The sequence below is a fragment of the Rhinolophus sinicus genome, unplaced genomic scaffold, assembly GCF_057876585.1.
Source record: "Rhinolophus sinicus isolate RSI-liver-muscle unplaced genomic scaffold, RSI-T2T HiC_scaffold_23, whole genome shotgun sequence".
In the NCBI taxonomy this organism is placed as follows: Eukaryota; Metazoa; Chordata; class Mammalia; order Chiroptera; family Rhinolophidae; genus Rhinolophus; species Rhinolophus sinicus.
In genome coordinates, this window is record NW_028290713.1 from 1,928,829 (window position 1) to 2,000,917 (window position 72,089).

The 72,089-nt window shown below is 40.2% G+C and overlaps 1 protein-coding gene across 2 annotated transcripts; it reads right to left on the reverse strand.

Annotated features, from left to right (window-relative positions):
• Positions 1 to 12,959: 12,959 nt before the first annotated feature.
• Positions 12,960 to 44,989, reverse strand: LOC148754342 (RNA-binding motif protein, X chromosome-like). 2 transcript variants are annotated; one of them, XM_088795332.1, is made up of 6 exons: positions 44,844 to 44,989; positions 37,646 to 37,759; positions 37,087 to 37,193; positions 33,587 to 33,761; positions 14,123 to 14,435; positions 12,960 to 13,587 (listed from the first exon to the last, which is right to left on the reverse strand). In XM_088795332.1, exons 1-5 carry the CDS (start codon positions 44,869 to 44,871, stop codon positions 14,383 to 14,385), a joined length of 477 nt encoding a protein of 158 aa, XP_088651458.1. In that variant the 5' UTR covers positions 44,872 to 44,989; the 3' UTR covers positions 12,960 to 13,587; positions 14,123 to 14,382. The 2 variants fall into 2 exon arrangements, with proteins under 2 accessions (XP_088651458.1, XP_088651457.1); XM_088795331.1 differs by lacking the exons at positions 12,960 to 13,587; positions 14,123 to 14,435 and having other exon boundaries at positions 31,845 to 33,761.
• Between the last annotated feature and the right edge of the window lie 27,100 nt (positions 44,990 to 72,089).

Below are 72,089 nucleotides of genomic sequence, written 5' to 3' on the forward strand. Positions count from 1 at the left end.
AGGTGTAACATGAGGTTATTTATTTCGATTTTTCTTGTTTCTTGAGATAGGCCTGTGATGAGATAAATTTCCCTCTTAAAACTGCTTTCGATGCATCCCAAAAATTTTGGTAGGATGTATTTTCATTGTCATTTGTTTCTATGTATCTTTTGATCTTTCCTCTAACTTCTTCTTTGACCCATCATTGTTTAAAAGTATGTTGTTAGTCTCCATGTATTTGTGTTTTTTCCTATTTTCTTTTTGCAGTTGATCTCCTATTTCAAAGCCTTGTGATCATAGAGTATGCTTGGTATGATTTCAATCTTCTTAAATTTGCTGAGGCTGATTTTATGTCCCAATATATGGTCTATCCTTTAGAATGTTCCATGTACACTAGAAAAGAACATATAGTCTGATGTTTTAGGATGAAGTACTCTATATATATCAATTATGTCCATTTAATCTAATGTGTCATGAAGGCTGCTATTTCATTATTTATTTTTTGTTTGGATGATCTATCCATAGCTGTTAATGATGTACTTAAGTTCCCTAGTATAATTGTGTTTTGGTTAATTTCGCCCATAGATCTATTAGTAGTTGATTGGTATATTTTTGTGCTCCCTGATCGGGGGCATAAATATTGATGACTGTTATGTCTTCTTGTTGTATAGTCCCCTTTACCATTATGAAATGTCCATATTTGTCTCTTGTTATTTTTTTTCTCTTTAAAGTCTGTTTCATCTGATATTATTATGGCTATAACTGACTTTTTCTGGATTCCATTTGCTTGGACTGTCAATTTCCAACCTTTCATTTCAGTCTATGCTTGTCCTTGTGGCTGAGATGTGTCTTTGGAGGCAGCATATGGTCGGGTTTAGTTTTTTGATCTAATCTGCTGTTCTGTGCCTTTTTGTTTGTGAGTTCAGTCGATTTACATTTAGGGTGATTATTGATATGTGAAGATTTCCTGTCATTCTATCTTTAGTTTTTCTTTCAGGGCTGTGGCTCCATTTTTTCTTTGCCTTTTTGTTGTTGTCTATTATTTCTGTATGGTGGTATTCTATTATGCTTCCCTCAGTTTCCTCTTTAATTACAGTATATATGTCAGTTCTGGATTTTTTTTTTTTTTTTTTTTTTTTTGAGTGGTTACCCTTAAGTTTACTTAAAAGAAAATTTGATATTTAGATTATTCCATTTTCTTCAGCACGCTTACTTACTCCATTCCCATATTCCGGTTCAGGCCTCTACTCTCCCCCTTTTTATGTTTTGGTTGCCACAGATTGTCCCTGTTGATGGTGGTCAAATAGCCTCCTTTAGTATTTCTTGTAGTGCACGTCGTGTTTTAGAAAATTTCCTCAGCTTCTATATGTCTGGAAATGTCTTCATTCCTTCTTCATATCTAAAGGATATCTTTGTTGAATATAAGATTCTTGGTTCATAATTTCTCTATCTCAATAGTTTGAATATTTGGTTCCCCTCCCTCATGGCTTGCAGAGTTTCTGCTGAAAAATCTGATGATAATCTAATGAGCTTTCCTTTGCAGGTTACCATCTTCTTTTCCCTGGCTGCCTTGAGGATTATTTCTTTGTTGTTGATTTTAGACAGCTTCAATACAATGTGTCTTGGAGAAGGCCTTTTGGGATTGAGGTAATTAGGTGTTCAATTTGCTTCTTGGATTTCAGGATCCAGTTCTGTCCACAAGATGGGAAGTTCTCATCAACAATTTGTTTGAATATATTCTCTGTTCCCTTCTCTCTTTTTTCTCCTTCTGGTATGCTTATTATTCTTATATAGTTCTTTCTGATGGAGTCAGAATGCTCTTGTAGAGTTCTTTCATTTCTTTAAATCTCAATTCTCTTTCTTCCATCCATGTCATTTCCAGGTTTCTATCTTCGATGTCACTGATTCTTCCCTCCATCTCGTCAACTCTACTTCCTAAGCTGGTTATTTCATTCTTAATTTCTTCTATTGAGTTCTTAATCTCCAGAAATTCTATTGGTTTGTTTTTTAAAATTTTTAATTTTTTTTTGTAAAATGCTCACAGTGTTCTTTGATTTTGTTTCTGAGTTTATTAAATTGCCTTTCTGTGTTTTCTTGCAACTCGTTGAGTTTTTTCAGAACTGCAATCTTGAAATCTCATTCATTTAAGTCATATATTTTGTTATTTTTAAGTTCCTTTTCTGGAGACTTTTCACTTTCTTGCTGAACTGTCTTGTTACCTTGGTTATTCATGGCAATTACTGATTTATTATGGCTCTTCCTAGCCATATACAGGAGTAGCTTCAGCAACTGGTTGATAGGAAGAGGTCTTACTTTAGTTTTCCAGTACTTGTTGGTAGAATGTTTTGTTTTGTGTCCGACTATAGCCCTTTATTTCTTACTCACACAGTCATGCTAAGTTTTCTCTGCGCTATTCCAGCTTCTCACACAATGGTGTGATTACCTGGGAGACAGTTTTCTCCTCTGTTATAAGTTCACCTGGGTCACAGGGTGCAGTTTCCCAGTGGTAAGGTGAGAGCTTTTGAAGTTCCAAAGGTCTTCCTGCACCTGATTCAGAGCTGTATGTTTCAGCAGTTCTGTTTACACCTGCAGGTATCCGCCCATATAGGTGGGTCCAGGGGTGTAGTGAGTTGAGAGAGGTGGCCCAGAACAATAGCAGCTACTACCACCACAGCTGGTCCTGCTTCCACAGCTCCCTGCCCTTTGCTGGAACTAGTTGGGCTGTGAATCTGTGTATGCGATCCATAGTTCTCAAAAGAGCAAATATTCTGTTCTTTGGATCTGACACTGTTACTGTTCTGCTTCTAGTACCAGGGAGGTGAGAGTGGGGCAAGCCTGGGAAGGTAGGGAGAGGGCGGCAAGTCTCAGTGCCTAAGGCTTCTGTTCTCTGCTCATCACTGAGGGCTTAAACCACCGTATTCAGCCTTCTTCCCTCAGTCTTTGCTCCGAGATCTCTGCCGTAAGTGTTGGGTTCAGCCGTGTTACATGCTGCCCCATGAGCCCTGTGTGCCATAATCTGGACCCTAGCAGTCAGAGTTTTTCCCTCTCCCGCATCTGTGGTAGTTCTAGGATGCAGCTAGCTTGGAGCACTGAGCTAGGTCTGTGTCCTGCACCCGCACATCTCTGTCTCCGCACTTCTCCCTTTCCCCCTCCCACCTTACATGATTTGCCCACCTTTAGGGAAATTCAGTAGTGGGCCTCTTCATCTTGCCTGTCTTCTGTGCAGGTAGTCCTTTGTGGAGTTATTGTGGTTTGATTAGTTGTAAATTCCAGGGGAGTTTTACGGAGGCTCACCTCACGCCACAATTTTGATGACATCCCTTTTTTGTTGTTGTTCTTTTGGGTGATCGCTGTTAACTTGTTTTATACATCACTGATTCGATGCTCTGCTTCATCTAACTGGCTGGTAATTCCTACAAGGGTGTTCTTTATTTCAGGTATTGTATTCTTTTTTTATACCTCGTTTTTCATTATGATCACTCTATCCTTCTTTATGTAGTCACTAAGTTCCTTAAATATTCTTATCATCAGTGTTCTTAACTCTGTCTCTGGTACCTCTATTTCATTTGACTCCAATTCTGGTTGTTTTTTTCTGTTCCTTTATTTGGGACATGTTTCTTTGTTTCCCCATGCTGGCTGACTCTGTGTGTTTGCTTTGATGTATTAGGTAGATCCCCGAGGGTTCTTGGTTTTTGCTGGAATACCTTATGTAGTATGTGTCCTTTATATTTCACTCGCACCACTTCCTTCTTCTCCTGTGAGTGTGCTCCTTAGGTGAGAATAGTGTTGTATGTATTGTCCTGTTAAAGTTGATCTTTAATTGCTTTTGGCTTGTCACTAGTTGTGAGACTTATCTGCCCACAGTGGATGTTCTGCTGTGTGAGGGTTGACTGCTCAAATGAAGCTTGGTCACTATGGGCACTTGTGTCTATAGAGAATTCTCCTGGGTCTGTCATTTGTAGGTCAAACCCAGTAATACCTGGTTTGGTCAGGATTTGGCCTCTAGGTGTATTGAATATCATGCCTCTTGAGATGGGCCTTGCTTTAGGGCAATTTCAGAGGAAAGCAAATCACCAAGTGCAACAACAACAACAACAAAAAAAGAAAAAAACAAATACTCTCACATGTAACCCACACTTAACGCACACTTTGGAAAGAATTTCAAAAATACAAATACAAAACAGAGCAGAAAGCCCAGCATCAGTCTTAGCTTAAGCCCACCAAGTAATCTTTAGGTTGTCCTCTGCCGTACCCAAGAGTTCTCCGAGACTTGTGCAGGCAGAGCCAGTCACCTGGTGCCCAGAGTGATCCTGGGACTGTAGTTTTAGATGAGCGGGGCTCTGAGGTGTGGATGGTAGTTTTTAGAAAGTCAGTGCAGTTTCTGCTCTTGCCTGCACATATGCACACAGAGAGTACCACAGCAGGCCCTGTGCCCAGGACTCCTGATTCTTAGGGCACTTCTTCTGTGAGTGTGTGTGTGTGTGTGTGTGTGTGTGTGTGTGTGTGTGTGTGTGTGTATGGTGGGAGATTTCACCTGCTGAAAGCCCAGAGCTGCATCTGCTACCTACTGCTGACCCCTGGGAATGTCTCTGCATGTTAATTGCCCTGCCCCAGGTAGGCCAGAAAAGGTGGGGGCTATAGATAGAGGAGTCTTTTCTCTCCCATCCCAGTAATGTCACACTCTTCCAAGCCTCTTCCCTGGGTGAGAGATGCAAGTCAGGGCTTCCCAGATCTTGAGTGCTAAGGTTCCTCTGTAATCTGACACTACTCCACAGTTCAGGGGCCAGCTTGAGTCTTGAAGGGTGGGGGTAGGATTAGGAGAGTGAGGGGGAGGGGCCCAGGTATGGAGTTCATGTCCTTTTCCTACCTGGAGGTCCTCAGCTGAGGTTACTGCCTCAAATGCTGGATATGCTGCTCTCAGCAGGAGAGATCAGCTTTGGCAAGCAGGGAAAGAGCCCACCTCCTGGCTCTTGTGGTCTCTGATCTGTCCTGGGACCCCCTTCATCTCTGCAGCAATGGATGCGGGCCGTGTCTTCACTCTGTTCCCTTCCCTGTACCCTGCTCACCCAATTTTCCTACCTGATTCAAGTAATCCTTGTGCGTGTCACTTAGCTGTTCTGTGTGATGAGCAGAGAGTCCTTTGAAGGGTTATAGATGTTCAACTTGTGGCAAGTTCCAGTGGAGAACTCAAGAAGACCACCTCCCAGTCACCATTCCTATGACATTACTCCTGTTCCTGCCCTAAAAGAATCCAAGTCTCTGTGTGGTTACACTTTTCTAAAATCCTCCTATCATGGGTCATTCCAGGAAGCCTGCCTTCCTTTCACATACAGATTCTAAGAACACTGACAAATGTCCCTCCAATTTGGCCATTACACTGCACAAATCTTAGAGACTCAGGAGAGCAGATGATGGACACCATCTCCTCCTTGTCTTGGTGAACTCAGTGACCATTGCATGGCAGAGAAAAAGGCATGAGCTGTCTGCTCCCTGGTCAGCAGCTCAGACAGATGCATACCTTCCCTGTGGCAGTGCCAGGGTATGGAAATGTCCCACAACACAATTTCTAGGGCAAATGGTTATTGCTGTTGGGCAGTGTGCAAAGCAGAATGCTTCCCAGCTGACACGCCCTACCACCCTGTTGACCATGACATAGAGCAAAGCCAAGGTTGGTGTTTCCATAAGACTGACCTGCCATAATTGTGACTGAAGAAAGGATTGTTGTCCCTGGAGTACAAGTCAGCTACCCATACATTACTCAAGGCCTTTTTCTGCTATGTTTGTCACCTCAGGGGAAAGATTTCTTTCACGTGACAAGAATATGAGAAATGTGGTTTATTTGGGGTTTCTATCTTTACTGCATATGCTGATTGGGACCATTCAGTGTACTGTGTTTATGGCATCAGTAACTCGACACAGGGGTTTCTTTCACTCTATGTGTCTGCCCTCCTATGGCACTAGATGAGTGACACTCTTGGTCAGATCTCTGTCGTCCCAGAGTTCACAATTACCCAAAGTTCAGATGCTTTTTTTATGAGTGGTACCACAGTTCAGTGTACACATAAACATACATAGATTAAAGCACCCACCACAGATGTCTATATATATATATATATATATATATATATATATATATATATATATATATATATATATATACACACACACATACACACATATATACTATTCACATGCTCAGATGCATGGTTACATATGGACATTGTAGGTCTTATTTTTAAATAGTGGGTAATATATGGGCAACGATGTTTTGTGACTCTCTACCTAGCTGCTCATGCCACCTTGGATGCTCACAAATTTCATTTCTCCTCCCATTAGATTTTCAAGAAATGATGGAAAAACTGGGGTTCCCCTCGCAAGGGTTGAACTTTGAATGGGACACATGATGGAGATGTAGGGCCTTGCAAGAGGTAACGTTGAGAACCCAAGTCCTGTGTGCCAGTGTTCTCAACCCTCCCTGTGCCCCTCAGACTTTCACAGAGTGATTTGTCCACATTGGTCTTCTCCAAGACACCATCCAGAAACATCAAATAGATTTTTGCAGTGCTCTCTTTGTGCCTACCTCTTTCTTCATTCAGTCTCACATTCCTTCCACTACCACCACTGATCTTAGTCAGGACTTCACAACCTATTTTCCTATGTACACACTCTGATTCTCATCTGGGAGCTTATACCTTGTCACACACTTCTAAATTGCCCAGCAGGACTTGGCCTCAGTAAGGAGTTATTGTCCTGTAGAGTCAGTAAGCCAAACACAAACTGCCCTGTAAATGTTTCTTAAGGCATTCAGCACGAAGAGCAAATCCTGCTTATCTTGCCCTATCCTTTTCTGTATGGATAAAGCAAGTACACAAGATATTTCACACTCATGCAGGAGGCCTTTACAATGGCAACAGATATCTGCATTTCTGTATTTAAAACCCTGGGTGTAAATGTAATGTGATTTCAAGGGCAAGGTGTCTGCCCACTGAGTCAATCGGTGAGTCCGCCATGTGGTCGCACATCGACTTCCATTGATTTACTCATGTGGGTGTGTGCCTGCTTGTCATGTGTATGTGTTGGGGGCACTATAGATCCTGAGAGGCAGAGGGCCGATCATGAAATTTGGCCTAGTAGAACATGAGCTAGAAGTGTCTGCCTATGAAAGAGATGGCATAATTGGTCCACTTGGTTCTTTTGCACACCACAGACATGAGGAATGGATCTGCTGTGGAAGTTTCAGAGGTTTGCATGAGCTATCTGGAGTGATACTGAAAGAGAAATAAGGAAGCTGAGCAGTGTCGCCTTCTGAGTGTTGTGTGTATGATGGATTATGTGGGCTTAATGAGCAGACAACCTCCAGGGGTGGGATAGGATCTGCAGCCTGTGGAATGAGCTGTGTAGGGGACAGAGGCAGGCTTCTGGAAGTGGAGACGAGAGTACAGCAGGAAGTGCAATTCCTGACAGGCAGTGGTTCTTTCTAATAGGCTACAGTCTGTGGGGTTGGGGTTAAGAGGAAGGCAGGCTGCTTTAACAATGAAACCTTATCGTGTGTGAAGGTGCCAGACACAGGGCACAGCCAAATGAGCAGGGCCTAAAGTAAAACGTTACCCACTGCTGTCCCCAGTCCCTGTGGTTTAGGCAGCTTCATGTATACCCTTTCTCTTGGATGGTGGCCACACAATGATACAACACAAGACACATGACTTTCTGAGTTAGGGGTCACTAGCCCTAGGAGTGGTAATGGGAATGTTGACAGTTTGCAGGCACTCATGACCTCTGCATGAGGGAGCGGCATTTAAGGCAGTGTGTTGGAAGTGTAGCTGTGCAGTGTGATGTTACCCTTGTAACACGCTGCCTGGGCCTTTCTCCTATCATCCTGGAGGAAGGGACTGTGGGTCAGTGAATGAGAGTCTCCTGCATTGGGCCAGTTGTGACACTGCTGGTCTTGTCGCTCTGATAACTGGGCAAAAAGAGACAAGCCAGGGACAGGTCACTTCCCTGCAGAAGGAATGGCCTCATATGAAATCCTTTTGGTGCCCATGTTCTCACCTCTGCTGGCAAAATGCAAATAGGTAATGTCAAGGAGTGTGGAGTCAGGCTGAAATGCTTTTGCCAAGCTGTGCCCCATGAGTGTTTCTTCCCCAGTGGCCTATATGTAGGAGATGGCATTACTCACACTATATCACGGATAGGGTAAGCACTTCTCCCTTTGTCCAGGAACTTCTGGAGGGTACCAGCAATTAATGTGAGTGGTGCCACAGAGGAGGTCATCTCTCCTCAGGAGACATTGCAGTGACGCTAAAGGGTAGCCATACCGATGTACTTTCACCTCCACAGGACGCATTGTCAGTGGTTTCCTTGCATTTTAGGGTGCCTCAGGCCACAGGAGGGCCGAAGCCCTGGAGTAGATTCACCAGGGGTGGAGTAGATTGAGGCAAGGGGTGCAGGCAGGAGGGATTTGCTGGCAGGCACCTAGTCTGCTCCTTCCAAAGTGGACAGTGGTGGTGAAGAAACCATTGTAATTCAGGTGGGCGGATAGGGACTTACTGCTTCAGTTGGGCTACAAGGTTTATCAGTGTGCCTGCGAAGTCTCTCACTGTTGAGGATAAATTGGATCCTGCATGAAGCTATCTGTCCCCGCCATACTGTCTGATGTCCCTCGTGCTGTCTGATCACTCTGAGCACACTTAGGATGCACTGACATATATATATATATATATATATATATATTCATATATATGTTATGTATGTTATTCACATGCTCAGATGCAGGATTACATAAGGACATTTTAGGTATGATTTAACTGTGTGTGTGTATATATATATATATATATATATATATATATATATATATATATATATACACACACACACACATATATGTGTATGTGTGTGTGTGTGTGTGTGTATATATATATATATATATATATATATATATATATATATATATATATATATATATATATATATATATATAATGTATACATCTATGGTGTGTGCATTCACCTATGTATGTGTATGCATACACTGAAATGTTATACCTCTAATAATAAAGTATCTGAACTTAGGGCAATTGAGAACTCTGGGACAACAGAAATATAACTAAGAGTGTCCCTGATGCAGTGCCATTTGAAGTCAAACACACTGAAGGAGTGTCTTTGCACCCCTTGGGATGGAAAAAAAGAGAAAAAAACACCTGTGTCGACAGACCGATGCCATAGACACAGTAGACCAAATGGTCCAAAACAGCATATGCAGGAGAAAGAAACCCCAAATCAACCACATTTCTTTATGCTCTTGTCAAGCAAATGAGAAATATTTCTCGAGGTAACCAATATATGAGAAAAACACCTTGAGGTAATGTTAGGGTGACTGACTTGTGCTCCAGGAGAGTACAACAGTACTTTCTTCCATCAAAACTTTGGCAGCTCAGCCTTATGAGAATGGCATCCTTGGCGTTGCTCTGTGTCACGGCAAATTGGCTGGAAGGATGCGGTCCAATGGGAAGCATTCTGTCATCTACACTGCCCAACAGCCAGGAACCACTTGCCCTAGAAATCGTGTCGTGGGACAAGTCGATCTCCTGTCACCACCACAGAGAAGGTTTACAACTGCCTGACCTGCTGACCAAGGAGAAGGAGAGCTCATCCCTGGTGCTCTACCAAGCAATGGTCTCTGTGTTCACCAAGACAAGGAGGAGAACCTGTCTGTCTCCCGCCCTCCTGAGTCTCTAAGTCTTGTGCAGTGACAAGGCCAATTTGGAGGGACATCTGTCACTGTTCCTAGAATCTGTCAGTGAAAGGCTGGCAGGTATTCTAACATGACCCACAATGGAAGGAATTACAAAGGTGTAACCACACAGAGACTCCGATTCTTTTGGGACAATTGAGTGGTGGTTGCCCAAGACACACTATTATGTACTTTTTTTGCAAAACCTCTACCTTGCTGGACCTCACAGAAAACCCAAGACTGAGAACATGGGGGAGCGAGAGACATAAAGACAGCAAATCAAAAGAGAAGGACATAAGGATAGAAAGAGGTTAAAAGGAGAGACAGTGGAAGAGAGAAGGAGGTAGGCAGTTAGGGTGGGAGGGAGGGAGGGATGGTGGGTGGGGGAGAGAGTGAGAGAGAAACAGTCGGACATAATGAGCTGTTCAATGAAAGGCTTATATCTCGTGAGTACAGGTCAACTCTGCAAATAAGAAGGTCATAGCTCCCGACGTGTAGTGTCCGCGGCAGTGTCTGCAGTTGGGTTTACAGATAAGCATATTCCAGCGATATACTGCGCTTACCAGGTCCTATACCCTGGGCTATTTTCTGAGAGCTCCCTGTGATCAGCTGTTACAAGTGTAACAAGACTGTGATTTGGTAGTAGTAAGCCCTGCCTAGCGCCCAGAGTCCAAGAAGGTGGCACCCATGTCCAGGAAAATACCAAGATGCCAGCTTCAGTGGAGTTTCTGTAGACTGGTCATTTTGGTGGGTGGGACTGTGCATTAGAAAGGGTGGTTGGAGGGGGGGTGAGGAAGAAGCCTGGCCAAGAAGCTGGTGGGATGGGGCAAGGTGGCTATGTGGCACTTAGACAGGAAGGGCCAGGCCCTCTTTCGGATTGGTGGAGACGGTGTCAGCAGACTGAGCTGGGCTCTGGCATCCCAGCAGATTCAGTGCAAGGTGGGCGACCACCTTCTGCATGTGCCCTTCCTATCAGAGACCGGCAGTCTAACCTAGAAGCCCAGTTCTAGGGTCCTAGGACTGCTGGTGACAAATGTCCCTTCAACGTGACACACGTGCTACTGCCTTCTGCATCTTCTCTGCTGCTGTTCTCACTCCCCATGGCGAGTGAGGCAGGGACCAGGCAGTTCCACTGATCTGGCATCCTCAGGTGATTTAACTCTGGGATTTTGCCTTGAAGGGACAGGGGCTCGAGCAGAGGGTCTCCCGGCCAGTGGGACTCCTGGAGATCCTGCCTGCCTCAGCAGGTTCGAAGGTGGCAGTGGCCACACATCGTCAGTGTGAAGGCGGAGCAGGAAGGAGAAGCCCTTTTAGAGGACATGGTTCAGGTTTTGTTGATGAACAGGAGGTGGTGATCAGCGGGTCATAGTGGATGTGGTGGGCTGATGCTTCCACACAGCCTGCTTCCCCACAAACCTATACAGACTTTTCAAGCTGTGAGTCTGGCAGAGCTCCAAACACAACCAGGAAGCCCCTTTTTCACACAGGTTTCTTGAGGAGCTGTGTGTGGATACAGCTCTTAGGAACCAACACACTCCTCATACAACGTGGACACAGGAGAGATCATCCACAGACCTAAGCAGTGCCTTTCCTGCACTGGCACACACAAGTAAAGTGCAGACTAGGGATTGTCAGGAAGCAAGCAGCGACAGATGATCCAGTAACCAGGGACGCTCGGCAGTCCTGCGCATGTGTGATGCATGGCAGGAGCTTTAACTAACATTTATCTATTGGCCTTTGCTGTGCTTCCACTTGGGTATTGCAAATAGTGTTGTGATGCACACATATGTTTTTAATTAGTCATTTTGACTTCTTCAGATTTATACCTAGAAGTGGTATTGCTGAGTTATTAGGTAATTCTCTTTTCCATTTTCTAAGAAAACTTCAAACTTTGTTCCATATTGGCTGCATCAGTTTGCAATTCCACCGACAGTGCATGTTCGTGTGTTCCCTTACAATATCAAGGTGTGGTAGCAACCCATATGCCCGTCCACGGATGAGTGGATAAAGAACTTTATGATATCCATTTGATGCTTCAGTCTCATATGGAAGATTTTAACTTTTTTTTTATTGCAACGTTTTTACCTGCTTAATATACCACAATGTAAACTTCACTTGCACTGTTCCTTTAAAGAATACTTTTAAGAATCCTCAAAGATATGTGATAATTTGCAAACCCAATTTGACGGACTTAATAAAACTTTATAAACTCAAACTTCCACGAATACATGAGTTTTTCTAAGTATTCTTATTAATGATCTTTGCCTACATTTACTGATAAACATCCTAAGACTGGCAGATCCTTCTATACTTGTTAGAGCATACAGTATTAAACCTTTGGGTTTACACTGATTTTCAATATTCCAAGGTAAAGTTAATGAGTGCTTCCTTAAATACAATGCTTTCTTTCCACAATTTACATATATTTGTAAATATGTGTAGGTATGTGTTTACATACGCCTATATATTTACATAGGCATGCGCGCGCGTGCACACACACACACACACACAAATACATAGAGTGCCAAAAATTGTATACGTTATCAGAAAGGAAAACCTGTATTATATTTGTAATACTCAATATATACCAACAATAAAAAATGAACACAAGTCATGTGTATACATTTTCTTGATCCCCTAGTACATACATACATATATACGTATACATACCTACACACACACACACACACACACACACACACACTTAAGCACACTTACTTATATTTCATTAAGACACAAAGCTCAGGAAAGTTAACTGGCTCAGTTTTACTTTTCCACCAGAGTTGATATTCACTATTAATTTCTTACGTAAAGGGTGGTCATCAGACTAACTGGATCAGTTTTCTTTCAGTGGAGAAAATTGATTACCTTACCATTATTCACACTTGGGCCATCTGTTGCTGTAGAATAGATGCAAGTGGATGCATTATTTTATATTCCTTAAAACCTTTGTATCATGCCGTATGTGTGATTTTTCTCTTCATGTATACCATTCCATTAAGGGATATAAACACACAAAAATTTTCACTTATGAGGCAAAAATTGTTTCGCAAACTTTTTGGAGAATGTTCAAATCTTTTCTTTTATACATTTAGTTTTTCAAAGAGGAATATATGATGTGTTTAGCTCTTCAAGCTGGCAAACAGACACAGTTTCTTGGTGCGAATGTAACAAACAGACAGCTTAATTTTGTACGCCTTTTTATGTTCAAAGATATAAAGAGAAATTTTAGAGAAACAGAGCAAGTCACCTCTGCATGGTTTTTATGGTTGTTTTAGTCAGGAGTAAAATCAGACATAAAATAGTATTTTGTGGAAATTTAACTGAAAATTGTAACAAAAGAGACATGAAATTTAAAATGTTAAAGTTTCATATCTCAATTAAAATGAACTATTATTAAATTATTTTGAGAAATTCCACTTTTTCATCTTGTCCAAAAATTCATGGATGGAACATTAATACACACATCTACCCAAAACAACACTTTTTTATTTTTATTTTGTAGTACTCAACTAACAGAAACATGGCATTTAAATTTTATCTTCTCACAGAAAATTGAGTACATAACAGTATTTTTTAGTATCTGTTTCAGCCTGAATTTTCAGATCGGCTTCCCCCACAAACTCCTCTTAAAACCCTGTAACTTGAGCTACTATATGATTCATGAGGAATGGAGTACACCCTATCCATAGATGGTGAAAACCATCGTTCCTGTCTGCCACCACTATCATGACCACTTAAGAGATGTATGAGTTCGGCTGCTTGAGTATTTTTCATGCCATCCACCATATCCTTCTCATGTGTTATACTCATCATAATGACCACTTCCATCATAAGTCAGACAGGGCCCTCGTGCTAGTGGTATTCCCCGAGAGTTTCCTGTATAGTCAATGATCAAAGAACAAAACGTAAACTGCATTACAAAATATTCTGGTACCATGACACTATAAAGTGCTAACTAAATATCTGGAAAATGTGGTTCATTTTCTGAGCTCCAAAGGTAACAATGATGCTGCAGTAGTCAAAGAATCTCAAGTTCATTTAAAATAATGTGTAAGAGTAATATCTGTAGCCTAAGTCATTACTTTAAAATAAATGACCAATTCACAGTTTCTGCAAATAGGCTGAGATTCTGACTTTAATATTGTTCCTTTGCTTCATACTGTGAAACACTCGTTACTTTAAAATGTTAAAATAAGTTGTATTTCACGAGGAAAAAAAAGATGAGACTACCAATTTACCCTTAAAAGCATTCTATTAGTTTAAAAGAGGTATTAAGATAATGATTCCAAAACCTTCAAAATCATCAAAAGTCCATAGTAGTGTTTTCCCTTTGTGGAATTAGAAGTAAAATAAACAACACTGGCCTGTTAAGGCCAACTATATGATTTACAAGTCAAAACTGAACTCTTACCATAACTCCCACATGAATCTCTGTAAGAGCCTCTCCGTGTATGTTCAGAATAATCTGTATAACGAACCCCACCACAGCCATCACGTTCACTAAATTAAGAAGAAAAAAAAAGAACAAAACAACAGAGTATGAACCAATGTCCAAATTGAAAATGGAATTTGATAAGAAGGAGAAAAATTCAGAGAACCTATGTCTGCTAGAGGAAAGTTCATCCTGAGGATGTGAATGGCTATAATCACGGTAGCCTCTAGGTTGTGTCTTTAGAGCATAATCCTTGTAGTCGCTGAGACTGGGATTATCTCTACTTGGATAACTGAAACAAAGCAGCAAATATTTTTAAATGCACCTTCTGATATGCAGCAGAAAATATTAAAAGCTCTGACAATGAAAAGACGAAGCATTTTAAAAGAACAAAGGACCTGAATACACTTGTCTACATCAGGCAAACGGCACATGAAAACATGCTCAATATAATCAGTCATTAGAGAAATGCAAATCAAAACCGACATAGGACACCATTTTACTCATAAGTTGGCTATATAGTGTTTTTAAATGGAAATTCTTTTCACTCTGGGTAGTGAAACCCAGTGTGGTATATAAATGATATATTGCAGAATTGTTTACTTGAAATCTATGAAATTTTACTAATCATTGTCACCCCAATAAAGTTTAATTAAATAAATAAAGAAAACAAAAAAAGTAAAGTATCTAGTGTTAATGAAGATGTACAAAAATTGGCATCCTGCATACACTGATCATGGAGATGTCAAATGGTGCAGGTGCTGTTGGAAAGATGGGTGGTTCCTTAAAAAAGTAAACAGAATTACGATATGACCCAGGAATGCCACTCCCTAAGTATATACCCAAAATAGTAGAATACTTGGGTATTCTACACCCAAATACTTGTACATGAGTATTTACAACAGTAGTCTGGTGGAAATAACTCAAACACAAATGGATGAACAAACTTGGTTAATTAATGACACCTTCAATGGACTATTTATTTAATCAGTCTTCAGGATGTGATGCACTGATTCATGCTACAACACTGATGAACCTCAAAAACATTCATGCAAGTGAAAAAAGCCACACAAAAAAGGTCACATATTGTTTGATTCCAATAGTATGATTCACCCAGAATAGGAATATTGATATAGACTGAACACATATAAATGTTTGCTAGTGTCTGGGACGGGAATAAAATGGGAGTGATTGCTTAAATGTCAGATCATTTTACTTGGGGGTAATGAAACCAGATAGAGGTGGTAATTGCAAAACTGTTACTGAATAATTCACTCTTAAAATGTTGAATTTTATGGTATGAATTTCATCTGAACAAAACATATCAACTATGATATAATGGCTCACATATTTCATTTCCTTTACCTATCTTTAATAGAATAACCACCATCCCTTGGTATCATACAGTATTTTCTCCAGGAAGAGCTTGGCTCTCGGCGTGGAGGACGTCTATATTTTTTTCTCCCACACGATACTGGTCCTGCAATTTAAAAATGACTATCTCAGAACTGAGTGTAATGTTTCAAAGAAGAAATACTAAAAACATCGTGTTCTTTCCTCTTTCCAAAATGATGTTCAACAATTAGTCTAAGATTCCATTTATGCTCATTTTGTCTGTCTTTAAAATGTTATACTTGAATAATGGTTTTATCCTGACGTCGCCCCTCCCCTGTATACATTTACATAATATTTACATTACCGTCAATAAGTAAAACCTTAAATATCTGAGACAAATATTTTGACAACTACTTTCACATATTCAATGCTTACATATGTCTTCTAAAATCTATTATCTGTAAGCTTTTCTCCTTCTCTATTTGTCATTGTCTTACTTCATCCATCTCTTGTCTCAATAATTTAAAAGTCTCTGTCTTGCCTTCACTCTTACTACTTAATGTACTACTTCTTATAATGGTTCCATTACAACTAATTGGTCTTTTCGATACCCAAATCTGGTACGATTACCACTGTACCATTTTCTCCTGAGAGACCACAATATTAACCCAAGTAAAGGGAAAACAGCCTTGGTCAGGCTCTCTCCCTGACCAGCGGCTGGCTCTCCCCCAGCAATGTGCTGGTCTGAGACATGGCATGCAATGATCCCTGACCCAGGGACCTGCTGGTCCAACACGAAGGAACAAAGAGCAGGTACCGTACATCTGAAAGATATACTCTTATGTGAGCATCTTTGCTGTACGCCATCTTTGTGTCTGTATGGTACAAATTTGTCTGATTCATGACTTTGGTGGCTGAGGCATGAAGAGGGTGCTGGCTATACCCAGTGAAGGGGCTGAGTATTCCCCCTAAACCTAAATAAAATAAGTCTACTTTGCCTTCGTCTCCACTTATCTTCTTCCCGCTTCCCGAGGGGCACACACATTACTCCTGAGACTCAACCCACCAGGACACCTAACGAGGAGAGCAGGATCTAGATTAGGTAAGAGATCTCTACACCCCTGGACAGAACATTTGTCTCCACACAGTTTGTTGTACCCGGTGGCCGCTACCGTGAGGAGCTGATGTTCAACAGTTAGTCTAAGGTCTCCTTGGAGGGGTGGGAAGATGTGGATGGTTCTCAGGCCAGCACAGAAAAAGCCTTGCAGGTCTTAACTGAGCAGTTGCTTGAAAAAGCCAGCAGTGCTGCCAGCCGTGTGGGATGGATGTACCTCAATGTGCTGTGCAGAAATGCATTGAAGAGGAAATGGTTGCTGAAGTGGCCAGACAGTGGGAACTATAGTCTCAGAAGAAGCTGCTGGCAGCGTGAGTCCATCAGCTTGAGGAGGAATTCTGCAGTGGGGGGGTTCTGAAGTAGACACCATCCTGGAGTTCCCGACAAAGGATGCTGGGGAGGCTAGCGATGTCCCACACCCCTGCATTCGGCCGTCTGTACAACAAGAGGTAAAACAGGAACAACATTTGGGGCCCGGTGGCATTGATGCTGGCAACACAGCCCTGACTGAGTTCACAAATTACCCTCCTAATACACCTACAGAGTTGTGAGAGCTGGTGAAGCAGCGGTTGTAATGCCCCGGTGAGCCACTCGAGGCTTGCCGCCTGTGCTTGTGGGATGAGGAGGCAGACAGCATTCTCTGTTCCCCAGGTGAAATGGAAAAGATAGCCTCCGTGATGTTGAACCCATCTCTAAGGCAACGGCTGCAAATTCAGGCTAGTTCAAGGACAGAGCAACCACTCCTTAATGGACTGTTTCACTGCTGTGGTGCACACAGTCGGGGGAAATGTAGGCTAGCTGCCTCAGACTGTAAACAAATGGCAATCATCGGTTCCGGAAAAATGGCAGCGTGAGGTGAGCCTCTGTAAAGACCCCCTGGAATTTACAAAGAATCGAACAACAAAAACTCCACAAAGGACTTTCTGCACAGCAGACAGGAAAGACGAAGAGGCCCACTACCGACTGAAATCACCTACAGGTGGGAGATTCACGCGAGTGGAGGGAGGAGGAAAGGGAGAAGTGCGCGGACGCGGAGGCGCAATGGCGCAGAACGCAGACCCAGCTCAGTGCTCCGAGCTCGCTGCTGCCCGGAACTAACGCAGCTGCGGGAGAGGGAAGAACTCGGACTGCTAGGGCTCTGCCAGGGCTCCACAGGACTGAGGGGACAGCATATAACACGGCTGAACCCAATGCTCACGGCAGAGACCTCGGAGAAAAGACTGAGGAAAAAAGGCTGAAAACGGTGATTTAAGCCCGTACTGCGGAGCAGAAACGGATGCGTCAGGTACTGAGACTAGCTGCCCCCTCCCTACCCTCCCAGAGCTCGACCTGCCCCTTCCTGCCCGGTGATAGAAGCGAAACAGTAGGAGTCTCAGATCAAAACAACAGAAAATTTGCTGTTTTGAGAACTGTGGACCGCAGACACAAATTCATAGCCCAACTAGTTCCGGGAAAGGGGAGGGATCTGTGGAAGCAGGACCGGCTGTTGTGGTGGTCACCACCATTGTTCTGGACCACCTCTCACAACTCACCACGCCCCTGACCCCATCTATCTGGATGGATCCCTGCAGGAGTAAACAGAAATGCTGAAACATACGGGCTCTGAATCAGGAGCTGGAAGAGCTTTGGAACATGAAAACCTCTCCGCATACCCACCAGGACACTACGCCCTGTGACCTAGACGAACTATTAACAGAGGAGAAGCCCGACTCCGAAGTAATCCCCCCATTGTGTGAGAAGTTGGAACAGTGCAGAGAAAACATAGCACTACCGTGTGGGAGAAGAAAAATAAATTGCAGTTCGAGAAATAATAAAGCATTCTACAAACAAGTACTGGAAAACAAAAGAAAGACCACTTCCTATCAACCTGTTGCAGAAGTCACTCATGCAGATGTCTAGGAAGATAAACAGTAAACCAGGAATTGCCATGAATAACCAAGGCAAAAAGATAGCTCAGAAAGAAAGGGAAAAATCTCCAGAAAACGCACTTAAAGATACAGAAATATGTGACTTAAATGACAGAGAATTCAAGATTGCAGTTCTGTAAAAACTCAATGAGATACAAGAAAACACAGATAGGCAGTTAAATGGACTCAGAAATTCAATCAAAGAACAGCATGAGCATTTTACGAAAGAGATTGAAATCTTAAAAAAGAACCAAATAGAATTTCTGGAGATTAAGAACTCAATAGAAGAAATTAAGAATGAAATAACCAGCTTACGTAGTAGACTTGAACAGATGGAGGAAAGAATCAGTGACATCGAACATTGAAACCTGGAAATGACACAGATAGAAGAAGAAAGTGACTTGAGACTTAAAAGAAATGAAAGAACTCTACAAGAACTTTCTGACTCCATCAGAAAGAGCAATATAAGAATAATGGGCATACCAGAAGGAGAAGAAAGAGAAAAGGGAGCAGAGAATATATTCAAACAAATTGTCGATGAGAACTTCCCAAATTTGTGGACAGAACTGGACCCTCGAATCCAAGAAGCAAATAGAACACCTAGTTACCTCAATCCCAACAGGCCTTCTCCAAGGCACATTGTATTGAAGATGTCTAAAATAAACGACAAAGAAAGAATCCTCAAGGCAGCCAGGGAAAAGAAGACGGTAACTTACAAAGGAAAGCCCATTAGATTATCATCAGATTTTTCAGCAGAAACTCTACAAGCCAGGAGGGAGTGGAACCAAATATTCAAAATATTGAAAGAGAGAAATCATGAGCCTAGAATAATATATCCAGCAAAGATATCCTTCAGATATGAAGGAGGAATAAAGACCTTTCCAGACATACAGAAGCTGAGGGAATTGTCTAATACACGACCTGCACTACAAGAAATACTAAAGGAGGCTATTCGACCACCATCAACAGGGACAATTTGTGGCAACCAAAACTCAAAAAGGGGGAGAGTAAAGGCCTGAACCGGAATACGGAAATGGAGAAGTAAGCGTGCTGAAGAAAATGGAATACTCTAAATATCAAACTTTCTTTTACATAAACTTAAGGGTAACCACTCAGAAGAAATCCAGAACTGAAATATATACTGAAATAAAAGAAGAATCAGAGGGAAACATCATAGAATACCACCACACAGAAATAATAGAAAACAACAAAAAGGCAAAGAAACAATGGAGACACAGCCTTACCAGAAAACTAAAGATAGAATGACAGGAAATCCTCACATATCAATAATCACCCTAAATGTAAATGGACTGAACTCACCAATAAAAAGGCACAGAGTAGAAGATTGGACCAAAACACTAAACCCAACCATATGCTGTCTCCAAGAGACATATCTCAGGTACAAGGACAAGCATAGACTCAAAGTGAAAGGGTGGAAATTGACACTCCAAGCAAATGGTACCCAGAGAAAATCAGGTGTAGCCATAATGATATCAGATGAAACAGACTTCAAGGTGAAAAAGATAACAAGAGACAAAGATGGACATTTCATAATGGTGGAGGGGACTGTACAACAAGAAGACATAACAGTCATCAATAATTATGCCCCCAATCAGGGAGCACTGAAATACACCAAGCAACTACTAACAGAACTAAAGGGAGAAATTGACCAAAATACAATTACACTAGGGGCCTTAAATACATCATTGACAGCTATGGATAGATCATCCAAACAGAAAATAAGTAACGAAATAGTAGACCTAAATGACACATTAGATGAAATGGACATAATTGACATTTATAGAGCACTTCATCCTAAAACATCAGTCTATACATTCATTTCTAGTGTACATGGAACATTCTCAAGGATAGACCATATATTGGGACATAAATTCAGTCTCAACAAATTTAAGAAGATTGAAATCATACCATGCATAGTCTCTATCATAAGGCTTTGAAATTGGATATCAACTGTAAAAGGAAAGCGGGGAAAAAACACAAATACATGGAGATTAAACAACATGCTTTTAAAGAAGGACTGGGTCAAAGCAGAAATTAGAAGAGAGATCAAAAGATACATAGAAACAAATGACAATGAAAATACATCCTACCAAAATTTTTGGGATGCAGCGAAAACAGTTTTAAGAGGGAAATTTATCTCATTACAGGACTATCTCAAGAAACAAGAAAACTCTCAAATAAATAACCTCATGTTACACCTTAAAGAACTAGAAAAAGAAGAACAAGTAAAACCCAAGGTCAGCAGAAGAAAGGAAATAATAAAAATTAGAGCAGAACTAAATGAAATAGAGAACAAAAAGACAATAGAAAAAATTAATGTGACAAAGAGCTGGTTCTTTGAAAAGAGTAACAAAATTGACAAACCCTTCGCTAGACTTACTAAGATAAAAAGAGAGAAGACACTGATTAACAAAATCAGAAACGTAAAAGGGGAAGTTATCACGGACACCACAGAAATACAAAGGATGATCCAAGAATACTATGAAGGACTATATGCCACCAAATTCAACAACCTAGAAGAAATGCATAAGTTCTTAGAAACATATGGCCTTCCAAGGCTGAACCATGAAGAACTGGAAAATGTAAACAGACCGATCACCAGTAACGAAATTGAATCAGTCATCCAAAACCTTTCCAAAAGCAAAAGTCGGGGACCAGATGGCTTCACTAGTGAATTCTACCAAACCTCCAAAGAGGATCTAATACCAATCCTGCACAAACTCGTCCAAAAAATTGAAGAAGAGACAGTACTCCCTAACTCATTTTATGAGGCCAACATTACCCTGATACCAAAACGTGGTAAGGACAGCACAAAAAAAAAAGAAAAAAAAAAAAAAAAGAAAAAGAGAAAACTAAAGACGAATACCTCTGATGAATACTGGTCAAAAATCCTAAATAAAATTCTAGCAAATTGAATACAACAATGCATTAAAAACATTATTCATCACGACCAAGTGGGCTTCATCCCCGGGGTACAAGGATGGCTCAACATACGCAAAGCCATCAATGTGATGCATCACATAAACAAAATACAGGACAAAAATAATATGACTATATCAATTGATGCAGAAAAAGCATTTGACAAGATACAACATCCATTTATGATTAAAACACTTAATAAAATGCGTATAGAAGGAAAATCACTTGACATAATAAAGGCCATATATGACAAGCCCTCTGCTAATCTCATAATTAATGGAGAAAAACTGAAGCCCTTTGCTCTACTTTCAGGAACACGACAGGGATGTGCCCTATCACCTCTGCTTTTCAACATAGTGTTGGAAGTCCTTGCGAGAGCAATCAGGCTAGAGAAAGAAATAAAAGGCATCCAAATTGGGAATGAAGAAGTTAAATTATCACTCTTTGCAGATGACATGATGCTATATATAGAAAACCCTAAAAACTCCACCAAAAAGCTATTAGAAACAATCAACGAATACAGTACAGTTGCTGGCTACAAAATCCATGCACAAAATTCCATTGTCTTCCTATATACTAACAATGAAATCTCAGAAAAAGAAATACAAAAAACAATTCCTTTTGCAATTGCAACAAAAAGAATAAAATACCTAGGAATAAACTTAACCAAGGATGTGAAAGACCTATATGCTGAAAACTATAAGACTTTTTTGAAAGAAATTGAAGAAGACACAAAGAAATGGAAAGACATTCCGTGCTCATGGATTGGAAGAATCAACATAGTTAAAATGGCCATATTACCCAAAGCAATATACAGATTCAATGCAATCCCCATCAAAATTCCAATGGCATATTTTAAAGAAATAGAACAAAAAATCATCAGGTTTGTTTGGAACCACAAAAGACCCCGAATAGCCAAAGCAATCTTAAGGAAAAAGAACAATAATGGAGGTATCACACTTCCTGACTTTGGCGTGTACTACAGGGCTACAATAATCAAAACAGCATGGTATTGGCAGAAAAACAGACACATAGACCAATGGAATAGAATTGAGAACCCAGAAATAAAACCACATAAATATGGACAGATAATTTTTGACAAAGAAGCTAAAAACATACAATGGAGCAAAGACAGCCTCTTCAATAAATGGTGCTGGGAGAATTGGATAGCCACGTGCAAAAGAATGAAACTGAACTGCTATTTGTCACCATGTACCAAAGTTAATTCAAAATGGATCAAAGACTTAAGCATAAGACCTGACACAATAAACTGCATAGAAGAAAACGTAGGTAGTAAACTTATGGACCTTTGGTTCAAAGAGCATTTTATGAACTTGACTCCAAAGGCAATGGAAGTAAAAGCTAAAATAAATGAATGGGACTATATGAAACTTAAAACCTTCTGCACAGCAAAAGAAACCATTGACAAAATAAAGAGGCCATCAAATGAATCGGATAAGATTTTTGCAAACACTGCTGCCGATAAGGGGCTAATATCTAAAATATACAAGGATCATGAAACTCAAGTCAATGAAAAATGGGTAGAAGACCTGAAGAGACATTTCTCCAAAGAGTACATTCAAATGGCAAATAGATATATGAAAATAATGCTCAACATCACTAATCATCAGAGAAATGCAAATAAAAACCACAATGATCTATCTCCTCACCCCAGTCAGAATGGCTATCATCAACAAGACAAATAGTAACAAGTGTTGGAGAGACTGTGGAGAAAAAGGAACTCTCATATAATGTTGGTGGTAATGCAGACTGGTGCAGCCATTATGGTAGGCAGTGTGGAGGTTCCTCAAAAAATTACAAATAGAATTACCGTATGACCCAGCAACCCCTCTCCTGGGTATCTATCCAAAAATTCTGAAAACATTTATAGATAAAGACACGTGTGCTCCAATGTTCATTGCAGCTTTGTTTACAGTGGCCAAACTTGGAAACAACCAAAATGTCCTTCGATAGAAGAATGGATAAAGAAGTTGTGGTATATATACACAATGGAATACTATTCGGCGGTAAGAAAAGATGATATAGGAACATTTGTGACAACATGGATGGATCTTGAGAGAGTAATACTGAGTGAAATACGTCAGACAGAAAAAGCAGAGAACCATGTGATTTCACTGATATGTGGTATATAAACCAAAAACAACAAAAGAACAAGACAAACAAATGAGAAACAGAAACTCATAGACACAGACAATAATTTAGTGGTTGCCAGAGGTTAAGGGGGGTGGGGGGTGGGGGTTGGGAGATGAGGGTAAGGGGGATCAAATATATGGTGATGGAAGGAGAACTGACTCTGGGTGATGAACACACAATGGGATTTATAGATGGTGTAATACAGAATTGTACACCTGAAATCTATGTAATTTTACTAACAATTGTCACCCCAATAAATTTTTATTTATTTATTTATTTATTTATTTATTTATTTATTTATTTTTTAATTAGTTTCAGGTGCACAAGACAAAGCAAAACTTAGACGTTTATCATTTATATCCCTCACACTGTGTGAACCCCCCTCCCCCCATCCGCTATCCCTCTGTACGTTCCCAAAACCTCACCTTCCCCTTATCCCCACCCCCCCGCCCCTCTAGCAACCCTCTGTTTTTACTCCATGTTTCCAAAACTGTTTCTGATTAGTTCATTCACTTATTCTTTTCTTTAGATTCCGCATATAAGTGAGATCATATGGTATTTGTCTTTCTCTTTCTGACTTATTTCACTTAACATAATGTTCTCTAGGTCCATCCATGTTGTTGCAAATGGTAAGATTTATTTCTTCTTTATGGCTGCGTAATACTCCATTGTATAATGCCCATCAGTAGATCACCCCAATAAATTTAATTAAAAAAAAAGAAAAAAAGAAATCCACTTAAGAAAAGAAAAAAAGAAAAAAGAACAGCCATTGTGGCAAAAACCCAAGGAGAAGTCTTGGAAAGTGTGATCCACGTCTCTCCGGGAGTTCATGCTACCGCAAGAGGCTAGCTCCTTCCAGTTTGTCTGGTTTAGGGGTGGCAAGGTACCCAGTCACAGAGAATGAGCGGGGACCAGAGGCCCCACAAAGAACTGTCCATACATTGATCTCCTTCTAATGTATAGAGGGTTTGGCCCTAGTTGACAATGGCGCAAACTGCAGCCTTATCTATGGGAACCCAGAACGGTTTCATGGACTAGCAATCTATGTTGATGGCTATGGGGGGGGAGACTTTGAAGATGAAAGCCATTTACTTACCACTGAGTATAGGAAGGCTTCCCACCTGCACCTACACGGTGTATATCTCCCCCAGCCTGGAATATACTTAAGGGTAGATAAGCTGCATGGTCTCAGGTTACAGACTTTAGTCAGAGAGTTCTGCCTCTGTATCCAGGTTAAGGAAAACGGTGATATGCAGACATGCTCACTAACCCCCTCGTGTACTGCTGTGACCCAATCGCGTGGTTACAGTGTGACAGTATCGACTGCCGAATGCCGTATGAGGATTGGCCGCACAATTTTAGAGCTGGAGAAAGCACACATTGTTTAGACCAATGCACAGTCCCTTTAAATCACTGCTGTGACCCAATCGCGTGGTTACAGTGTGACAGTATCGACTGCCGAATGCCGTATGAAGATTGGCCGCACAATTTTAGAGCTGGAGAAAGCACACATTGTTTAGACCAATGCACAGTCCCTTTAAATCCATGGTATGGCAGTGAAGAAACCGGATGGAACTTGATGAATGACTACAGACTACAGGATATTAAATAAGGTGACACCACCTCTGCATGCTGCAGTGACATCAATTCATGATTTTATGGACCGCTTGACGATACACTTGGGAACATATCGCTATGTAGTGCATCTGGAGATCTTCTCTATTGACATTGAACCTGATAGTCAAGAACAGTTTGCCATCACTTGGGACGGGCATTAGTGGACCTTTGCAGCCCTCCAACAGTCATATTTACATAGTCCCACTATTGTCCGTAGCCTTGAGCCCAAGATTTGGCACAGTGGAAACACCGATCCTCTGTGGCTCTGCTTCAATATGTTGATGATATATTACTAACATTTGATTCTCTTTCAGATTTAGAGCAGCAGCTCCCTCTCTCTGCCACTTGAAGTCATGTGGCTAGGCGGTGAATGAGGAAAAATTCCAGGGCCCTGGCTTATCTGTAAATTTTCAGGTGCTTTGTGGTCGGGTAAGGCAAAGGTTATACCAGAAGCTGTTATTGTAAAATACAGGCATTTCCCCGACTGACCAAGGTCTCCCAACTACAAAGGTATTTGGGTCTGTTGGGTTAGTAGTGGGTGCTTATAACCCATTTAGCACAGATGGTAAGACCTTTGTATGCCATGGTGAAGAAGGGTGCCTCATGGGATTGGACAGAGACTATACAACAGACTTGTTGCCACTAAATGGGCAGGTCAACAGACACAGATACTACAAATAGTAGATACAGGTTGCACATTTCAACTCCATGTTTACGTAACCCATGAGGGGTACGGTTGCGGCCTCTGGCAGAAGCAGGAGCGTCTCGGTCACCAGTGGGGTTCTTGTGACAACTGTGTAAAGGAGTGGAAGTCTGCTACTCCCTGATGAAACAATTGGTCACTGTGTACACACCTTTGCTGGCTAGAGAAGCCAACACAGAAACAACATGGTTATTGTGGACACAGGGACCCAAAACGGAGGTGGCACAGACCACCAGCTACACCAAGTTGGGGGCGTACTTAGAGCAATGTATTACCCTCAGTTCAAACACTTTGAGCACAGATACAGCAGGTTCTAGGATGGATCTTGTAGCTTAACCCACGCCTGGTGATATACCTAGTGGGGGGATTTGGAACCCTTGACTTACAGAGGACAGCCACCAGTACCTGAAAATGCCCCATATACTGATGGCTCATCGGAGAGCCGCTGCCATTTGGAAGGCTTTTGGTGTATAGTCCAAAATAGATACCATTTGGTCTGATGCTGGGGTGGGTAAGAGTAGTCTGTGGGCTGAGCTAAGGCCTATGTAGAACATCATCAGCCATGAGCCTAGTCCCCTGGAAATTTGTACAGACAACTCGGTGGTGTTTCAGCACCTGATGTTGTGGCTCCCCATGTGGAAGCACCAAAAATGGTTGGTAGGACAGCATCCACTGTGGACACAAGACATGTGGCAAGACTTCTGGGATTTCGGACAGGAAAAAGGGGTGACCCTGGTGCATGTTACGGACCACTCCCCTCTAACACCCCAGGTAATGATGACCCACATGGCTTAGCACAGGTCCGGTGGTTAGAACCGTCCCCTGCCACTGATGTGGCCCACTGGCTGCACAGAAAGTTGCAGCACAGAAAAACTAAACCATGTAGCAGGTGACCAGATTCTGGGGGCTGCCTATGAAATGGCAGGAGATAGCTGGTGCCTGCCACGACTGTGTCATTTGTGCCCAGGACAGCCCCCAACAGCAAAAACTCGCTATTGTGATTCAACAGCTCACGCGAGGGAGGGTGGCCCTCAACTTGCTGACAAGTAGATTACCTTGGACCCCTATCCAAAGCCCAGGGTGCCTCTTACAGGTTCACAGCAGTAGACACTTCTACAGGATAATTGATTGCTTGGCAATGTCTGTTTGCAGACCAGTGAAATACATTAGCAGCTCTCACATTGCTTATGCCCTCTATGGGCGCCTACAGGTCATTGAAAGCAACAGGGGTACTCACGTTATGAGACAGAAAGTGCAGTGATTGGCTGCCAAGGATGGAATGCAATCACTGGTCCATGTCCCTTACAATCCACAGACACCTGGAATGACTCAGCATTATAACAGCCTGTTGAAACAAGGCCTTCAGGTGTTGAAACACCCTCCCACGATGCCTGACTGGGCCTGGTGTCTGTGGAATGTTTTGAGAATTTATATGAGAGGCCACAGAAGGATGCATCATCAACAGTAGAGACCCTGATACACTGGATGGCCACTCCCATACAACTACAAGTCACTACCAGTGAGACCCTATTATAGCTAGGATATGGCAAAAATTAAAACATCCTTTTATGAACACCGGCATGCTTGAAAGCATGAAAATGACAATGGACTTGGCACTGGCAGGTCAAAAGTCCCCACAGTAATTGGTAGGGCCTGCTAGCCCATGGAGAGCTGGTGTGACCCACAATTGACAAGTGACTGCAGTGGTTGTGGCAGAGCCCTGTACCCAGACGATGCAACAGTGATACAAAGAATAGAAGAAGGCCACTAGGACACACTCCCCTCTTTTCAGCAGAGCAAAAGCTCATCTCCAAGAGGAGGAGAGCCAGGCCCACCATTCTTGTAAGAGGTCTCCTGTCTGGCACTGAGTGCCAGTAAACTATCATGTCAGGGCAGACAGTGCCTGGTGTACATTTGTTTCATTATAAGCAATGTATAAACAGTAGTCAGCATGTATAAAGGCACAGGTACCTCCCTGGGCAGTAGTTAAAATGGTCAAAGCCATCCGGTTTTGGAGGACTGTCTTTTTCATTGGTCAACTTTCTCCATCAGTTAGTGAAGGACCTAGTGGGTTTGGTTAAGTACTCGGGCAGTGTGGTCAGCAAGTGCAGTTATTTGTGTATTCAGCACAATAGAACTAGCTTGTGGACTGCGGATAACCAAGGGATATAACCATGCGGGTGTCCTCTTGACAAGGTGATGTCTGGCTGTAAAGGGCTCCCAATTAATGTCGAGTTTCTAGTGTGGGCCACACATTGGCTAGATGGTATGACCATCCCCATGTACAATTCCCTATCTACTGGACAGGGACTTAGGGCCAGCCATAAAGCCCACAGGCGCCCATTGGGGTCAAAAGTGGTGGGGTCCAACCCTTGTTCCTTTTTGCCCTTTTACCGTATACGACCCTCGGGGACTTGGGTTGTGTTCTGACATAGGGTCGCCGGTAACCGACCTGTCCTTGGTGTCAGTCTGTCATTCCCAAAACAGAGGGGCGAACTGGGTAAGTTCTACATCTTTATTCGTGGGACACCTGACCCATCCTACTCTGCATGTCCCAGCCATGCCATGGTGTGGTTTCTTTGCACCCTCATGTGGGAGAGGATGGGTCACCAGGTTGTGTTCCAGCCTGCCTGTCAAGGGTTCCATCCTTGCAACCAAGTCCATTTCTCTGCACTGGCTGCATAGATACACCATGGAAACCCTGCCACGGTGCTGGCTGGAAACTCGGTGTAAATCCAACACTGGAGACATTGACCACTCTGGCGTTTAGCCCCAGCCTACCATGGTATTGTCCTTCAGGCACCTATGAGCTGAAAGAAGCAATAGACATAGGAAACAGCAATGGCAGATCCGTCCCATCTGGGAGGATACATGCTAGCTGTTTGTCCTGAGAGAGGAGAGTTTCTGCTCCCAGCACCTTTCACATGTTTGGAGCAGTGTTGGGAGTCCTTTGTGTGGTTTCAACACGTAAAGAATAGGGGACCCCATGATAGGCCTCAGTGGGAGCACAAAAGGTCCCTGCAAGATCGTCCCATTGCTGGGACCTCCGTAGATGTCAGTCACCTGTTGGCTCTGCCCTGTTGACAAAAAGATCTACAGCGAAGGCCCGAAGCACACGACTAGCTGGCAGGTGAGAAACCCTGGAGGGGTGGGGCGTAGGAAAAATAACCTTTGTCAGGCTGCATAGCCGACCAGCTGCTGGTCCTGACCCGGTGACATGCTGGTCCAGGATGATGCTATACAGTACTAGCCCTGACCAGGTGACCTGATAATACACAGAGCTGGCGCCATCCATCTTACAGACGTACTCTTATGTAAGCCCCCTGGCTGTATGCCACCTTCGACTCTGTGACATAAAAGTGTTTAGATGTTTCACTATGGGGGCAGCTGAGACAGGAAGGGAACTGCTGGCTGTATCCAGCGGTGGGGCTGATTGTGTCCCCTAAGTATGTCTAAATACAATATGTTTACTTTGCCTTCGGCTCCACACGTCTTCTTCAAGCTCCTTGAGGCATATGCACCTTACTCCGAGACTCGACCCACCCAGACAACAAATTATCACAAATAAGTTTCAAGATCTCATTTCCCAGTTACATTAGTCTTTTCATGATATTCTTTTCAGGTGTCAGGATACTCCATCTTCTACTTCTATGTATTGTTACACTGTCGATAACACTGTTTGGGCTTATCAATATTTTTATTGTGCTACTTCATGTCAAATTCTTTACGTACATTTTACAATTTATCACCAAGTGGTTGATTCTATCCTAATGCTACTAAATTTCAATGTACAAGCTTAGCCTCTGTAATGATGACAACATAGAGTTCTACTGCTTATCTGCAATACTATTTAAATGAATCACTTTAAGAGCATTGTATCTCATTTAAAATATGACAGTATTTGATAAATAATATTCTCTTCAGGTGCTAATTTTTACTCACAGCTCCCAGAGGTCAGCCTTTCACTTATTTTTGTTCCTTCACTAGCTCAAACACTAACAGGAATGTATAGGCGTCTTTGTGTTTTGAAGTTAATAGTCATACTGTACTTACTTAGATTTAGTGTTCTTCTACACATGAAATGCATTTTTTTAAAATTTGCTTTCAATTTCAGTTGCCATTCCATATCGTTTTACATTGGTCTCAGGTGTACAGCGCAGTGGTTAGAAATTTCTGTAACTTACAAATTGATCTCCCAGATTAGTATTATACCCATATGGAACCGTACCTAAATTATTACAGTATTATTGACTGTATCTCCTATGCTGGAATTATATCCCCATAATTATGTTCTAACTTCCAATTTGTACTTTGTAATTCCCTTCACTGTTTCAGCAAGCCTCCCAACCCTACTGCCATCAGGCAACCATCAGTTTCTTCTCTGTATGTGAGTCTGTTTCTGTTTTGCTCACTTATTATTTTTTTTTTTTTTTTGGATTCCACATGATAAATGAAATCACATTGAACTGAGAGGCAGGAGATTTTAGAAACAATGCTCAGTAAGAAAGTATAACATATCCTCCAATTCTTTGAGGTTTCAAGTTCATACCATATCAAGGGTAGAAGAGAAAATCTAAAAGTGTAAGGGAGCTAAAGTTGTCTTTTAAACTTCAGTAAAATAGAAGATATGTTGTTATATGGATTACTAAGAGTTGTTTCTAAAGCCTTAGTAAGAGTTGTTTCTAAAGCCTCTTGCTTGCTTCTCTGTTCAATCTGAGATGGGACGCCTCCCTTTCAAATTTATTATATAGTCTTATATTTCATTCTACACTTCATTCCCTGCTTTGCTGCTTTAAGTGATTTTTCAAACAATTTCAGATTATTATGTTAGACCATTATGTTAGAGTTTAAAACATCTCTGCACCAAGCAGTCACAGAGACTAATTTATGTCCTCCATATATTTCACAACTTTATGCACTTCTTTAATTTCCTCCCAATGCAAGATGTCTCAATCCTTAGATTTGCTTTTCAGGCCTTACTTTATTTTAGAATACCACCTAGTCCACAATTATCTCCCTTCAAGCTACATCACAAAATACTTACGTTCTATCTGTTAAGCCATCTTTACTTTTTCTTGTTTTCTTCTCAATGAAATGATTCTTAGAATCAGAAAATGTATCCCATGTGTATTTGTATACATTTCTTAGTGTTTTCACACAACCGAAATCAATACCCTGCACATAAACAATATTATGGTCTTTTAACTGAACTTTTTAATAATGTTTATGTCAGGGCACCATTAGCAAGAATCATTGGTAAGAAATCATGTTGAGATTAAGAATGTATCCACCAACCTTACATTTAAAAAAAAGAAAAATCCGTCAAGTGCCATCATGATCCAAACCAAGAGAGGAAAATAGATTAAAATGGCAAGTCTTAGTTTTTGTTTGTCCCTTTGTCCAGTTGGTAAAAACACATAGCCTAATTACACCATTGATCAGAATATTCTCTCACAGGACTTTACAGCTTTCACGAAAAGTTTCATCTTGAACCATGTGAAAAGTAAGTCTGCTAATCAAAGATTATTAGCAGACACTTTAAAAATTAAGAAGGATCCTGCATCAAACAGGGAGTCAGAAGGAACTGCTTTCCGCACTTGGTGCTAACTATCTATTGCATCCATAACTGCAAGCTGAACATTATTTTCTTACCATGACTCAATTAATAACCTTGTGATCAGTGAATATTCCCATGCAGTTCCCACTCTCCATTTTGCTTGTTAATTTTAAAGTTAAGCATTCAGTTTACAATAGCTCATTTTCATAAATAAAAATGATTGTTTTTGCCTTACCTTGTCTTCCCACCCCACTGTTGCTCCACCCTGCACCAGAACAGGCAGAGGTTTTCGGAGGAGCACTTCAACTTCTTGATGATGGACCCCTTTTCACTGGATAGGGTCCCTTGGAAGAACTCAAGTTGAGATTAAGAATATATCCACCATAATCTGGGTTTAAAAATCGCATATTCCAGTTAAGTAGGCTCAGCATTCTTTAAATGGTCAGATTTTGGTAATTCTTTGTAACACTTCATTCACTAAACAGTTTTGTGGTCTCAGACACTCATATTACTCTAAACTAATAAAAAACTGTCTCTTTATATGACATAAGTATAATTCACAGATTCACTGTAAAAGTCCATTTGGAAAAACCTAGGGAAAAAAAACACTCTAGAAGCATTTTATATTGGTGTAAGAAACAGATTTCGGGAAGAACTGGTGGGGTAAATAAATCTGGAGAAATTAAATGTAAAAGTACACTTTTTACACATAGGACGAAAATGGTGTTTTTCCCTATAGGATGAAAATGTAACATCACAGGCATAATTTAAAATACTATAAACCAAAATATGCATCAGAAATAAAGAATTATCTAAAGATGAAGTTAAAGTTCAGTTCTTACACTCACTTGCAAAATACTCCTAATTATCAATGAAAAGAAAATGCTCTGCGAAGTTGAATGGTATGTAAGAAATTCATACTGGATTAATGAAAACTCAACTTTCACCTTTCTAACTAGAAAAATCTTGGGTATACTCAAAGTATATGTGTATGCCAATTCCTCAGTAAGAAAAAAAATGAATATCTGTATTTATGGCAAAATACAGATTCTGTATTGGTAAATTTTTCTCAAGGTCATAGTGAACAAAACAAATACAACTATCTTAAAATGGGGCAAAGCCAGCAATTGCAGTGTTGGGAAAACTTCCAAAAAAAATATCACACATCTAATTGTCAAAAACAAAGATAATTGTTTGATTTAGTAAGACTGGTTAACACATAAAATAAAACAGGTTTCTCTGATACACGAATATTATGAAATGAAAAGTGCCTTCCTGCCATTCTGTTTAAAAGAAAGACTTCCCTGACAACAGTTCATAAACATCTCTTTCAATAACTCATTATTTTCCAACATCCACAACCAAGAAAGGGGCACACATGTTTTCAGGCATGGGTTTTTAGTCTTTTCCTGACCCAGAGATGCCTCTAAGAATCTAAATCAAGTTGTAGATATTTCCTGAAAGGCAAAGTGCATTACAACAGACCCAGGTAGAAAACCCTATCAGTGACAGAGATTTGTTTGCATGTGTATTAATAGAAAACAAATATTTTTAGTCAATCCTAAAATAGGAAGCTTTTAACCCTGAATTATAGGTACTGAATATGATCTTTATTTCTGTTGTGTAGTTTTCAAGAGTCCCTAAAGTTATATTATGCAATGAGGTAATCTTTAGAATACAAGAAAAAATAGACATACTGTGATACTTTATTTTGTATGAGTTAACAAATTCAATGCATTTGAAGTCTGTGGCCCCAAGTGGAAAATTTCATCATAGGATCAATAGAAATATGAGTTCTGTATTAAAACTGTTGAAGTTTTAATACAGAGCAACTAGTAACAATGGTCAAACAGGGTGAATTTAATTTGAAATTTATGTCATTTTGCTGCAATGTGATTCAGATGGTTTTCCACATTAACTATTTCAAACATTTTTACAAGTATAATAATTATTTCCCCTTAGAAATCATTTATATTGTCAAATTTAATTCCTCATCTAACATATCTTACAGTTTATGTTGCATACAAAGGATATATATAAAGTTAGAGATACCTCCATATGTTCAAAGATACTGTTTTCAATCCTATGATTGCGTCCTTATATTTTAAAATATTACCCATGTGAACTCCATGTGAAGGACTCCCTCTCTCTTCTCCACTTCCTCTTCTTCCAGATCTCAGAGTTCTCGGACTGTCTCTGTTTCTTGAAGGAAGTGGTGGCCTCCGTCTACCATCACGTGCAAAAGATGGTTTGTTGCTTTCCTCCACTTTAATCGCTTTACCATCCAAAAACTAAAAACATGATGTATGATATTAATAACATTATGTCAATTTTAACTTAAACGAACATTTTTTGACAAACCTACTTATTGCCAACAACTAAAATCAAGTTCGAGATCAACGTTATGTTTGCTTTATTCAAAAGAACAAGTATTTTCTTCCGAAAAGTTTGGGTCCTTCACCATGCTAAATATGTGAGACAATTAATTCCAGTACCAAAGTGCATGCAAAGGTTGTAAAAATTACATTAAATGTCCTCTAGTAGTTAAACAAGATTGATACCCCTCACACAATATGAGCAGATATATACATTTTCTTTCTGTAATGTTCAACTCACATCATCTTTGTACTTACACCATTTCTTTAAATGGGTTAGCATATCGAGGGTATTTAAAATGAGTATCATTTCAGAAAATAAATTGTTCAGTTATCCATTCAAAACAATTATGTTGTTAACATTGTATTATTTTCAGTATCTGTCATTAAAAAATAAAATAAAATGCCCCATTCTATCGCAGCTCTGTATTTAGGTAATTCTAATAATTTTCTTCATTGTTCTCTCTTTAAATGGGACCCTTCTGGAATCTCTCACATTCTTTGCTATACTGAATTGTTTTATTCAAAAGTTTTACTTTAATAAATATTTCCTTCAATAAAAATTGTGATTAAACATAGTACTCCTCTGATTTCTCATAAATGCTTACATTTTTAATCTCCTAATAAATTCACAACAGTTTATCTTTTTTAAAATTAAATTTATTCGGGTGACATTGCTTGGCAAAATTGTTTCAAGTGCCCATTCCTGTAATATACCAGTATCTACATGTTACGTTCAGTTTGTCTTTAACAGAGGTCAAAATAATGTTTGTAAAACAGAGGTCAAACAATGTTGATCATAAAAATTGCTCTATATACAATCCCTCTCCTGTGTATCTATCCCACAAAATCTGAAAACATTTATACATAAAGACACGTGTGTTCCAATGTTCATTGCAGCTTCATGTACAATGACCAAGACATGGAAACAACCAGAATATCCTTCCATAGATGAATGGATAAATAAGTTTTGGTATATATACACAATGGAGTACTATTCGGCGATAAGAAAAGATGATACAGGAACATTTGTGACAACATGGTTGGATTGAGAGTATAAGGCTAAGCGAAATATGTCAGACAGAAAAAGCAGAGAACCATATGATTTCACTCATATGTGGTATATAAAACAAAAACAACAAAAGAACAAGACAATCAAATGAGAAGCAAAAGCTCATAGACATAGACAATAGTTTGATGGTTACCAGATTGTAAGGGGGCTGGGGGGTGGGAGAAGATGGTAAGTGGGATCAAATATATGGTGATGGAAGGAGAACTGACTCTGGGTGGTGAACACACAATGGGATTTATAGATGATGTAATACAGAATTGTACACCTGAAATCTCTGTAATTCTACTAACAATAGTCAATGCAATATATTTTTTTTAGAAATGAAAAGTAGAAACACTTTGATTTTTCTGTCATCCTTTTTGTAAAGGAATCTTAATTCCTACATTCCACCAACTTCGGGTACATGTGTGTTCTAACCAATACCAAGAGTCATAACAGGCTGGTCTCACCTTAGGGGCTCGTATCTGCTGTTTCAGGTCCAAATGTTTTCCGTATTCAAGCACAGGTGATTCCTTCCCAACAGTCAAGATTCAGCTAACATCTCTTGATCTTTATGAATAAAAACACTACCCAATCTCTCTACAAGCTCTAACTAAATCCCCTACTGCCTCATTTTAACATTGACGGTGAATGATAAATAAATTGTATTTAATTACTTTTACTTGTATATATGTTGTCATTTACCTAGAATACAAGGCCTAGGTAAAACAGGCCATTTGTCTTATTAACAAGCATTATTCAGTTTCTACATCTCCACCTGGCACACAGTAAATAGAAAACAAAATGTTGAGGTAAGAAATGTAGGGAGAATGTCTACTAAAATACATGTTCTCCTGATTAAAAACTAGGAAAACTAAGAATCACCATCAGTTATTCTCCTCAAGCCAAATGAATCTATCTCTACTGTACCTAAACCAAATCATGAACAAATACAACTTTCAGGTACTATAAAACCTATGAAATATGAACACAAAGGAAAAGGGTCAATATATCCTGAGTGCCTGAAATGTACTAAAAACCAAGCTGAACAACAAAAAATTTTAAGATATGTATTCCACGCTTTGCAAAAACTTAAAAAGTGCTAAATGTGATTTAACAACTTAATATATGTTATAGTGGATATAAAATAGTATTATTAGCAGTATAATATGGGGAAGAGACTTTTTTAAATGTAGCAAATGTGCAACCTCAGCATTTGAAGGAGATTGTTTTTATTTGTGAGGTTGACACAGTAAAGGGTCAGTCTTGATCCCCAAAAAAGGTTTAAAATAACAGTATGAAATGCTGGTGATAGTTGGCAAGTAAAGTAACCATGAGACATACTGGGATAAGTTTGAAAAAATATAGCCAAAAACAAGATAGCATGGAGTGACTCTCAGTGCAATGTTAAGGAATTTTTATGTAATAGAATCAATGAAGGGTTCAAAGTCTATACAAGACACATAATCACTACATCTTAAGATCCAGGAGGATAAAAAGACTATTATTATTCATTAGTATGTTAAAGATTGGGTCAAAACAAACCCTTCATCTCTACTATAAAATAAATCATGATATATGTGTTTTACAAAAGTCACACTGGTTACAGGAAGATGAAAACATGTTAAGGGGGGAAGAGAAAACATGGGGATGGGAAGGTCAGTTACTCATTATGATGCCAGCATTCATAGATTTGCTCTTTTTTTTTTTTTTTTTTTCTTCACGAACCAAACATATATTTGAAGGTAAAGATCCTGCACCAATGGGCATTTTTTCAAAGTTCCTCCGCAAACAACAGGAAGTAATTTTGTCCTAATTGTCTTTGTAGGCTTTTATGCTGCAGAAGTATTTCCATGAATTGCACAAGCTTTTTATAAACACAAATCTTATTTCTGCTATAACTATGTTTGTGGTTTCTTCTAAATATTCATGTTCTTTGAAGGCTGAATGCCTACTTTCACTTACACTGATATGCAAATATAAAATTATACTATATTTCTAGAGCTAATGTTCATTTCAGTCTCTTTGCCAAACATTGTCCAGTATATTTGGGACAAAAAAGAAGAGTGATAGATACATAATTTTGGCTTCTATGGCATTACGCTACCTTAAAAAATTAGAAGGATAATAAGGATATAGAAATACTATTAATTGAAGCACAGAGCTAGAATATTATTAAAAGTTGTTTACCTTTCCATTCATAGCCTTGGCAGCAGCCTTAGCATCTTCAGGGCTCTCAAATGTAATAAAAGCAAAACCTCTGGAATTGTCTGTTCCCCGACGCTTCAGCAAGACAACTGTAATATGCGTAAACTTTTCAATTTAACATGTTACATAAAGTTCAACTTTTCATATTCTCAAAATTGTCGATCCCTCTTATAATTTCTTACAGCACTCCCTTTAGTTTAATTTGACTTCGTGAATACAGCATAGAAAAAACCTTTGGCAAGGTATTAAAAAAATAAAGCTTACATTTTACATCATTATTAGTATTCTGAAAATCCTACAGGGAGCCTATCTTACCCCTGCCTCTACAATATACTTACTATATTCTTGTTTCTCAGTCACAATAGTAGCATACATGAGGTGGAACTTGAACTCACTGTAATGAATAGTTTCCAAATATGAAACAGAAACATACAAAAAAGAGCTTATATAAGCTTCAGGAACAGAAAACATTGTGCTATCAGTACTATGTATTTAGTGTACATTTACTTTGAGTAGATGTACATGTTGGTTCTAGAGTTACCTTCCATCATGGGACCAAATTTCCCAAACGCTGCTTCAAGAGCCTTTTCATCGGTCTGAATATTGAGGCCTCTTATAAATAGCTTCCCAAGTTGATCTTTCTCCAGCGCTGTTCCTGTAAATAGTTTTAAAAAACATGTATATATGTATATATGTAAATATAAATTACAAGCCAAGATGAAATTTTATGACACAACATGTTTGAAACTTGACCTAACTTCTTTGAAATTATTTAAAACTGTTAACTTATGAACAAAATGAGCCCAGGCCTGACAGACTAACATTCCATTGTTTTTTACAGATAGCTGATCGAAATTTACATGTAAAAATTAGAATGGAAGGTTAGTATAATTCTTTTGAGCTGTAGAATGCAGGCCTTCATTTATTAAAACAAAACAAAACAAAACAAAACCCCACAATGTTTCTGGATCCTGCACAACAAACAGTTAAAACGTACATTCCATGTAATGTATATGAAATACTTTAAATATATTTTCATTCTCCCCACAATTCCCTTTTATCTTGGTTATATATCACTCTTCTAAGTACTAAACGTAATTGTTTTCTTTCCAAGGCTGTTAAAATGCTACATCATGAAAGCAAGAAAGGAATTAAAGCCTTTAGTGAGGCAAATTTAAACTGAGATTATGTCCACAGACTTTAGCAAATATTTGTTAAAGTGACATAATTACATTGAATGCTAAAATTGGATGCTTCCTCCAAGCACATCAGCACTTTGTCACTTGATGACTCAAAAATGCTGGCTTTTAATCATACTGATTTCACATGTTGTCTATATTTTCCAATCAGCACTGCATTCACAGGGAAAGATAACGTTAAAAACACGTTGAAACAAACTGGTGCCTCAACAAATACTTCTCTGACAAGTACTTTGCGACTACCCACCACAAGATGATTGAGATAAACCAAATTAAAGAGCAAAAATGACCATTTTCCAAGTTCACGAAAACTGAGCTTCTTCGTTCAGCGTAGGGTTCTCTACACCTCTTCCCCTGACACCCAACACTGGTGCATTTTCCTCCCCCACCCCAACCCCACACATGCACAAAATCTGGGAACTTCACTGGCTTCCCATTTCTGCCCCTGAAAGGTAGTGTTTGGGGAAGGAAAAATAAAGGTACTTATCAGGAAACAGACCTGTACCAACACTCACAGACAGGATAGGCACATACATAAACAGATATATGCACATCATTTACTTCAATCTGAAGACACCGAAAAAACCTGAGATAAAAGGAAAGTCAGAGTCCCCGCAGCCTACCTATTCAGAGTACACGATATATCTATGCATGCTTTCTCCTCAGGTATAAATTTATATATTTTCTTTAAAATTATGTATAACTTACATTTTTTCCTATTGTCTTCCTAAGGACCTATCTCACCATTTCCCTGTCTAACCTCCAGCTACATGGATGGTGGAGAGTAAAAGCTTAACCAATGTAAGGAGGCTAAGAAAAAAGTCAAGAACCATGTCGTTTCACTGATATGTGGTATATAAAACTGAAAATCACAAAGGAAAAAGAAAAAACAAAAAAGAAACAAAAGCCCATAGACACAGACAATAGTTTAGTGATTACCAGAGGGGAAGGGGGGAGTGCTGTGATACATGAAGGTAAAAGGGATCAGATACATGGAGTCAGAAGGAGCACTGACTCCGGGTGGTGAACACACAGAGACATATAGATATATAGATGATGTATTACAGAACTGTACATCTGAAACCCATGTATTTTACTAACCACCGTCACCCCAATAAACTTAAAGCACAGATGACGAATAAGCCAATCCCCAAATCGACAAATGCTATCCGATTCTACTTTGATGAAGTACTTAGTCAACATCATCAAGACAGATTGTGTAATAGTAGTGGCTAGTAAATAATATTTCACTAGCCACTGTCACCCCAATAAACCTTTCAAACTTAATTAAAAAGTAAAGACTGCTTAAGTTCTCACCTCTTAGAAGATTTTCTTTTGCAATTGTTAGGTTCATGCAAAAGTAATTGTGGTTTCTAAGGTTAAAATCGCAAATTCCCAAAAATCGCTCCCACTGAATAAAATTTATTGGGGTGACAATGGCTAGTAAAATATTATTGGTTTCTAATGTACAATTGTGTATTACATCTATAAATTTATATATCACATTGTGTATTCACTGCCCAGAGTCAGTTCTGCTTCCATCACCATATACTATAGAATATAGCATTGTTAACCAAAGTCACAATGCTATATGTTAGGTCTTCGGAAATTGTGTATCTTCTTTTCCCCCTTTTCATTGCAGCCACAATACACATAAGATAAATTTACATCATCTTAACTCTTTTACATGTACATTTTGTGGTTTTACATGCATTCACATTGTTGTCCAACAATCCAGCCCCTTACTCGCTTCCATCTTATAAAACTGAAACTCTACGCTTATTAACAATAACTCTGCATAATACCCTGCCCCCAACACCAACCACTACCATTACAGTCTCCGTCTTAATGATGTTGACTAAGTACTTCATAAAAGGAGAATCAGGCAGTATTTGTCTTTTGGGGACTGTCTTATTGTCCTCAGGGTTTATACATTTTGTAGCATATTGCAGAATTTCCTTCATTTTTAATGCTGGATAATATTCCACTGTATGTACATACCACATTTGTTTATCCATTCATTGGTCAATGGACACTTGGACTGCTCCCCCATTTTAGCTATTGTGAATAAAGCTGCTACGAATATAGGGTTAGAATTATCTCTTTATCACCCTGCTCTCAATTCTTTTGGGCATACACCAGAAGTGGAACTGATGGATCTTAGGGTAGTTGTAGTTATAATTTTTGCAACACTTCCATACTATTCACCACAGTGGCTGTCACTTTTTATCTTCACAGAGGAGCATAAGAGTTCCAATTTCTCCACAACTTTACCCATCCTCATTATTTTCTGTTTTTGTTTTTTAAGTTATTTACTTGGTTTTCCAATAGCAGTTGACATTCAGTATTATTTTATTTTAGTATCAAGTGTTCAGCATAGTGGTTAGATATTGATATAATTTAGGCCCTGATCCCATTAATCATCTTGTACTCACCTGGCATATACATAGTGTTTGCAACGTAGTCTCTATGCTGCACTTTACATCTTTGTTACGCTTCTCTAACTGCTGCTTAGTAGTTCATCATTCCTGCACTAAAATTTTATGAAGTTAGTAAGCTCACTCCAGCTAAATTATAAAATGTTTCCAACATTTTTGAATCGTATTTATTATTTCACTGACCACTACATTAATAAATCCTAACTAGCTCATACCTCTACAAGGACAGCCATGCGACAGTACTAAAATAGTACCCAATATTGTAATTAAACGGGGCCTAATCTTAACCATAAAGAAATGGTGAACACACAGTGTGATATATAGATGATGTATTGCAGAATTGTACATCTGCATCCTATGTAACTCTCCTAAAAATTGTCACACCAATGAATTTTAATTTAAAAAAGTGCAAAATAAAAAGAAATGATGAACTAGAAAGAAGAGAGGGACACCCTTTGCAGAGAAATAGCATGAATAAAAAATTGCAGCTTATGTTTACAAGGGAATCTTATACTTAATATTGACATGTTTAGCAGAACTAGGAGGGATAAAAATTTTTTAGATGGGCCAAAGGTCAGGGAATGGGGTCGTGCTGGGAAAGAGTGATTGTGATCAAAGGGTACAAACATTCAGTCTAAATTGTATAATTTTGGGGTACTTATATACAGCATGAGCATTATAAAAATACTCTACTGTATACTTGAAAGTTGCTAAGTGAGTAGATCTTACATGTGTGCAACACACACACAAATGCTAAGTATGTGACATAAAGGATGTATTTATTCCCTATCATCATTAGGGTAGTTAATTTGCATTATCTATGTTTATCAAATTATCATTCTGTACACCTTAACCTGAAATAATGTTATAGGTCAATTATATCTCAGTAAACCTGAGCAGAAAGATGGATCAAAGATGACAGTACTGCTGAATTTACTTTTACTGTTTTTGTTTGTTTGTTTGTTTGTTTTATTCCTTAGCTTTGGCAGATCAGATTTCTCTGTGCTATGCAATGCCTTTGCAGGCTACGATCTTCAGTTGTGGGAATCAAATTTACAGTGGCTCCATTGTTAGCATCTCTTGGGTCCTCACTCCTGCCCACTGGGTCAGCAATACCTCAGCTTGCATATTGCTGTTGTAATACACTAATTCCAGTATCTCCAAATTACACTGCTGAAATCTCTTTGGACCAATCCATTGAATATCATGCCTGAACCATCTCTCTTATCCCGCAGCTCTGTAATTCATCTGTAATTGAGGCTAAGCAAGACAGTTCCCTTAGTGTGTCCGGATATTGGTAGCTCAGTCAGTTTAACTCCTCTGTAAAAATTGTTTGTGCTCTCTGACTTCAGTCATGGATTTCTGATTGATGTGGATGTGAAATAGGAACTTTGTGCATCATGGCTACAAAAACACATTGAAAAGATTAATGTGGTGCCCGTTAATGTTTCATATTTCCTATTAGATCTACTCTAATCATTCTGCAACTGCACACATTGGAATGCTGAGCACACTGCTATTATATTGGGGCTGATGCATCCTGGGGCTCCTCTGGGACTTGTCAAGGTATCTACTATTCTACTACATGGGAGATTCTGGTTAGGGACTGGAACAGTAAGAAATGACCCAGCATTGCTGCTCTTTCAAGTACTGCAGACTCTTATTCAGCTCTGGGCACTGTTGGGACATCTGAGGAACTCGAATAGCTCAGTAGGTTGGCTCTATGGGCCACAAATATTTAATCAAGGTCAGTAGTTACTTTACTTGTGAGGGCAGTGGTTTTAAAATTAGTGAGAGGAAGGGCCCATGCGTTTTATATTACAGCTCAAGGAAAAACTGTCATCGTAGTTTTCTGCATTACTAATCCTAAAATTTTATATAAGTCAAATCTGTAAGCTGAGACTTGTTTTTGTTTCGTGAGATAATGCTTTTCATCGGATTTTAGAGATGAAAAATATTACAAGAGAAATCTTTCTGTTTATAGTGAAGTTTCACGAGTAAGGCAGAAATAATTTGCCCCTACTTTCTGCTAACTTTTGAACAAAGGAAGGAGGTTTGTTTTGTTTTATTTATACTTATCTAGGAAAAAAAGTGAAGCTGGACCTCAAATGAAATTTTTATTGAATAGTGGAACTGGGCTTGTTTATTATGAAGAGCAGTATTGTAAAAGTGAGGAAATACTAAAATAGATAAATTTGTGAAGTAAGATGCCAGTCATGCTGCTAAGATAATAAGTGAAACTTACTGGCATTGAAAGTTAGACAAAATAGATGGTATCGATCATGGTCTCAACCTCAGGGCCACTTGGGATTTTTATTTTCTATCTTTTTTGGTAGGACAGACAGATGAGAATCCAGAAATATTACAGATGCAGTTGATGAGACCTTAATGCTGTGTGTACCTCTGCCCAGAAACAGGCAGGTCTGCTTCATGACTGAGGCCAAAGGATCTGACCCAAATGTGGTGAGTGGCTGCTTTACTATAATTTCTATAATAAATGATAGAAACTACAACTTCCTCCATATACATAAATGTAGGCAACACCATGCATCAATTGCAAATATAAGAATCTTAAGTTTTGCTGGGCAAGGAACAATTGTTCTTTGAATGCAGAAAAAACTCCCCCCCAAAATAGTATGTTACTGATCTCTAGCTTATCTGACATTACCTATTTTTCTCTACCCACACTAAAACACCACCTTGGTGCTTTCCAAAACAATTAGGAATTTTATATTCATCTTCCACAGAATCAACAATATATAAAACCTGCCTTATCTTCCTTTTTAAATTACCTCTCTATATTGTAATTATCATGCTTTTATTTCTATTACTACCTGTGATAAGAATCTACTTGATAATAATGTTGGTTTCCTGATGTACCTGTTTGAATCCTCCTCTGCTGAAAATACCTTATCATACTGGCCACCTGCAGAATCTAGGATTAAGAATCAGAGACGGTGACTTGAATCTAAATTCTACTTTTGACTTCACAGGAGCCAGTGAGTCCAGGCTGTGCCTTATGTGCAGACCGAGGTCTGGCAGTGAAGTGGGAGACAGGCAGGCTTCACAAGTCTGCATCACCTAATGACCATTGTGAGCCCACACACTGTCCCTGTATTATCCACTTCAACAAAAACAGGGCTTCCCATAAACCTCATGAGCCCCTCATGCCTTGGGTGGAAAAGCCCAAGTCATCTTGTGTGTTTAAACAGAAAACCACACTATCACTTTTTTCATTAATAATTACTGCACTTCAGAGGCATTTGTAACCCAGTAGCTAACAAGGCATTGCTAAAGTTTCCCTCACTGGTTTATTCCTTAAAGAAAGAAACACTGTAAATAATGACTCCTTTCTGTTCACAACATGAACATAATCTTTGGCGACATGTTCCCCAATTACAGAGGCTTGATTCATTACATGTTGACCAAGAGAGTGACATCAGGTTTCTTAAAACTGAACAAAAGATGCAAATAAAACTCTACTTGACTTGTGACCATACACAAGTCTCCCTTTTCCATACGTGTTTGTAATTGCCGATTAACAACCACACAACACGTACACACACACACACGTTGTAAACACCCCGACTAACCCTGGCACAGAATGGCTTCCTTATTCACAGGCTCGGGCTGCAAGTGAAGGGCCTCCAGCGCCTCCAAGTGGGTGGGACCCAGGTCCCCGCACACCGACGTCCTGCCCGAAGGGGTTCCGGGTTATGTCCTCCCGCACAGTACCCAGGCCTGCTCCTCTTCCTCGGGGACCGCAGCTTGTGCCTAGTCTTCCCCAACCTCCATTCCCCCACCTCCTAACCCCCACCTCTGTTTCATCCTTCACTACATCCTGTGTCACTACCCTGTCTTCTACCACCACACTGTCCACGCGCCTCATGTCCTCCACACACAGTATCACCTCAGGCCGTGCCGCCAGGGCCGCTCCTCCTGGCAGCACCACAACCCTGAGGACCTGGCCGCCGCCCCTGCCCCGGCTGCTGCGGCCTGCAGGGTCCCCAGGCGCCCACCGCACTGGAAGGCCAGCAGGCCGCTTCCTCATGAAGGCCCCCTCGCATAAGTAAAGCACCACAGCACGTGCGGATCTCCTTACCTTCCCGGGAACAGGCCGCACTCGCCATGTGCTACGATACCGAACTTGCGCTGCTCCGAGAGAACAGGGGCTGGAAGCGCGGCGCGGCCCACAAAGCAGACCCGGCGCGCCTCGCCGCCTTCTCACTGAGCCCCGCGTGCTGCCGCCGCCGCACCACTAAGTTCTGGGCGCATGCGCCAAGTTCCCACCGCAGCGTGCCAGAAACCCGGATGGACTGATGGGCGAGCCACGCCCAGTCACGCGTCTGACTCTCCACCAATCGGTGGGAGAAGTGTGAGCCGCTGCGTCCGCAAACCACCCCTGGCCCAGGCGACCAGAACTCGCCTCTTAACGTGCAGCTCCCGTTCCGCCAAACCCTCCACCAGGAAGCCTTCTGGACGGGGCATTTGGTATCTCCGGGATAGCTACACTACCTACTGGAACGCTTCGCAGTAACCAGAGTTTCACACTACCAAGTAGTACTGTGATATATGACCAGTGTCACTGGTCACACTGAGACACATCCAGTTCTCCTGAAACAGACCGTGGTTGACGTCATGGCCAGCACAGAATATCCCTGAGAGGGGATATTGCAGCATAAGCTGCAGACCCTGGCGGCATCTCTTGCTGTAGGTGACGATAGCCGTAATTTTCGCCGAGTTGAGCTCCTGGGCTAAAGATGAAAAAAGCACAACATTAAAAGGCTCATTCTGTGTTCCTGTCCATATGTTGCCTTCCCGCTCTCTGACTTCTTCCTCTGTCTCTGCTTCTTTCTTTCTCTCTTCCTCTCTTACTGCCTTCATTGCCTCCATCGCACTCCTTCTGGCTCTCCGTCCCCCATGTTCTCCCTCCTTGGTTTCTCTGAGAGCTTTAGGGAGCAGGGCCTTTGGAAATAAGAACCTCCCTAGATTGAGACCAAACCCTCTCAGGTGACCTAATACAATCTGAAACTCTCTGAAGTTGTATCTTTGCAAATTTCTGCTCACACGGATCATGGAGGTACCCGTGCCTTGTTTTCACAGAAAGATTCTAGGAACGCTCACAATCATACCTCCTGTTGGGCCTGTCACCGCATAAGTCGGAAACATGAAGACTCGGCATGGGGACAGAGTAACACACTCTCTCTATTGTAAAACCGTGATCATCATTTGATGGAATAGATAAGATGAAATGTACTGCCTCCCGGTCAGCAGTGCAGACAGATGCACACCTTCCCTGCTGTGGTAAAAGAGAGTGGAATTGTGTCCAAAGCACAAATCCTAGAGCAACTGCTTCCTCTTCTTGTGCAGTGTGCATAGGAGAATATTTCTCGGACCACACCGTCCTCCCAGCCCTGTTGACCACAACAGAGCGCAAAGCATAGGATGGCTTGTCCATAAGGATAAACTGCTGATGTTGTGGCCAAAGAAAGCAGTGTTTCACAGCAGCAAAGTAAGTTTGTGACAACTTATTCTGTTGTAATACACGTCAGCGCACTGCACCCCCCAACATTACCAAAAGGCATTTCTCTCCTATACAGGAAACCTTGGTAGAAAGGTTTCTCATTCACTTGACAAGAGCATAAATGTCAATTTGGGTTTACTTCCACTCTGGCACATGCCGATTGCAACCATTCTTTCTATTTTTCACAGGGAACCAGTCTCTGGACATAGGTGGTTCTTTCTCCCTGTTTTATCCCGGGAGATATCCAGAGACAAGGATGCAGGATGTTGATGCTCACATGGTGCTGCATCTCTGAAATTACTGGTCACATGTATATCGACGGGCAGCTTTCAATGACATGGATTTCATGTGCCGTTTACAAGGGGTTTCATGTTTCATGGCCCACATATACATGGGTAGATGAATGCACATGCTGGAGACATCCATATGTATACATACATATGCATACTATGGACATGTGCACCCATGTATCCATGTGTACATGCAAACATACGGGAACATTCCCAGGAATTCTGCCGTAGTTCAGGGATTGTTCTGAATCTCGGGTTGAAAACCTAGACTAAGACAGCTTATGTCCAGCTCCCTGACAACACGTTTCTCTGCCCCACCCCAGGCTTCACAACTGTCCTCCTGCGCGATTCCACCTCTGGTGCTTTGTGCTTTACATAGTACTAGAAGGGATTGGTCCTTACTGATGATCTGGCAGGGGGAAATGGGGCACATAAGGATGGGGCAGGACTAAGATCCCAAATCTAACTGGAGCAATGCACACTAAAGATTTTTGTTTTGTTTTGTTTTGTTTTGTTTTTCTTTATACAGCCTGGGAGACCCCACCACAGCAATTGTGCCAGAGCCTGCAAAGCGTTAGTCAGAGAACCAGTTGAAAAAGTTAGAGCTGCTGGCATGGTGCTAGTACCAATGAATTGGGGTGGAATGAGACAGACACTTTATATTCTGCAGGAAAACAAGAATATAAAAATGGGCTGGATCACATTCCAACTTTCACACACCGCACGAGCATCCCAACTAGTCAGCCTACTCTTACCTGGGACATGGATGACATACTCCTTTACTCTCACATTACTGTGAAAGGAGGGGTTTCTGTGAAAGAACAACCCGATCTTGCAGACATCATGGCGATATCTGAATTCTTCAACTTGCCAGGAAAAGTGGATGAGATGGTAGAAGCCTCTTTCCAGCACAACTGCCCTTTCCTGTTTCCAAGAGTACATCTAGCTTCCCCTAGCCGCCCTTGCTCCCCAACCTCATCTGCAAATTCATCATGTAGCTAAGCATGTTTTCATTTTAGTCTCCGATCATGGCCTACATCTCTTCATGGTTCACAAACTACTTCAAATCAAGGAGCCTGAAGGCTGGACTCAGGAGCTGAAACGACTACTGTTCTAGCATGTTACAATTTCATAGATATTCTCCTGATTAACAGTGTGCACCTTGAGGATTTAGGACACTCTGAGGTTACTAGATGACTGGAGGTGACTCTAGCAACGTACAACTGGAGATGACGAACTCAATCACACATTCTCCAGAAATCAAGGAAGCAAGGAGAATTGTAAGACTGATATAAGGACAATAAGGAGAAACAAATGACATTGCTATATCCCACAGGAAAAGAAGAGGGACTCAGAAAATCCGGGAGACCCAAAGAACGTTAAGTTACTGTCAGGAAATTCAGATGGCACACACCACAACTGAGATGGATTACATTCTCAGGGAAAGACCAAGACAACCCAGATGTGCTCAACTTCACGAGGGAAATCTCACTACCGCTAGGAAGCATTCGTTATCAAAAAGGTACTAATGGGATCATGAAAAATCAGTCAGAAATGTGAGGGCACACTCAGAAGCAACAGGGCCAACCAGGATCACCACAGTGAGCTCAGAGCAAGCTCAGGGATACCAGGAGTCACTGATGAACTCCAGGATGTACTCAGGTACACCAGGGAACAATCAGGAGACCACAAATGGCTTAGGACAAGCAGGGCCCTATCAGCTACACCCAGGATTGGATATTTTATGTTATATATTCCCTTACTGTGTAATATAAGACAACATATTAACACATATGTATTACATTTATAGGACTGTATTATCCTTTGTTTGTTTGTTTGTTTGTTTACACTGACAGAATCTACTTAAAAGATCTCCATTTTTAAATATCATATTTATATTTACATGTGCATATCTACACAGACAAAAAGTACTATGTTTCCATGCTTATATGTTTGATTGTATAAATGAATTAAATATGTTGTGATTGCAAAGCCATTCTTGTAAAACAGAGAAACAGCTAACCATTTTTATTTTTGAATCAAATTGTACTATTTTTCTTTAACAATTGGTGATGGAAGGAGAACTGTCTCTGGGTGATGAACACACAATGGGATATATAGATGATGTAACACAGAATTGTACACCTGAAATCTATGTAATTTTACTGACAATTGTCACCCCAATAAATTTAATAAAATAAAAGAAAAAAAGAAAAAAAGAAAATTGTGCTTACACATCCATGGTGTTTATGTACACAGCTATTACACAGGATAGTTTTAAATACCACACTATATAAAATTTCTTGCTCTGTCTATCTGATTTGGTGCATTGTCCATTTATTATACCTGATACGACAGTGACCAATCTGAAATGCATTGCATCATATTGACTCGATGAACCACTAAGATGTACTGACTAAAAACTCTTGTGGCCCTCAGATTTTGCAGATCACACCATATAAATAACCTTTCTGAAATAAATAGCCATTTTTTAACTGAATAAAACGTATACGGGAAAAATACGCTGGTTTCATATAATATGTCTTTGCTAGGAGACCAGTCTATTTGTGACGTAACAGCTGATAAGGTAGAAAACCATTGTGATGATCTCGATAGTTTACACGTGTAGGCCTGCCAAAGCAACATTTCAAGCTGCAGTATTCAAGACTATGGAGATGACAGAAGGAGCTGAAGAAAAGTTGATTTGAAATGGCACATGTTTCTTCAGGCATTCAATATATTTCTTGTAAGAGAGGATTCATAGTTCAGAAAACACCGTTACATCTTTATGGGGAAAACATACACTCACTGAGAACATGGACTTGTCAGTTATTCACAAATAGGCGTGGAGTGTCTGAGTGATTATTAATAAGAAAACCACATTATGCATACTGTGATTCTGAACAAATTGAAGATAATGATTTTCATTCCATGATCTTTCCCAGAAAACTTGGAATACAGTTGCGAGCAACACATTTAATCTGGAGGGATGAGAATGGAACTTCTATAGTGACTGATGATGAACTTCTCGAAAAGAAGCTTGGGAAACAAAAGCTCCTTTTAAAATATTTGAAACTGGAAGCATGAAATGTTTACTTAGACAGCTAAACGTCTATGGACTTAGTAAACTGTGATACACTTTTCAAAAATCTGCTTCTCCAACATGATTTCTGGCAAAATAAAAGGCACTCTCTGTGTTAAGTAAGGTAGTTTTTCTTATAATACGATAAAGTCTATAAATACCTCTCTTAAAATTATATAAAACTACTAAATTAATTTTATTTCAAAATATTGAGAAATGTGCCTTCTGAATTTTGACAAAAGTTGAACCCCCATTTAAATATTTGTTCACTGTTACTTTAAATATAGAACCTGTTTTTCAGTTTAGGAAGTCAAATTTAGATTTCTATGTCCAATGAGTAATTTTTGAAAATAGTGAACACTGTAAATTTATAGATAACATCATGTTTAGGTAAGTTCTTGATTACATAAATATAGAGTTCATGTTCTTCATAGGATCTGCAGGTCTCGTTTCTTCTTTTCTGTGTCAGTAAGTAACTTTCTTCCATTGTTTTAGATAGTTCGATCAAAATCTCTATTTTTAAACAAGGCTGTGCCCATCTTTCACTGAGGATGAAAAGAAGAGTTGGTATGAAAAATGGTTCTTAATCACTTGCATCGCTTCAAGACTTCAACAATAATTACTTTAGAGCAAAGTGTCATGTAAATAATCATAATTCTGTTTTTGTTGCTGACCCAAGTAAAGTACATATACTCTCAAACTCCACCCATCTAACTATGCCACAGAAGATGATGCCTGACCGAATCATAGAATTACACATACAACTGCTACAATCACAAGTGGTTTATAGTCTTCTCGTCAGTTTTAGTTACACCGTTAAAACAAGTTGAAATGCATCCAAATCCTACTTCAAATCACTTGACCACCTTTCATATGCACTTTCATAGCAACTACACTCAAAGACATGGCCCCATTTAGGATTTAGTTGCAGCCATAACTTCTAATTCACATTCCCACATTACATCTAGGTTACAGAGAAGCCATTTTAAAGCCTATTTTCCAATCATTCTTCATGATTTATCAGTCTCTGGGAGTCAACTTTCTAAACATATAATCAGCAGGGAAAACATGGTTCCCAATGACGATAACAGCTGATACACCTGCGACCTTTCCATCACCCATTGCCTGCATTGTAGGCACATCATTGTTATTGCCAATGACCTAAAAGGCTATGCAGCATACCAAGACTAAAATGTGTGTTGGCGAGTGTCAGCAGAAGTCCTCATGTCCTAGTAAACTTTATTTCCTCAATAAAGTTACATGTTTATTATGTGCTGAGGACATCTGAGACACACGCAGAACCAGCAGTGGATTCTGCAGCAACTGAAATGCTAAGATGATGTGAGATACTCTACCAGAAAAACCAACACACACATAGAATAACCACCATACACTCGTGATCAGTCACCATAAACCAACAAGACCTGGGAGTTTGCCAAACATCCCACCGTGAGTTAGGACCACCTGGATATGCTCTAGATTAACAGGCACAGTGGTATTTACCATAATGTTTCAAGACCACAGGATGTTATCAGCATCAATGTGGGCACACATTGTCCACATTTGTGGGCAAAACATTTCCAATACCACCACACAAACCACCATGGTGATCCACAAACTGAGTAGGTTGAACAACACCAACAACTCCAATGAACACTCAAAATAATGAGGGAGCTGTCATTACCACTACAGGTCTCTCAGGGCAATGATTTAGCTAGTGACACCATAAAAGTTGTACTCAAGACAACCAGTGCTCATCAAGGACCACCAGAACTTAGAACAAGGGGTTATACAGAAACTCTAATGTGTTAAGAGGCACCACAGGACATGCTCAGTAACACAACCAAAACCTAAGAAACAGTTGAGGAACCCAGAAAAAGCAGGGTCAGGGATGGATGAGCAGATTGATCTCAGTGCCATCAGGATGAGCCAAAGTACCAACAATGACTGAAAACAACCAATAGGTGATTAGGCAAACAAACAGGTGCACTGAACATGCATAATAACTGGGGAGACATCAGGATAACCAGGAGATATTTGTAGAAACCAGGAGGCCTGTGAACTACCAATGCATTAACAAGAACATCAAAGGTGTTGAGTCATCTGCTGTCATTAAGAACATCAGAAATACTCAGAAATCCCCAAACTCCAAAGGGACACCAGCACTGGGTGGGTCATAGAAGACCTAAAGGACACCAAAGTTCATCAGGGAAAACCCTGGACAATGAGGATAAGCTCATAAGCATCAGGGTGCATCCAGGACCAGCAAGGGTTCCTCAAGAACACCAGACACTAATACAGCAAAATCACCAGGGGGTGCACAGTACAATAAAGGATCATTTAGGACAAGCATTGTGAGCTCTGGAAACAAGGGGGCAATAAATGTTTATTCAAGGAGCATTTTACATTCACAAGCACATGGGGTAACTGAAATGGACTGTAGAAACCCCGGGACCACTAGGGATGCTGCAAATCACCCGGGTGAACTCAGGAGCACAAAAACCTCTCTGGGTAATCAGTTCTAGGAGTAATACCAAGGTTGACAGAGGTCCAGATACAGCTTTTGGGAACATCAGTGAGGAAAAACCACCTGGAGCCAAATGAAATCAACCATGAAAAATAGAGGACAACTAAGGGTTCATTATATTTTCCTGGGTACACAGCAAAATCAAGTGGTGTTCATTGTCCTGAGCAACACTTTGTTTTCCTTAGTCGTTCCTGAAATGTTTGGTTGTGCCTCACAATCTTGAATAAAGTCCTAAGATCCAATATGCACCAGGATGGTCTTAATTCTTCTGGTAGATATGATCAGGCTTTAGAAATCTTGACAAGACCACGGTGACCCTTAATACTACTGATACAATTAGCAATGCTCTTAGAGCCTCTTTGCGGCGTTATTCATTTTAAGGATGGACTGAAAATGCCATAGTTTCTATTATTTATTTAATTGAATAAACAAAAACTAATAGACATAGACAATAGTATAATGTTTACCAAAGGATACAGAGGGAGGGTAGGGGTAGATGAGGGTAAATGGGATTAAATGTATGGTGAAGGAAGAAGAACTGCCTCTGGAGGTGAACAAACAATGTGATATATAGATGATGTATTACATAATTATCCACAAAATACTTATTTTGATGGACTGCATTTCAGTGATTGTCTGTATTTCAGGTTGCATCTCAGTGCTCTTTGCTATCCTGAGTGTCCTTTACTAATTCTGAAAATGCTGTTTTTGCACTGAGTTTCTTGTGTTACTCCTAGTTGTCCCCTTTGGTGCTGAACTATATTTGAACGTCCTCCAAATAGAGTGCCATCGTATTCCTAGAAACTAGCAACATTCCTAAGATCCCTGTGGTTCACTTGAGTTTCCCCATGTAGTCATGAATAGTCTATAATAGTCCTGGGTGCACCATGGTAATTGTGAACACATCCTGTTCCTCCTGAGAACTCAGTGTTTGCTCTGGATGTCTCCTCCATGTCCTGATGTCCTTCTGGTAATCCTGAGATTCCTTTTGTTGCCTTAGTGCTAAATTGAAGTTCTGATAGGTCCCCTGTCCCTTTAGAAGGCCTCTGCTGGGGTTACACAAAAATTTTTTTGTGTTGTCCCTTGGAAATCCTGATTATACCCTGACCATCCCTAGTGGGTTTTGTAAAACATTCATTTTTCATGCCACCTCACAGGCTTAAGGTTTTCTGAGTGTTCCTGAGTAACCTCTAGTTGTCTTGAGTGCCCCTATTTTTTCTGAAGGCTAAATGACCCTGAAGATCCTCTTGGCAATCATTAATTTTATAATGGCTCTGAGCACTGGAATGCTTTGAAGCTCCAGGACTTTAGGAAAATAATCAGAAATAAATTATGACCACCTGGCACTATGTGGAACACCAGTGCATCATTTAGGTCCACCAGGATTCAATCAGGAATACCAGGACCTCAGTGCACACTTAAAATAAGATAGAGCAGAACTAAATACATGTCAATTTTTAAAATGTCCAGATAGTGTTCACAATAACAGATATCAAGTTTACCAGGGCACTATGAGGACCATATACATGCGATCAGGGCAATAATGTTGTTCCAGGATTTAACGCATTCAGCCCAGTCCAACCGAGCACACAAAAGAGGTGTTCAGAAAAGGTGGGTGCATTCAAAGATATCAGAGGGCACCCATAAACATTTTAAAGTGCTTAAGTCTATAACAAGCAACAGTGGACAATACAAAATACTAAGTAGAGCCACGGTAACATCACAGAAAACTGAATGGTCTTAGGAAAACAAGGGGGCACTTGGAAAACACAAACAGGGCACTCAGGGCCACTAAGTCACTATGAGGATTGCCAGAGATCATTAACATAATCCATCTTTGGTCAGGAACTCTATTTTTCTTTCAAGAAAGCTTTAATTACGCAGGACATCCTGAGTGTGCCCAGGAACATCAGTGCATTATCATAATCACCACTGCATGCTCTCAATATCAGGTGTTTCTCAGGTTTACCAGGAAACCCTCAGGCAAAACTTTAGGAACCCACAGAACCCAAAGAGTGCTCAGAGGCTGCAACGTGTGCCCAAAACCACCTTGGCACATTAATGAAAACCGGGAAATGAATATGAAAAGTAGTGTTGTTCACATGCTGACAGGTGAGGAGTCGCAACACATTGTGTTTCAGAGATTACTTTCAATAGGTAATGATTCTCTCCTTTTCAATTCACAGTGACTGAAATCAGAAAATAATGTTAAAAAATCAGTGCTCTGTACCTTTGTCACCGAGCACTGATTTAAGATGTTAGGAACCGGAAAACTAGCCACGAGGCAGCTGGGTCTGTCCTGTACTGAGCTCACAACATTTTTGTAACTCCAAATCTACTCTAAAATAAGACGTTTATTTCAAAAAAAAAAAAAAAAAAGAAAAGAAAAAAAATCAGTGCTCTCTCTGTAAAAATGATAATCTACTCCATCAGGCAAATATCCACCACCACACTGATTTGTAGCAAGGGCACTTATCCCATTGGGCTCTAAATTTCACTGGCAGTGTTTTATTTTAGAACTGATGTGCTTTCTCATGTAGCCCAATGGGTCTGGGAGGCAGGGCCCCCAAACTTTAGAGGACTTGTGGTATTTTAGAGGTGACCTACTGGAAATATCCCTTACATCATTTTGGTAAAATTCACACCACCAGCTAACCTTTGGAAATTTGAAATAATACAATTCAGTTTTGTAATATGTGAACAGCATTGCATTTTCCTCAATCCTTGCTGTCTAACACAGGTTTCTGATTACAAGCTATCAATAGAAACCCAAGCCATGCAACTTCCACTTCCCTTACACGCTGCCCTACACCGTTTGCGCTGGCAAACACTGACCTGCCTTCTTTGCACGTGAATTTGACATTTTCGGTCTGTTATCTTAATAGAGAGACAGTGTATGTGGCTTTGGGTTGCTAAATTCTTTCTCTTGTCAATTTCACAAGATATTTTCTTGCAGTGACCAGTATCCGGATGTTTGTCACTTTTATGACTGTATCTTGTTTTATTGTATACCTATACCACCTTCCCTGATGCATTTATTACTTGACCTGACATTGTCTTTCTACATTTTTGCCATTTTCCACAGTGCAGTTCTGAATTCTGTCTAGGAATTTCTTGGCATCTATTTTAAACACTATAGTGTATGTATAAATGGTCACATGACATCTTCATTCTCAACATCTTGGACAAATAACGAACTGTTTTCCATGGTAGACATGTCATTCTTTGTATCCACAAGACTCATGTGAGCATTCCAGTTATTCCACATTGTATTGTCAACGCACATGTGATCTTTTTTCTATGGTTGATTACAGCATTCTAGAAGGAGTAGCATATTGTTGCATCATGCTTTCAATTTTCCCTCTCTGACTGATAAAGTGTCCAATTTTCATAGCAAAATGTTATAGTCTGTGTGGCTTCAATAAAAGAAGTGTATATCTCACTGTCCCAAAAGTCCAAGCTGAAGGTTCCGGAATATTGCTTTCTCAGGAGGGTCTGTCAACAGGAACCTGCTCAGCAGGATCTGATGCTAAAGGCATCAGTAGGAATGAACAGCCCAAGCTAACCCACAGAATTCAGCCTCCTCAAGTGTCACACTCTCTTTTGTGTCCAGAACTGAGGTGTAATCCATGCCCAGCAGCCACCGGGTCAATCACATATCAGTATATTCATGTATCACAAAAAGACAACTATAACATCATCATTGCCTCTCCCGGAGGCTGCAGCCACTTTGACCATTTGCTACCCAGAGTCTTATCCAGAACAGACCTTCCAATTTGAGCCATGAGTATGACTTCACCATTCTCTGTGCTCCATAGTGATTTCTTACTCATACTACAAAAACCCTTGGGACCAGCCATAATGAATTGCGAATAATCAACTTGACATGTCAAAGAGGAGTAAGAACTGACATGACATGTAGTTGGTGGGAGCGCTGGCTCCAAAAAGTGCCCCATCAAAGTGTTGCCAGATGAATGTGGCTCCAGATAGAAGCAGATCGGCCCTTCGAGTCTCTGATGGTGAGTTTCAACAAGAACCACTTATCATACCTAGCAAGTCAGGCCATCAGGTTCTTGATAGTCCTCATCATTTGCTGCTTAAATCAAGGGAGTGTTGGTACATGGAGAGAAAGGATGCACATTTGTATGGTGTGCCGTCACTTCTGACAGGCAGGGTGGGCTCCATGGGTCTGTCATCTGAACTCCCCGATGCGTGCCTATCAACAGCTGATTTCAGAGGGTTGGATGTAATTCAGTAGAGGTCAGGTTTGCCAAGAATTAGCTAAGAAAAAAAGGAAGGTCCACTTTCTTTTTTGTGGTCGCAGAAGCTGGTTAAGTATATACTGTAGTTCTCCATATTTTACTTGTCAAAGACACTGAAATTCTCCGGGGGAAGAGAGTCTCTGCCACCCTTACCAGGTGACATAACAAAGAATTCGAAGTCACAATAGATTTTCTAACCACACATGGAGTTCCACTTGCAAAATATAGAAACTCTATGAGTAAAAGGGAGAAAATTGGGAATGTTTTCTCAATTATGAAGTTCCTAATATTAAAGTAATGCAAACAATGTGCACAAAATGTGAAAGATAAAACAGATTGGCCTGCTGAATGAGGCCCTCAGTAATATGGACTAGAATAGGAGATGCATATCATATCCACAGCAATCCAAGTTTTAGACTCATTTATACTTCAGGTCATTCAGGATAGCACATCCTTGAACCCCTCAAGTGACCACAGCCATTGCCTGGCTCTCTGTCCAATCCTTCCTTTACACTCGAAGGAAATATCTATGCTCACAGGTGAGGAGGCCCATCACGTTTTGTTTCAGAGACTTCTTTGAATGTGTAATGATTCTCTGCCTGTCAATGCACAGTGAATGAAATCTGTGAATATGCCTTTCCAAAATTAGTGCTCTCTCTGTAAAACGGTAATCTACTCCATTGGGGAATTATCTACCACCACACCTCTCTCATCGGGAATTAAATTTCACTGGCAGTGTTTGTTTTAGAACTGAGGAGCTTTCTCTTGTAGCCCAAAGGTTCTAGGAGGCAGGGTCATCAAAACATTACAGGGCTTGTGTTTTAGGAGAGATGCCCTACTGGGAACATCCGTAAAATGTTTTGGTAAAATTCACACCACCAGTTTGCCATTGGAATATTCAAAAAATACAATTCAGTTTTGTAATATACCAACAGCATTGTGCTTTCCTCAATCCTTGCTGTCTAATACCATTTTTCTGATTACAAGTAACACAATGCATGGAACGTTCACATCCCACCCGTGCTGCCACACACCTTGCACCATGGCAAACAAAGACCTGCCTTCTTTCCCTATGCATTTGACATTATCGGTCTGTTGTCTGAATGGGGAGACAGGGTATGAGAACTTGGGATGCTAGGTTCTTTCTTGCCAATTTCTCAAGATACTTTTTTGTGGTGGCCCATATCAGGACTTCTGTCAGCTTTATGACTGTGTCTTCTTTCATTTTATATATATAAAACCTTCTCTAATGCATTCATCAGTTGACCTGATAATCTGTTTCTACATTTTTGCCTTTATATACAGTGAAGTTGTGAAGCAGAGTATTAAAGTAATGCACACAATATGTGTTAAATGTAATAGATGAATCAGATAGGCATGCCCTAGGATGCCCTCAGTAACATGGTGGAGAAATGGAGAGGCAGAGGAGATCCACAACAATCCGAGTATTAGCCTGATTTAAACTCCATGTCCTTCAGGATATCCCCTGCTTGAACCCCACAATAAACCACAGCTGTTGCCCCAGCTCTCTGAGCTATCTTTCCTTTCCACTCAATGGAAATACTTAGGCTCATAGGTGATGAGACCCATCACAATATTTTCTGAGACTTCTTTCAACGTGTAATGATTCTCTCATTTCAATTAACAGTGAATGAAATATATGAAAACTCCTTTCCAAAATTAGTGTTTTCTCTGTAAAAGAACTATGTAAAATAAATTCATAGGGAAATATCCACCTCCACACATAATTCTAGCAAGGGCACTTCTCCCATTGGGACCTAAATTTCACTGGCAGTGTTTTCTTTTGAACTGAGGAATAGCCTAAGAAGAACCACAGAATATGCTCTGCCTACAGATTCACACTTTTTTTTCTGCCTAACACTGAAGCTATAATCCGTGTCCAAAAGCTCCCTAGACAATCACATACCAGTATCCTTATGTTTCCCAAAAATACAACTGTGACATCATTATCCCATGTCCAGAAGGCCACAGGCACAGAGGTGCCTTGCAAGATTTGCTGCTCCAGAGACTTATCAAGGGCAATCCTTCCACTTTTAGCCCTGAAAATGACTTCACCATTCTCTGTGCTCCATAGAGACATCTTTATCATACTACAGAGGCCCACAGTTTTGACAAGCAGGATCGGCTCCATGGGTCTTCCACCTTAATTCCCCTATATGTGCCTACCAACCAGCTGATTTCACAGGGTTGTATATAATTCAGTAGAGGTCAGGTTCACCAGAAATTACCTAAGAAAAAAGGAAGGTCCACTTTTTTGTGTGTTGGCTAATTAGCTGGCTCAGTGTATACTGTAGTTCTCCACCTTCTACCTGTCAAAGACACTGAATTGATCTGGGGAAGACCCTATATGCCACTCCTTAGCAGGTGATGTAACAAAGAATGTGAAGTCATGATAGAATCGCTGACCACCCGTGGAGTACCACATGCAAAATGTACAGAATGAAACAGAAAGACATTCCAGGGGAGGCCCTCAATAACATGGAACAGAATGGAAGAGGCGCAGCAGATCCACTGCAATCCGAATAATAGCCTGATTTAGACTCTAGGTCCTTCAGGATAGCCTTGGCTTGAACATATCAAGAGACCACAGCCATTCCCGCAGCTCTCTGACCAATTCTTCCTTTCCACTTGAAGGAAATGTCTCTGCTCACAGGTGAGGAGGCCCATAACGTTTTATTTCAGACACTTCTTTGAATGTGTAATGATTCTCTCCCTTTCAATTCACAGTGAATTAATTCTATGAAAACTCCTTTCCAGAATCAGTGTTCTCTCTGTAAAACGACGAACTACCCCATCAGGGAAATATCCACCACCACACTTATTTCTAGCAAGGGCATTTCTCAGATTGGGACCTAAATTTCACTGGCAGGGTTTGTATTTATAAGTCAGCAGGTTTCTCACCTATCATAAGCAGTCTAGCAGGAAAGGCCAGCACAACCCTAGAGGACTTGGGGAGTATAAGAGAGACCTAATGGGAATATCCCTTTTATTGTTTTGGTAAAATTCACAAAACACATGTTTGCCACTGGAACCTTAACAAAATACAATTCAGTTTTGGAATATGCCAACAGCATTGGGCTTTCCTCAATGCTTGCTGCGTAATGCCATTTTCTAATTACAAGCAATCACTATTAACCCAAGCCATGCAACTTCCACATCCCATCCATGTTACCCCACAACTTGTGGCCTGGCAAACACTGACCTGCTTTATTTCCCTATGAGTTTGACATTGTTATTCTGTTATTTTAATGGATAGGCAGTGTAAGTGGCCTTGGATGTTAGATTCTTCTCTTGCCAATTTCTCAAGATGGTTTCTTGTGGTGGGCAGTACCAGGATTTCTGTCACGTTTATGACTCTATTTTGTTTTATTTTTATTCATATACCACCCTCCTAATGCATTCAACAGTTGACCTGTTATTGTGTTTCTACATTTTTTTTCTGTTAGGTGCAGTGCAGTTCTGAATTCTGTTTAGGAGTTTCTTGTCCTCCGTTTTAACCACTATTGTGTATATATCAAAAGTCACATAATATTTTCATTCTCAACATACGGGACAAACACTGAACTGTTTTCTATGGCAGATACATCATTCTATGTATCCAGCAGAGTCATGTGAGCATTCCATTTCTTCCAAATTGCACTGTCAACGCACATGTGATCATTTCTCTTTAGTTGGTCACAGCATTCTTGAAGGAGTGGCATAAAGTCTCATTGTGCTTTTGATTTTCCCTCCCTGCCTGATAAAGTGTCAGATTTTCATAGCAAAATGTTATAGGCTGTGTGGCTTCAATGATAGAAGTGTATTTCTTTCCATCCAGAAAGTTCAAGATGAAGGTGCCAGAATGTTACTTTCTCAGGCAGGTCTGTCAACAGGAAACTGCTCAACAGGGACTGATGATGAGGGTGTCAGGAAGAAAGAACAGCCTGAGCAGAGCCACAGGAGCCGCTTTCCTCTCAGACTCACACTCTGTTGTCTGCTCAGCACTGGAGGTGTAATCCATGCCAAAAGAAACCAGCCAATCACATATCAGTATCCTCATGTGTCACAAGTAGGCAACTGTGACATCATCATCTCCTCTGCAGGAGGCCACAGCCACAGTGGTGTTTTTGACAAGTTGCCGCTCAGGGATTTATCCAGGACAGACTAGTCACTTTGAGCCCTGTGTTTGACCTCACCATTCTTTGTGCTCCATACAGCCTTATTTTCATACTACAAAGGCCCTTGGCCCAACCATAATAACTTTCCAGGAATCACCTTGCTACTTCAAAGATAAACAAGAACTGATGTGCAGTGAGTGTGTGACCGCTGTCTACAAAAAGTGCCCATCAAAGACCTTAACTGGATGAATGTGAGCTCCAGATAGAAGCAGATCAGGTCTTCTAATCTCTGTTGATGATTTTCAAAAGAACCACTTATCATAGCTAGCAATTTGGGGCTTCAGGTTCTTGATTGTCCTCATCATTTGCTGAATAGTCTCAGGGGAGTATTGGTACATGTAGAGGAAGGAAAAACATTTGTATTGTGCTCTGTCACTTCTGACAGGCAGGATGAGCTCCATGGGTCTGCCCTCTGAATTCCCCAGTGCATGCCTATCAAGCGGCTGATTTCAGTGTGTTGCACGTAATTCACTAGAGGTAAGGTGCGTCATGAATTATCTAAGAAAGAAAGGAATGTCCACTTTCTTTTTGTGTAGACTCAGTACCTGGCTCAGTATATAATGTACTTCTCCATATTCTACTTGTCAAAGACGCTGAATTTCTCCTGGTGAGACACTTCCTGCCACCCCTTAGCAGATGACATAACAAAGAATTGGAACTCACGATAGATTCACTGACCACACAAGGAATTCCATATCCAAAAATTTGCAGACTCTATGAGCAAAAGGGTGAAAATTGGAAATGTTTCCTCAGTTACGAAGATCAGAGTATTAAAATAACGCACACAACATACACAAAATGTAATGGATGAAACAGATTGGCATGCTGTAGGAAGCCCCCTCTAACATGGAAGAGGAAGGGAGAGCAACAACATGTCCGCAGCAATCCGAGTTTTATTTTTATTTAGGATACATATCCTTCAGAATAGCCCTGGCTTTAACCCCACCTGAGACCACAACTGTTGGCCCAGCTGTCTGACAAATCCTTCCTTTCAACTTGAAGGAAATATCTATGCTCACCGGTGAGGAGACCCATCAGGTTTTGTTACAGAGACTTCTTTCGATGTGTAATGATTCTCTCACTTTCAATTCACAGTGAATGAAATCTGTGAAAACCCCTTTCCAAAATCAGTGCTCTCTATGTAAAAATGGTAATCTACTACATCAGGCAAATATCAAGCACCACACTGATTTGTAGCAAGGGCACTTCTCCCACTGGGACCTAAATTTCACTGGCAGTATTTGTTTTTAGAACTGAGGAGCTTTCTCATATAGCCCAAGAGTCTAGAAGGCAGTGTCATCACAACATCAGAGGACTTGTGTTTTAGGAGAGGTGCTCTACTGGGAATATCCCTTACATTGCTTTGGTAAAATACACACCACCAGTTTTCCATTGGAACATTTAAGAAATACAATTCAGTTTGTAATATACCAACAGCATTGGGTTTTTCTCAATGCTTGCTGTCTAATACCATTTTTCTGTTTACAAGCAATCAATAGAAATCCAAGACATGCAACTTTCAATTCCCATCCACCCTGCATCACAACTTGAGCCCTGGCAAACACTGACCTGCCTTCATTCCCTGTGAATTTGACATTGTCGTTCTGTTATACTAATTGAGAGACTGCGTATGTGGACTTGGGATGTTAGCTTCTTTCTCTTTCCATTTTCTCAATATACTATCTTGAGGTGGCAAGCATCAAGACTTCTGTCCCCTATATGACAGTATCTGGTTCCATTTTATACATATAACATTTTCGCTAATGCATTCATAAGTTGACCTGATGTTGTGTTTCTATATTTTTGCCTTTATCTACAGTGCAGTTGTGAATTTTCTTTAGCAGTTTCTGGGCTTCCGTTTTAAACACTGTTGTGTATATACTGAAGTTCACGTTATATTTTCAATCTCTAAACAATGGACAAAAGTGAACTGTTTTACATGATAGTTATGTCATTCTATGTATCCAGCAGAGACATGTGAGCATTCCAGTTTTTCCACATCACATTGTCAAGACACATGTGATCATTTTCCTTTGGTTGATCACAGCATTCTTGAAGGTGTAGCATAAAGTCTCATTGTGCTTGTGATTTTCCCTCCTTGTGTTATAAATTGTTTGATTTTCATGGCAAAATATTATAGGCTGTGTGGCTTCAATAACATAAGTGTATTTCTCTCCATCCTTAAAGTCCAAGATGAAGGTGCCAGAACATTGCTTTTAAACTAGTGTCTGTCAACAGGAACCTGCTCAGCAGGGTCTGATGCTGATGGCCTCAAGAGGAAAGAACACCCTGAGCAGAGCCACTGAAGTCAATCTCCTCACAGACACACATTCTTTTGTCTGCCCAGCACTGGAAATGAAATCCGTGCCAAGGAGGGCCTGGCTAATCACTCCCCAATGTGTGTCTATCAGTATCTTCATGTGTCACATAAAGGAAACTGTAACATCATCATCCCCTCTGCAGGAGGCCACAGCCACTGAGGTGCCTTGGAAAAGTTTCTGCCCAGAAACTTATCCAGGACAGTCCTTCTACTTCGAGCCCTGGGTGTGGTTTTGCCATTCTCTGTGCTCCATAGAGCTTTCTTTCTCATACTACAGAGGCCCTTGGGCACAGACATAATGACTTGCCAGGAATCACCTTGACCCTTCAAAGAAAAGCAAGAAATTACATGCACTTGGTGTGAGCGCTGGCTCCAAAAGTGCCCCATGAAAGAGTGCTACTGAATGAATGAAAGTTCCAGATAGAAGCAAATGTGGTATTCTAGACTCTGATGGTGATTTTCAACAAAAACCACTTATACCTAGCAAGTTGAGGCTCAGTTTATTGATTGTCTTCATCATTTGCTGAGTGGTTATCAAGGGCATATTGGTACACGGAGAGAAAGGATAGACATTCATATGGTGCTCTGTTAATTCTGACAGGCAGGATGGGCTCCATGGGTTTTCCATTGGAATTCCCCAATGTGTGTCTATCAACTGGCTGATTTGGGAAGGTTGGATGTAACTCAGTAAAGTTCAGGTTCACCAGGAATTACCTAAAGAAGAAAAGAAGGTCCACTTTCGTTGTGTATGGGCTCAATAGCTGGCTCAGCATATTCTGTAGTTCTCCATAATTTACTTGTCAAAGCCACTGAGTTTCTGAGGGAAAACCCTGTCTGCCACCATTTAACAGGTGACTTAACAAATAATTGTATATCACTATAGATTCACTGACATTCCTTGGAGAACCACACACAAAATGTACAGAATGTATGAGGAAAAGGGTGAAAATTTGGAATGTTTCCTCAATTATGAGGATCAGAATATTAAAGTAACGCACACAACATGTGCAAAATCTAAAAGATGAAACAGATACCCATGCCATAGCAGGCCCTGAATAAAATGGAAGATAATTGGAGAGGCTCATCAGATCCACAGAAATCCAAGTTTTAGTCTGATTTAGACTCCAGGTCCCTCAGGATACTCTGGCTTGAACCCTGCAAGAGACCACAGCCATTGCCCTGGCTCTCTGAGCAATCCTTATTTTCACTTGTAGGAAATATCTATGGTTACAGGTGAGGAGGCCAATAACATTATGTTTCAGAGACTTCTTTCAATGTGTAATGATTTTCACCCTTTCAATTCACAGTGAATGAAATCTGTGAAAAAGCCTTTCCAAAATTAGTGCTGCCTCTATAAAACCACAAGCTATACTGTCGGGTAAACATCCACCACCATGCTTATTTTGAGGAAAGGCACTTCTCCATTTGTGACCTAAATTTCACTGGCAGTGTTCATTTTAATAACTGAGGAGCTTTCTAATGTAGCCCAAAGGATGTAGGAGGCAGGGCCATCACATTAGAGGACTTGTGGTTTATGAGTGTTGCCCTACTGGGAATATCCCTTACATTGTTTTGGTAAAATTCACACCACCCCTTTGCCATTGGAACCTTTAAAAAACACAATTCAGTTTTGCAATATGCCACAAGCACTATGCTGTCCACAATCCTTGCTGTTAATACCATTTGTCTGATTGTAAGCAATCAATACAAACCCAAGTCATGAACTTTCACTTCCCATCCATGATGCCACACACCTTCTGCTCTGGAAAACTCTGATGTGCCTTTTTTCCATATGAATTTGACATTGTCGTTCTGTTACCTTAATTGAGAGACATCATATGTGGCTTAGGTTGCCACCTTGTTTCTCTTGCCAATTTCTAATGGTATTTTCTTGCTGTGGCCTGCATCAGGACTTCTGTCACCTTTATGACTGTGTCTTGTTTCATTTTATACACATACCACTTCCGTCAATGCATTTATCAGTTGATCTGATATTGTGTTTCTAATTTTTGCCATTATGTACAGTGCAGTTCAGAATTCTGTTTAGGAGTATCTGGGCATCTGTTTTAACTTCAATTGTGTATATATGAAATATCACATGAATTTTACATTCTCAACATACTGGACAAATGGTGAACTGTTTTCCTTAGTAGCTATATCATTCCATGTATCCACCAGAGAGACCTATGTGCGTTCCAGCTCTTCTACATCGCATTGTCAATGTACACGTGATCTTATCTCTTTGGTTGATCATGACATTCTTGAAGGAGTAGCATATTGTCCCATTGTGTTTTCAATTTTCCCTTCCTGGTGGATAAAGTATCGGATATTTATAGTAAAATGCTATACATTGTGTTGCTTCAATACCAGAAGTGGTTTTCTCACCGTTCTGAAAGTCCAAGATGAAGTGCCAGAATGTTGCTTTCTCAGGAGGTCTGTTAAAAGGAAAATGCTCAGCATGGTCTGACGCTGAGGGTTTCAGGAAGAAGGAACTGCCCAAGCAGAATGACAGAAGTTGATCTCACAGACTCACACTCTGTTGTCTGCCAAGCACTGGAGCTATCATCCATGTCCAGCAACTGCATAGCCAATCACATGTCAGATACTTCATGTGTCACAAATCAACAACTGTGACATCATCATCCCCTCTCCAGGACACTGCAGCCACAGTGGTGCCTGGAACACTTGCTGGAAGAGACTTATCCAGGACAGTCCTTCCAATTTGAGCCCTGAGTGTGATTTCAAAATTCTCTGTGCTCTGTAGAGCCATCTTTGTCATCCTACAGTGGCCCTTGGGCACAGCCACAATTACTTGCAGAAATCACCTTGCTTCTTCAAAGAGGAGCAAGAACTGACATGCAATTGGTATGATCGCTGGATCCAAAAAGTGCCCCATCAAAGAGATTTACTGGATGAATGTGAGTTCCAGATAGAAGAGGATCAGGTCTTCTACTGTCCGATGGTGATTTTCATTGAGAACCACTTATCATGCCTAGCAAGTTTGGGCTTTAGGTTGTTGGTCATCCTTATCACGTGCTGTGTGCTGTCAAGGGAGTGTTGGTACATGGAGAGGCAGTATACACATTTTTATAGTGCTCTGTCTGTTCTGATAGGCACAGTGGGCTTCATGGGCCAGCCAACTGAATTCCCCAATACATGCCTATCAACCAGCTGATTTCAGAGGGTTTGATGTTATTCAGTAGAAGTCAGGTTTGCCAGGAATTTCCTTAGAAAGAAAGGAAAGTCCACATTTTTTGTGTTTTTGCTCAATAGCTGGCACAGTGCATACTGTGGTTCTCCATATTCTACTTCTCAAAGACAGTGAATTTCTCCGGGGAATTCACACTCTGACAACCCTTAGAAGGTGACATAACAAAGATCTTTAAGGCACAATAGATTCTCTGACCACATAGGGAGTCTCACTTGCAAAATGTTCAGATTCTATGAGTAAAAGTGTGATAATTGGGAATGTTTCCTCAATTATGAAAATCAGCTCATGAAAGTAACACACACACAACATGCACAAAATTTAAAATATGAAACAGGCATGTCATACGAGGCCCTCAGTAACATGGATGAAAATAGGAGAGGGACAGCAGATACAGAGCAATCCGAGGTTCAGCCGGATTAGACTCCAGTTCCTGCAGATAGCCCAGGCTTGAACTCCACAAGAGACCACTGTCGTTGCCCTGGCTCTCTGACCAATCATTCCATTCCACTTGAAGGCAATATCTATGCTCACAGGTGAGGAGTCCCATCACCTGTTGTTTCAGAAACTTCTTTCAATGTGTAATGATTCTCTCCATTGCCATTTACAGTGAATAAAATCAGTGAAAATTCCTTTCCAAAATCAGTGCTCTCTCTGTAAAACAGTAGTCTACTCCTTCAGGAAAATATACACAACCACACTTATTTCTGGCAAGACACTTTTTCCATTGGGACTTAAATTTCACTGGCAGTGTTTGTTTTAGAACTGAGGAGCTTTGTCATGTATCCCAAAGGGTCTAGGAGGCAGGGCCATCACAACATTAGAGGACTTGTGGTTTAGGAGAGTTTTCATACTGGGAATATCACTTACATTGTATTGGTAAAATTCACACCACCAGTTTTCCATGGGAACCTTTAAGAAATGCAACTCAGATGTATATCATTAAAATGGCGTCGTGAGATGAGCCTCTGTAAATCTCCCCTGGAATTTAAAACTAATCAAACAAGTATACCACAACAAATGACTCCCTGCATAGCAGACAGGCAAGATGAAGAGGCCCACCACTGAATTCACTTAAAGGAGGGTGAATCGCGCAAGCTTGGGAGTAGGCTATGGAGAAGTATGCAGAAGTAGACCCGCGGGCACAGGATGCACACCGAGCTTAGTGCTCCGAGCTTGCTGCATCCACGAACTACTGCAGATGCAGGTGATGGAAGAATTCGGACTTCTAGGGCTCTCGTTATGGCCCACAGGTCTGAGCCGACAGCATATAAAATGAATGAACCCAACACTCACAGCAGAGATCTTGGAGAAAAGACTGAGGAAGAAGTCTGAAAATGGTGGTTTAAGCACTCACTGTGGAGCAGAGAACTGAAACATTAGGCACTGAAACTAACGCCCCTTCCCTACCCTCCCAAAGCTTGCTCACCACCACCTGCCTGGTGATAGAAGTGGAGGAGTAGCAGTGTCATTTCAAAACAACAGAACATTTGCTGCTCTGAGATCTGTGGACTGCAGACACAGATTTGCAGCCAAACTAGTTTGGGCAAGGGGAGGAAACTTTGGAAACAGGACGGACTGTGGTGGTGGTCACCGAAATTGCTCTGGGACACCTCTCTCAACTCACCCCACCCATGGCCACAACTATCTCTGAGGATCCTGCAGGAATAAACAGAACTGCTGAAACATATGGCCTCTGAATCTGGTGCAGGAAGAGGTTTGGAAATTCTAAGCTCTCTGCATACCCACACGGAAACTGAGATCTGTGACCCAGGTGAACTGTTAACAGAGGAGAAGCCTAGCTCGAAGTGAATCCCCCCATTGTGTGAGAAGGTGGAATAGTGCAGAGAATACATAGCATGACAGTGAGAGAGAAAAAAGGCTGCAGTAGGAGAGAAAATAAAACATTCTACCAACAAGTACTGGAAAAAAAGAAAAAGAAAGACCTTTCTATCAACCTGTTGTGTAAGCCACTCCTGTAGATAACTAGGAAGAAATAGTAAATCAGTAATTGCCATGAATAACAAAGGCAGCAAGACAGCTTAGAAAGAAAGTGAAAAGTCTCCAGAAAGGAATTAAATATATGGAAATATGTGACTTAGTGACAGAGAATTCAAAATTGCAGTTCTGAAAAACTCAACGATATACAAGAAAGCACAGTAAGGCAGTTTAATGAACTCAGAAACACAATCAAAGAACAACATGAGCATTTTACCAAATAAATTGAAATTTTAAGAAAAGAACCAAATAGAATTGCTGCAGATTAAGAACTCAATAGACGAAATGAATGAAATAGCCAGCTTAGGTAGTAGCGTTGACCAGATGGAGAAAGGATTCAGTGACATTGAAGCTAGAAACCTGGGAATTACACGGATGGAAGAAGAAAGAGACTTGAGAAGTAAAAGAAAAGAAAAACTCTACAAGAATATAAGAATAATGGGCATAACAGAAGGAGAAGAAAGAGACAAGGGAACAGATAACATATCCAAAAAAATTGTCGATGAGAACTTCCCAAACTTGTGGACAGGACTGGATCTTTCATTCCAAGAAGGAAATAGAACACCTAATGAGTTCAATTCCAACAGAACTTATTCAAGGCACATTGTATTGAAGCTGTCTAAAATCAAAATCATGGACAGAATCCTCAAGGCAGCCAGGGAAAAGAAGACACTAACTTACAAAGGAAGCCCATTAGACTATCATCAGATTTTTCAGCCGAAATTCTAGAAGCGAGGAGGGAGTGGAACCAAATATTCAAACTATTGAAAGAGAGAAATTACGAGCCAAGAATAATATATCCAGCAAAGATATCCTTTGTTATGAAGGAGAAATAAAGACTTTTCCAGATATACAAAAGCTGAAGGAATATACTAAAACACGATGTGCACTACAAGAAATATTAAAGGAAGTTATTCGACCACCATCAATGGGGAAAATTTGTGGCAACCAAAACATAAAAAGAGGGAGAGTAAAGTCCTTAACTGGAATATGGCAAAGGAGAAAGTGTGCTGAAGAAAATGGAATACTCTAAGAGGCAAATTTTCTTCTACTAAAACATAAGAGTAAGCACTCAAAAAAAAATAAAAAAAACAGAACTGAAACATATACTGTAATAAAAGCAGAAACAGAGGGAAACATCATAGAATATCACACCACGGAAACAATAGACAACAACAAAATTGAAGAGAAATAATGGAGACACAGACTTACCAGAAAACTAAAGATAGAATGACAGGAATTCCTCACATATCAATAATCACCCTAATTGTAAATGGACTGAACTCACCAATAAAAAGTCACAGAGTAGCAGATTGGATCAAAAAACTAAACCCAACCATATGCTGTCTCCGACTGACATATCTCAGCTACAAGGACGAGCAGAGACTCAAAGTGAAAGGGTGGAAATTGACACTGCAAGCAAATGGTACCCAGAGAAAATCAGGTGTAGCCATAATGATATCAGATGAAACAGACTTCAAGGTGAAAAGATAACAAGAGACAAAGATGGACATTTCATAATGGTGAAGGGGCTGTACAACAAGAAGACATAACAGTCATCAATATTTATGCCCCCAATCAGGGAGCACCGAAATATACCAAGCAACTACTAACAGGAAGAAATTGATTAAAACACAATTATACTAGGGGACTTAAATACATCATTGACAGATAAGGATAGATTATCCAAACAGAAAATAAGGAAATAGCAGCCCTAATTGAAACATTAGATTAAATGGACAAAATTGACATATATAGAGTACTTCTTCCTAAACCATCACATTATACATTTCTTTCTAGTGGACATGGAATATTCTCAAGGATACACCATATATTCAGGCATAAAATCAGCCTCAGCAAATTTAAAAAGATTGAACTCATACCTAGCATATTCTCTGATCACAAGGCTTTGAAATTGGACATCAACTGGAAAAAGAAAGCAGTAAAAAACACAAATACATGGAGATTAAACAACATGCTTTAAAGAACAACAGGTAAAAGAACAAATTAGAGGGGAGATCAAAAGATACAAAGAAAAAATGACAATGAAAATACATCCTACCAAAATTATTGGGATAAAATGAAAGCAGTTTATAGGAGAATTTATATCACATGAGGCCTATATCAAGAAACAGGTAAAATCCTATATAAATAACCTCATGTTACGCCATAAAGAATTAGAAAAATAACAAATGAAACCCAAGGTCAGCAGAAGAAAGCACTTAACAAAAATCAGAGCAGAACTAAATGAAATAGAGAACAAAAAGACAATAGAAAAAATTAATGTGACAAAGAGCTGGTTCTTTGAAACGATAAACAATATTGATAAGTCCTTGGCTAGACTTACTAAGATAAAAAGAGAGAAGACACTAATTAGCAAAATCTGAAATGAAAAATGGGATTTATCACGGATACCACAGAAATACAAAGGATGATCCAAGAATACTGTAAAAGACGATATGCCAACAAATTAAATAACCTAGAAGAAATGCACAAGTTCTTAGAAACATATAGCTTTCCAAGGTTGAACTATGAATAACTGGAAAATCTAAGCATACCAATCACCAGTAATAAAATTGAATCAATCATCAAAAACCTTCCCAAAAGCAAAAGTCCTGGATCAGATGGCTTCACTATTAAATTCTACCAAACCTTCAAAGAGGATCTAATACCAATCCTGCTCAAACTCTTCCAAAAAAATTGAAGAAGAGTCAGTACTCCCTAATTCATTATATGAGGCCAATATTACCCTGATACGAAAACCTTGTAAGTACAACACAAAAAAAGAGAACTACAGATGAACATCTCTGATGAATACAGATGCAAAATCCTAAACAAAATTCTAGCAAAATCTAATACAACAGTGCATTAAAAAAGATTATTCCTCACGACCAAGTGGGGTTTATCCCCGGGGCACAAGGAAGCTTCAATATCCCCAAATCCAACAATGTGATACATCACATAAACAAAATGAAGGACAAAAATCATATGATGATATCAATTGATGCAGAGAATGCATTTGACAAGATACAACATCATTTATGATTAAAACAATTAATAAAATAGGTATATAAGGAAAGTATCATAACATAATAAAAGCCATATATGACAAACCCTCAGCTAATCTCATAATTAATAGTGAAAAACTGAAGCCCATTGCTCTATGTTCAGGAACAATACAGGGTTGTCCCCTATCACTTCTGCTTTTCAACAGTGTTGGAACTCCTTGTCAGAGAAATCAGGCAAGAAAAAGAAATAAAAGACATTCAAATGGGGACTGAGGAAATTAAATTATCACACTTTTCAGATGGCATCGTGCTATATATAGAAAACCCTAAAGACTCCACCAAAAAGCTATTAGAAACAATCAACGAACACAGTAAAGTTGCCGGCTACAAAATCAACGTACAAAAGTCCATTGCATTCCTATATACTAACAATGAAATCTCAGAAAAAAAAAAAATACGAAAAGAAGTCATTTTGCAATTGCAGTAAAAAGAATAAAATACCACGGAATAACCTTAACCAAGTATGTGAAAGACCTATATGCTGAAAATTCTGTGACATTTTTAAAAGAAATTGAAGACGACACAAAGAAATTGAAAGAAATTCTGTGCTCATGGATTGGAAGAATCCACATAGTTAAAATGGCCATATAATGCAAAGCTATATACATACTTAATGCAATCCCCATCAAAATACCAATGGCATTTTTAAAATAAATAGAACACACACAAAAAATCATCAGTGTGTACATATACCACAACTTCTTTATCCATTCATCTATCGAAGGACATTTTGGTTGTTTACATGTCTTGGCCACCGTAAACAAAGCTACGGTGAAAATTGGAGCACAAGTATCTTTGTCTATAAATGTTTTCAGATTTTTTCGGTAGATATCCAGGAGAGGGATTGCTGGGTCATATGGCAATTCTATTTGTAATTTTTTGAGGAACCTC

Bases quoted from the DNA above. Each gene is read 5' to 3' on its own strand.
- LOC148754342 (XM_088795331.1), bottom strand. From the start codon at position 44,871: ATGGCGAGTGCGGCCTGTTCCCGGGAAG. The intron at 37,760-44,843 runs GTAAGGAGATCC...AACTATTTACAG, and splicing joins TGCGGCCTGTTCCCGGGAAG to GAACAGCGCTGGAGAAAGAT. The intron at 37,194-37,645 runs GTAACTCTAGAA...CGCATATTACAG, and splicing joins ATTTGGTCCCATGATGGAAG to TTGTCTTGCTGAAGCGTCGG.